At 36.1% G+C, this 72089-nt stretch overlaps 2 protein-coding genes and 1 pseudogene across 5 annotated transcripts; all 3 read right to left on the reverse strand.

Annotated features, from left to right (window-relative positions):
- Positions 1–7906: 7906 nt before the first annotated feature.
- Positions 7907–10069, reverse strand: LOC135626289 (protein PIN-LIKES 2-like). 2 transcript variants are annotated; one of them, XM_065131490.1, is made up of 2 exons: positions 9887–10069; positions 7907–9609 (listed from the first exon to the last, which is right to left on the reverse strand). In XM_065131490.1, exon 2 carries the CDS (start codon positions 9435–9437, stop codon positions 8094–8096), a length of 1344 nt encoding a protein of 447 aa, XP_064987562.1. In that variant the 5' UTR covers positions 9438–9609; positions 9887–10069; the 3' UTR covers positions 7907–8093. The 2 variants fall into 2 exon arrangements, with proteins under 2 accessions (XP_064987562.1, XP_064987563.1); XM_065131491.1 differs by having other exon boundaries at positions 9765–10069.
- A 9589-nt stretch (positions 10070–19658) lies between these two features.
- On the reverse strand, positions 19659–28327 carry LOC135627488 (ATP synthase subunit beta, mitochondrial-like; annotated as a pseudogene).
- Positions 28328–28978: 651 nt separating this feature from the next.
- LOC135626295 (protein DETOXIFICATION 16-like) lies at positions 28979–31900 on the reverse strand. Of its 3 annotated transcripts, XR_010492301.1 has the most exons (9): positions 31404–31900; positions 30499–31043; positions 30343–30429; positions 30205–30261; positions 29878–30116; positions 29671–29789; positions 29472–29558; positions 29308–29396; positions 28979–29238 (listed from the first exon to the last, which is right to left on the reverse strand). XR_010492301.1 is itself a non-coding variant. In XM_065131502.1 (8 exons), exons 1-8 carry the CDS (start codon positions 31683–31685, stop codon positions 29382–29384), a joined length of 1431 nt encoding a protein of 476 aa, XP_064987574.1. In that variant the 5' UTR covers positions 31686–31900; the 3' UTR covers positions 28979–29381. The 3 variants fall into 3 exon arrangements, 2 of the variants coding, with proteins under 2 accessions (XP_064987574.1, XP_064987573.1); XM_065131502.1 differs by having other exon boundaries at positions 28979–29396; XM_065131501.1 differs by lacking the exon at positions 29308–29396 and having other exon boundaries at positions 31404–31899.
- Between the last annotated feature and the right edge of the window lie 40189 nt (positions 31901–72089).

Here is a 72089-nt window from a genome sequence, read left to right on the forward strand (position 1 = left end):
AATTGAAATAAGAAAGTTAGATGAATTCAATGTCCAAAGAAATGAAACTGGAAGAGGTACATATCGAAAGCAAATGCGGAACAATGGGATGCATATGCTGAATCGTTACAATGCAAACATGAACTTTAGATGATAGTTGCAGATGTATAAATAAATAAAGGACAAAAGTGTACAGGAATTTAAGATAATAATGTAAATCTTAACTGAAGTAAGAGTTTTTGCCAAAATCAATTTCCAAAGAGAAGAAACAAGGAAAGTCGAAATTGACCACAGCTCGATTCTTGCAGAATTTGATAGGAATATTGTATAAACTATTTGGATAACCAATTATGCTCCAATTTATACAAAATAGGTGTCATTAGAAAGCTTTGTCAATCTAGTTTTAAGCAAATCAAGCTTTACAAGAATTGGAATTTACAATAGGGAGTTATAGATAATTTCGTAGTGAAAAGTCTGAAAATATTAGCTCTATTTTACTGAATCCATAGGGTCGATGAAAGTAGATGTTTCAGTTAGCAATTGCACTCCAAAAGTTTCAAATCAGGTATATAAAAAATATTTTTGAGTCTAGCTTTGAATAAATCATACTTTTTATGAATCTGAGTTCACAGCAGAAAGTTATAAGTAGTTAAACAACAAGAGATCAGAAATTTTAGTCCATATTTTACAGAATCTGTAGGATTAATTTAAACAGAAGTCTTAATAGACATTTAAACTCCAAATCATTCGATCTTAGTATCAAAATAAAGATTTTTTTTGTCTACTTTCAAATGGAATAGTTTTTGTCTAAGTCAGAGTTTATTACAAAATGTTATGACCGAAACATTACATAGAGGTCAGAGTACGAAAAATTTATAGATTCATGGCTTTGTATCAAAACAAAAGAAGGTCTGGTTCTAAGTTGAAATCTCTCAAATTTTGCATAATAAAAATGGAAACAGAGATTAAGGTTATCGTGGGATGGTGTTATAACACTTGTCATAAAATTATTTGAATCCTAAATATGGGAAAATTGATGAAAAACCTCATGCTCTTCTTCTTCTTCTTCTTCTTCCCTTCTCTTCTCAAACTCACGTTGGCTGCAACTCTTCAGGTTTGTTTTCTTTAGCTTTCCATATAATTCTTTTATTTTTTCTTTGGGTTTTGACTAATGCAAAAGTTGCAAGGTGTCAAGCATGCATGAAAAGGGCTAAGTGTCATCTTTAGAGTAAACATAAGTTGCACAATTAGGTTAGCTAGTGATACATGCCCACTATTTTTTTTTTTTAAACTTAAATCTGAATCTTTCATAAATTATATCAAACTTCTAATATTTACTCTTAGGTCCCTAGCCATAAACTTTTAATATAATATCATTTAATATAAAATAATTATTAAATAATCCTTATTTTTACCAACAAACCTTTTACTAAATTTTAAAAAATGTGGGATGTTACATGAAGAAGAGGAAGAAAAGTAAGGAGGGAATCTATTAAGAACCAAATTTGTGAAATGATTTCAACTAAGTCAAAAATAGTAAATAAGTTTCATTAAATCATACTTCAATTTTAAAAAAAAGAAGGGATTCATGAAAAAGAATCAAAATATTCATGTGAAATCAAATCCTCATTCTTGCAAGTAATCATCTTGTACTTAAAAATTCATAAAAATCCTTCTTTCATGAGAAGAATAAGAAAGAATTCATGGGAGAGGAGTACCACATGAAAAAAAATTCACGAATAGAACTTCATAATTCAAAACTGTTTCTCATTAAAAAAATTCTTAAGAGTTCAACCCGTGAGAGATGTATTTGTCAATGAAATCCATGAAGTAACTAAGTATATCAAAAGTCATTAAGTGATGGAGCAAGGATATGAAATAAACTTAATACTAAGGAAGATAAAAACTAAATAGATTCATGAAAGCCCCGTTCATGAAATACCTTAAGAGAAGGATAGTCCAGAAAAGAAATACAACAAACTCATGCATTCAAATAATTTAACATTCCTAACTCCCATGTAATGAAATCAAATTATTTTTCATTTAAAGGTTTTGTAAAGATATCGGCCAATTGATGTTTTGTATCAATGAATTCTAAAATTACATCATAATTATTAACATGATCTCATATAAAATGATTCCTAATGTCAATATGTTTTGTTCTAGAGTGTTGAATGAGATTTTTTGTTAAACATATTGCACTTGTGTTATTACATTTTATAGGAATATTCTTAAGGTGAATCTTATAATCCTCTAAAGTGTTTTTCATCTACACAACTTGTACACAACATGCAGTCGCAACTATGTATTTGGCTTCGGTTGTAGATAGTGCAATCAAGTTTTGTTTCTTGGAAGACCAAGAAATAAGTGCATGACCTAAGAATTAACATGTTTCGGATGTGCTTTTTCTATCTAATCTACATCCAGTAAAATCCGCATCAGCATAAGCAATCAATTTAATATAAATAGAACCATATAAAAAGACATAGTCACAAGTAAATATAGGATTATTCAAGTCATCTTATCTACATAATCATGAAATTCAAGATGAATACCCTTCTTATTATACAATCCCAAATCAAGAGTAAAATTCATATATTTTTTAAAAAAATTACTACATTAAGACGTGACTTTCTTGGAGATTGTAAAAAATGACTTGAAAGAATAATTAAAAATATAAGAGCACAAAAATACCAATAAGTAAATGAGACTATCAATAAGAGCACAAAAATATCAAGAATAAGAAAGAACCTTGCCATCATTACAATTTTCCTTTATATTTGTATCAAGTGAGTAGAAACCTTTGTTAATTTCAAACCTTTTAATAATTTTCTCTCCATAGCTTATTTAAGAGATAAATATTCATTATTTTATATTCGTCACCTCCAACTCAAAAAAAATATTAAGCTCCCTCAAGACTTTAATTTTAAACCAAAAAGAAATATCATCATGAAACTTTGAAATCTCTATTTTGTTATTATCAATGATGATCTTATCATCTACATATAGAAGAATAATTACATGTAAATTTTGTTGCTTTTTAATAAATAAGCTAAAATATGAATGATAAGAAAATAATCATAGAAATATAAGTATTGAGTAATTTTTTTATACCATGCTTAGGAACTTGCTTTAACCTTACATTGTTATCTTCATATTAATGAAAATTAGTGAATTTGGTTTCATCGCTAATGAGATGATGACAATATCCTAAATCAACTATCTACTCATGTTCAAAGTTGATGGATGTCATGATGACCTTCACTATAGCAATTTCAATTATTAAATATTTACCATAATCTTTATCAATAATATTAAAATAATTTTCTTATTTATAATATTTTTTCTTTTAATCTTAATACGATAATTTTTTTTATATGACGTAACTTGTTACACCTATAACATTTGATCTTCTTTTGATTTATATTATTCTTGGAAGAAAACTTTGACTTACTGTTAACATCATCATTCATCACTTTATCTTTATCTTTATCATTATAATTTTTTTTATTTATAAAATGAGTATCTCCATCCTTTCCTAAAGCAAAGACTCTCGTCCTATGAAATACAAAGATTTTTTAACTCTACTAAAGATGATCGTTGAATCCATCCATGTAATATAAGAAACATATTCTTTTTTAACATTATAAATAATATAACATTTCAATCATGTATTAGAAATAGATTCATTTGGATCTAAAAGTGATATATTTGAATATAAAATTTTAATCTTTTAAAAATATTTTTTAAAAATATTTTTTAAAAATATTTTTTAAAAATTTGAGAGATCACCTTTAATAGTATTTATCAAATCATTCTCCAAATATGAAGCTGAGTCATATTCTTTTTATTAAATAATGTCTCAAGAGTAATCCAAATCTCTGAAACTGATTTGCAACCAATTTCAAAAAAATCATGAGAGATAGATCTCTTTAACATAAATTCAACTTTTGCGGTTAATGTCCTCTATCTTTTCATAGTATCATCTAATGCTATTGTTACATTATCATCAATCATATTCTATAGATTTTCTCCTATAAGGTATGACTATAAATAAGTCTTCTAGATATTATAATTAGACTGATTAAGAAGTTTAATACTAAATCCATCAACTTAACTATTATAATCCATAATTAAGAAAGGTTATCTTCTATACCAAGAAGATCTTAAAATATAAATTACCATCGTTATAACTCTAATAACATGTGAAGGATGAAAAGATCATAAGCACAACACTTTCTCAAATAGTAATAACAAACAACTACACAAGATCAAACAAAATATAAGAAAAGAAATCAAGATAAAAGTAAAATATATATATATATAAAATTAAAAAAACACATAGAAGATTTTAAACAACTTATACTTGACTATGAACACTTAGATTTGAGTTGATTTATTTTTATAAATACTATCTATTTATAGATTAGAATAATAATTTAAATAAAAAGAATCTTATCTTTAAAATTTTATCTAATCAACTTATTTAATAAAAAATTAAAATCCTCCCAGACATAATACTTTAAATCTTTTTATAAAAAAGTACAAATCACCAATGAGATGGTCTCTCTCTAAGTAGACAATCAGAGTGTTCCTACCTGCTGATTGTGCGTTGAAAAGAAGATTTTTTATAAAAAAAATAAAATTAATATAAAAAAAATTACATGATTCCATACTTCTCTTTACATCTACAGAAAATAAAAAATTAAAATAAATTTCTTGTAATAAAAAACTTCAAGTTAATTTCTTGTAATAACAAACTTCAAGTTTTAAATCAAGTCTATTAAATATTCGTCCACCTTTTTATATAAATTTTAAAAAATTTCTCATGCATATTTTCTCACTTCCAAAACTTATTAGAGTGAAATTGTAAAAGAGATCCGAGTGTCTTCCCACATTGATTTTTGGATTTTCTTTTTTTTATTCACATAAAAGTTTTTTAAATAATTAATTGTTCTATCCTCCAAGTATTATGACTCCCGCCTACCCCATCTAGTGATCCACGATCCAATTGACCCCCTCGTCATGTTCTTTGTCTCTTTATCTCATACTATTATTTTCTATTAAATATATAAAATACATGACAAATGAGCCAATCACTCAAGGCCACGTTGATCGCATGTGGCCCATAGATGATGATCAAATCCAGAGAGATACGATGAACCCTATGATCAACATGGCCTAAGCCAATAAATACGAGCAATGGATACGATGGACATCGTCCAATAATTTGATCTAAAACGTTGCACATTTCCCTCAACTACCACCCACATGTAACCATACCTTTACGTATATTTTCAGATTTGAACAAACTCTTGTTAGTGTTGCCCAACTAGTTCAACCAATTCAAACACCAAAACTAACTTAGATCTTACATTTATCGAGAATGCCCCTCTACATCTTACCCTTATTCCAACTCGAACAACAAAATATTGTACTAACATATTGATACAAGAGCATCTCGATATAATGACTAAAATATTTAAAGTGCTTACATTAATCTCTTACTTATCCATAAAAAATCTTAATGTTGAGTTTAAATTAATTTCGAAATTAATTCAAAAATATTTATGAGATAAACTATATATCATTAAAAAGTTTATCGAGTTAGAAATGCAAAGCATTTGACATATTTTAATTAATTTTTTTAATAAAATTATATATATTTATCCACATAGATCAAACTAAATACTCTACCCGAGAATAGATAAAATTCTCTCTTATCTTTTTCTATTGCTAGGTGATATTTAAATATCTAATAAATATTAAATCTTCAAGTATCAATCTTTACTACCGAGAATGTAATTAGTTTTTATTTACTTGGTTTGAGAAGTGAGGAGTAAGTTCAAGCTTGGAAAGATGTTGCTTATATATATATATATATATATATATATATATAGAGAGAGAGAGAGAGAGAGAGAGAGAGAGAGAGAGAATAAAGTATTTGACAACTCGAAGACCTTGCTCTGCTCTCTGGTCGGTTGCCCTCTCTTTTTAAATTATTTTCCATCCAAAATAAATCAAAGTGACTTTTGGTTAAAAGAATCTCATAAATGTATAGCAATTATGATGATGACCAATCTGAGCAAGTTGAAGATTTCAATTCAGAGACACATTAGGGAGAATACGCGATGGTTCTAGCAGCTACGAAGAGATCTTATTATCAAAAGAAAAGTTTGATTTTAACTCGATGTCAATGCAGTATTATCACCAATTTCTGTATGTTTTTGCGGTAATTATAAAAGAATGTATCAATGCAATATCAATGCAAACTTCACTATCTTCAGTTAAAGAATGTATCAATGCAATATCATCACATTATTCCATACATCGGCATGGATTCTTTTCTTTAGTCGACAAGTTCTCAGGTTTTCCAAAGGAAATCTTCAACAGCACTAGTAATCAGAGGAGATACCTGAAGTCCCTTCAAAAGGCAAGCTTACAGTTTTAGATAACAAGCTAATTCGGTTCAGTGCAATCTGAACTACAACCATTGCTGGGTTTTCAATTCTTCCACGCCTTGTAATTATTCCAAGCTAAATAACGCAGAAGTCAATACTTGTGAACCTCAAATAACTAAAAGCTATAATATATGATGAAACTAAAATTTGGGGCCATAATCTAGAAAGCACAAGGTATTTGTTGAACTATTTCCATCCTAGTTTCTTCTGAAAGATATAATCTAGGCAAATTTTTAACAGGAAGACAGGAGTCTAACAGGAAGAGAGAGGTGTTGGTCCAGAGTCGGATCATTTCAACTGTCTAATTTCCTAATTTGAAAAAGCTCCAAATGGATTCCAAACTTTAGGGAAAAGGAAGTATATAACTTACTTCTTCCTTTTTACTTTCACAAGTCTTTAAAACAAGAATAAATTGACCAACTGCAATTAGCATCATGAAAGACCTTTAAATGGGTTAACAGTCCTCCATTATCCTCCTTGCTTCTATATAGAATAGGTTCTGTTCAAACTCGTGACAGTTCATAAATATGATAATGAAGATTATCTAGTCCTTGGCTACAGATAATACATGCTCATCCTTCTCTACTTCTTATCATTTCTCTCTCCTCTTCTCAAATATAATCTTCTGTGCTCTCTCTGCCTCCCCTACTTTGGTTTTTCACCCATGCAGAAAACCACCTGCATTCTTCAGTAGAAATTAATGTGCCAATTCTTATTTTTCTCTGGATAAATTTTGGTACATTTACAAGTTTTTTATTCTACATCCTCGCTTCTAAAGTAGGCAATTAAGACCAGAAAATATGATAGCTAAATGAACATAAACATCAACCAAAGAGGCACAACTACAAGCCAGTCATATATGACACGAGATTGACAATTTTCTTTTTTGCATTTATGCCGATCTATGACTCGAATGGTGAGAATGTAGCTTTCTACAACAATGGAAAAAATTGTGCTGGTTGCAATCAGTATCCTAGATAAATATGAAATGATAGAAGTTAAGATCCTGGCACTATATAATTATTAATATGAACATGCAAATACAAGATCGATTTCAAAAAACATCAAATATTATGCCTATATCTAGTAAGTCTTGCTCGAGAATATATAGGTCCACTGCTTCTCTAAGATGGTGGCTCCTATATTTAATATGTCAAGTGCGTACTTAAGAACCTAACGAGTCTTGTTTAATATACAATTAACTTCTACACCACAAATAATTCCTTAAACAGAACAAACCATGTATTGGTGGTTCCTTACGAGTACGTGACCCAAACTTGCAAGTGGAGAACAAGAGGGTGACTTGTAACAATGAGAACATTTATCCTGCTAAGCCAAATCCAGTGGCACCAAGAAAAGAAATTATATTTTCCTGTGTTCGTAATAAGTTAAACCAAGCTAGCCAACTGGAATTATGTAGAGAACTTCATAAAGGGCAAGAGATGCTAAAGAAATAATATGAAACATTTTGATGAAGGATCACATCTAAATTGATAATCCTTATATTATCCAACATTGTTTATACAAGATATTGGCAAAAATCAATCTTATTCATTACGGACCATAATTGACAAAATAACAACGAGTTCATTAAGTTGCCATCATAGACTAATCATGGATCCTCAAAATAAAAATAACTAGAAGGGCCTAACCTCAAACATATGAGAGCAGCTTGAAGTAAATAACAATATAAACTGAGAGAGATACCACAGCACATATGTGCTGCCAGAACAGGAGTGCTGAAGCTTCCCTCACTGCATAATTCCTCAAGCTAGCAATGGCCCCCAACAATATAGCACTTGGTGTGGTATACTGCAATAAGAGAACAAAGCGGTACATCTGGTCTCCTTCAATCAAAAGATGCATCTTATCAGCCAACGCAACCACTCCAATCCCCACTAATGGAAGCACCAAAAGCCTTGTAACAACGATTCCAATTGTAGTTCTGATCCCAAGAGCTGAATCATTAGGACCTTCTGCCAACATTCCTCCAAGAATTAACATTACCGAGGGAACCACTGCTCCGGCTAAGATTTCCAGACTATCTGTGAAGAACGAAAGTGGTGCATCATAGCCAAAAACAAAAGCTTTAAACACTGGAACCAATCCCACTATAAGCGCCAATAAAGAAGCGATTGTTGGAGGCTGAAGGATGTGCCGTATTGGAGTCTGTTCTGCGACAACTCTTATCCTTTGTACAACTTTGGGTTCTGCAAAGCACCTAAGGGACTTTGGACTACTAGGCCCAGCAGTTGAACCTCCCTCCTCAGAAAAATCAATATCCGGAAAAGTGTTTTGAGATGATCCAGAAATGCTCATAAACACTCTGGCTATGAATGGTGTCTTGGAATGTGTTGTCTCTTTGTCTACCATTCCTGGCCACTCAGCTTCATGGAGCAACGGTCTACTGGCATTACTGATAGGTTCTTCTTTCTCAATCTCATTCTCTTCAGAAACAATTTCATAGTACTCCATTGGCGGTTCCATCATGTGATAAACAAATGTGTAAACTAAAATAACTGAGACCCATTGGGCAAATGATACATATGCAATCCCAGCTCGACGGCAATCTGGGCCAAACGGATTATCCGAGCTATGGCAGACCGATCCAACTATGGCAATTGGGAGATTGCCTGTGTTGCCAAAACCGGTCATGATAATGGTGAACCGGAAGAATTGAGGCGGGGGGTGACAAACGATGGCGACTATGTATCCAAGAGCACAGCCTATAGCGGTGCTAATGAGCACATTGATGGGCACAAACCACCAAAGCAAGACATCATCAACGGTGACCGACTGGCCGAGATGGACAAAAATGAGGCAGGGAAGGAAGAGGGCGAAGACAAGCTTGCTAAGAAGTTTGAATGTGGCCCTAGGAACGATTTGGGTTCGAGGGTGCGCGAGGATGAGGCCAATGACAGTAAGGCACAATAGCTTCATCAGGGGCACCACGGCCGAGAGCAAATTATCGCTTCCAGTGGCCATTCCTTGATCCATTCTAACAAAAATCACCAGGAATCTTCCTCTCTTTCTCGACTAATCACCAAGAATCCTTCTTTCCTCCTTGACTGAATATATACCGTACTTTCCACAAACATCAGACAGTACAGAACGCTATTCTCAATTTACCATCGGCACGCATCCGCTTGAGGATTTTTCTTCATGGATTCTGTAAAAGTTTTGGAACAGTTTATCAAAAATTTCCAGAATCCAAATTCCATCAGATTCATAAAAACAAAGAAATCACAACTTTGAATCTTATACAAAGATCTAAAACATAATATGTGAAGCAAATATCAAAAGAACAAATGAGATCTTTCATACAAAAAGTTGAATCTTCGAGATTTGAGACAAACATCGGATCTTCGCGTAGAACCAATCCCTAAAAGATACAGAGAAATCTAACAGACAAAGCCCATAAGACCGGCATCGGAAAGCTCACCCACCATGAAAAAACACGAACAGAGATCGAATCTCTTCGCAGAAACTAGGTTGGATTCGGAGTTCCCGGTCACAGATCTTCGAAATATACACGTCCAGACTTCATCGAACCGATCGCTGCATCGACGGACGCAAAGACATCCAATAAACAGCGAGTTGAGAGGCGTCGGGGTCCTCACCTCGACCTCCGCCTGCCCCTCCTTTTATGGTTGCTCCCCCCATGTGTGAAAAGGACAGGTTTAGCATATCCCGTGTTTACCTTGATCGTTGTTTTCAAAAACACTAAAACACGAACAATAAACACTTGTAAAATTTCAGGAAACAAGCGGAAATTTACCAAACAAGTTTAATATTTTACGGATTTAAGCACCTATTTATTTTGGTAATCCACAATTTATTTGTTCTGATCCCTTATGCAGCGTGTTGGACTCGGTAATAGGAGATCGGTTTAGATTAATATAATAAATTAATAGAATATGATGCCTTAATTGTTACTTTATTGGTGATCTGCCTACTCACTTGGCCTAAATTAAGGGCTTGAAATCTCAATTTGCAAATATCTTCAGATAAGAGGATTTGAAACTTTGTCATATAAAATTTTATTTTATTTTATTTTATTTTATTTTTAAAAGAATCCCTTGATTTATTGATTAAGGAATACCAACGTTGATTGGTCTCGTGCACAGCTTCCATCAGGCTTAATGCCTTGTTATGGTTCTACTACATGTAACTCGTTCCTTCTTGTCTCTTCTCAACTGTAAACAACATGGAACTAAGGGACATTGAAGATCCCGATTCAAATATGAATCTTGGTTGGTGATAGATGCACATTCACGTAGCAAGTAATGTACTCAAATACGTAAATGGATTTGGACTGGTACTATGGAAGCCACTCTTACGCCAGAGTTACCTTTATTCCAGAGTTAACTGGAACGTTCCAGTGGGGGCAAATCACGACCTCTATCTTCGGTAGAGATGGTATATTGTCGGGAAAGGACAAAAATACCAAGCGGCAGTCACATGGGGTTCTCTGCAGGAGTATAATAAAAATACAGAAATTAAAGAAATAAAATAACAAATGGCAGAGGACTGGGGTCCACCCGCATACCACACACACGGTCACCGATCACATGACCGCCATCACAATCCATGTACTTTACATCATGCTCGAGCAAGACAATTGCCATGATCCACATGATGATGGTCGCATGCATCCCGTTCTCAACCCTCCGTAAATCCTACGAAGCTTAACGATGACCCTGCACACAACTGTACTGACACGGACTTAGCTGATTTTGCCTAAGTCGTGCGGCACCCTCGTACGTCCGTCCGCAAAGGTCAGCCTCCCCGAAGCCTCCCATTATCCCTTAGGACCAACAAAAGAGAGAACGGGTTAAAGAGAACGCCTCAATCGGGATCCACAAGCAAACATGTCCGAAAAACACTTCATAGATAATGCAAATTACAAACAGGCTTTACAAGCTCTGAACAGTGGCACAACAAAGGGTAAAATGGTTCATTACAGACCGAAAATCTCTCACACGTGTCCACATGACACAACCTTTATTTACAAGCCTAAAGCGGCCACCGACCCAACTAAAATGGGACTATCAAGCCTTCAGCCGTCCCCCTACATGCTGTACAATGCATGAACATACCAAAAGATACGGACATACATAAGCATTACATCAAACACCCTGTTTAGAAGTTTGTCCGTGACATTCTCCCCCACTTATTCCTTCGACGTCCTCGTCGAAGCCTTTGTCGACACTGCAACTCCTTGCCTCTGCTAAGTCTTCAATCTTCTGCTCCAACTGCAATGCGTCCCTGGGCTCCCAACTGCTCTCCACTATTGTTTTCGAGTAGTCGAACCTTTTGATCCGCCATGCTGCTTCAACTCACCAACGACTCTGACTCCGGTGTGGGGTTGGCTGAGTTGTGTTGATCCTTGTTGATTCCTGCGGATCCTTCAAATAAAGGAAAAGACCATCCTTACTACGCCAGTCTCTCGAATGCCTCATGCTGCTTGAACTGGGTGGATGCTTGTTGGAGCTTTTAACGAGCATCGTCTCGCAAACTTCTGAATATTTGGGTCCTTCCTCCACAAAATTTGCTCATTGACTCTTCTTTCACTTAGTTGTCACATCCAAGTAGGTTCGCATCACTTCCGCTTTTGATTGGCATTTCGTTGGGAAATGAAGCGGACAATCTACTCTTAGTAACACTGATCACCATTGGTGAGGATTTGACAACTATTGTCTTCCATTATCTTCGAAGGGTCTTTGAACTTTTGCAGAGCTCCTCTACTGGATAGATAAGAGAATTGGGGTACTCGGTTTCGCCCATTCTCTTAAGAGTTGAGAAGGCAAAGGTTACTTGACTTCGCCCGCCTCCTCGAGGTTGTACTCCATGCATCGAGCTGGTTACTGGCCTTCGCCTGCTCTTTGCTCACACTTCTGAAGCACTTGAAGCGTTTGCACTCCTTGCGTTGAGTTAGCTACTGTGATTCACCTTCTCAATGCCATTGAACTTCTGGAATGCAGGAAGTTTTCACCCCAACTTGGAGTAGTTCTCTCATAGGTTTGGTCGCTTCTGGGATTGTACCGTCTTCTCCATCAACCCTGTCGCCTACTCCCCTGAGTAGCGAAGGTACAGCACCACGTACTGCATGTTTCGTTCCTTGGTTCTGCACTCTTGCATGACCCGAAGTCCTTCACTTTCAACTATCTTGATGAGAAGCACATTGACACTAGTCTTACGAAGTTCTTCGGCCTCTATCCTTCAGCCTTGTCTCGGTACTTAGAGATTGCCTCTGCGTTCTCCACCTCCTCGGCCCCTTTCACGACCAAGCGCTCTCCCTCCATGAGAGCAAGGGATCAATGACTTTCACGGAAGTCCCGCCTCTACGATACCATGGCGCTGCCATGCCCATGGCCCTACTATCCGTCGCCTCGCATCTGCATCCCTTTTCTTCATGATAAGTAGAAATGTCTCCGTGGCACTCCTCTGAGTCCACCTTCATTCTAACTGATGCTTGATTTTGGGTAGCTAAGTCCCTTTGGACTCGTCGTCGCTTCCTCGCCCCTTTCGACCCCCTGCTTCAACACCTCTGTGTTCTCTAAGCAGTCCGTCTGGTCGATGGAGAGACAGACTGCAACTCCCATGCATGGCCTCTGTCATCACGTTGTAGAGTTTGCACCGATTCTATTCTCCTTAGCTTCCTTGGCAGCAACGTTCGCTTACTCGACCTTGTCCTCTGACTTGTCGGGCTCCCTTAAGCGAATATAAGCTCTGGAGTAGTCCAACTCTCCAGCTGCTTCGATCATACCGCTGTATGATCAAGTCCCTCCTATGGGACTCACTGGTACTTGCATTCGAACTTTTCCCTTGGTGGAACACAGCCCCCATATGCTGATGACCAAGGCTTTCATCTGATGGAAAATTCGATGTACGCACGGAAGACCCGCCTCTGCGGTACCATGGCCTTCACTCCTAGAACCCATAGCCCTTCTTGCCATCGTGTTGTTCACCGAAGTGGAGCTTCCAGTAGCTCCCGATCATACCTCCGTATGATCCAGTCCCTCACGGGGCTCAGTCGTGTGTATCGCATTGCCACGAACTGTTCCACCATGATCCGCTACACCATGTCGCCTCCTGGTGACATCTCCATTGCATTCTGATCCTTGTGGAATAAACTCGAATTGTGAACCCTCCATGTGTGGCCTCTGCCAATACATCGCGGGGTCTCCTCCACCTTCGATTTTGTTCGCTCCTTTGACAATCGACCTTCATCCACCCACTCTTGGGTCACACCTAGATGAAGCACCGCTCTAGGACAGTACGTCGCCTAGTAGCTCCCGAAGTCCACCAACTTCACTATAATTTGTGCACCATTGTTTGGATCCTGGGCCTCTGCCCCTATCAGCACAATCTTCGCTACGCACCGCTTCCTTCATAGAAACTCGAATGGCAACACTATGGCATATTCTTCAAGAGTATCCGCCTCTGCGTCCTCTTGCCCCGTGCTAAGGCCTTCTGAACCCAACTTCGCCTCCGCAAATTGAGTCGCCTTAGTTCCTCCATCAAATGCTTCTCCGAGATAAGGTGCATGTGCCCCGAAGCTCCCTTCGTCTTTGGCACCATGCAAGATGAGTCCGCTCCGTCAGAATGAAGGACCCATGGAACAACATGATCCTACTCTTGCCTCTGCAAGAGTTCATGTCCTTGACCTCTGTCTAAGAAAAGCACTGTGCCTTTGCTCCATGTTCCAACTTCTATGCTAGCTCCCTTCATGCGGCTTGGGTACTTCGCCAAGTTACACCCAAGTTGCTCCGCTCCTCGTTTTTGCATTGAGTCGATGGTGGCTCTCGCACCCACCATTTCACGGGTCAGCCCTCTCTTGAGTCCGATCTCCACATCGACTCCAAGTGTACCTTCATAAGTTGCTTTAGGTCGCTCCCCCACTTGATCTCGCAATGCATCCACCAATGCATTCTCTCAAGCGAGATCATGCGACGACTCCTCGCCGCTTGCTCAGTCCATCGAGCTTCGTGGAGTTGTTGTTTGTTGAGGTACTCCTCCTCAATATGTGAGGTACATGTCACATGATTCTCCCTCTAGAGAGCCGAGACTTATCCCTCCTGGATAACTATCCCGTTGGAGCAACATCTATCTTCGTTTTGGAGACCACCATCCCCTTAGACTACTCCGAACTGCTGAACAAACTGTGCACTGTTCTGCCTCCTGCAAATGCACTTGCTAGATTGCGACTTCATGTCAATACAGCCCCCGCTGCATCCCTCAAGGCCTAGCAACATGCTGAACTCGTTGCACACTTCAACCTCCGACGGACATATCCTTCACATGCCGAAGAGAAAGTTTCAATGCTCCATGGCGCCGAGTTTCGGTCGCCTTGGGATGGCCACGAACATTCCATCGTCCGCATACAAGCCCATGCATGAGTACCAAATTCTTCGAGTTAGCAATTCCCCTCACCTCTGTGAGCTTTGCATAACTCTTTTGGTCGTTGAGCAACTCATTCCACCTTGCATGGTCTCATTCTTGCCAAGCGCCTCGCTTGCCTAGAGCACCATCAAGTATAGTTGTTAACGTTGAGCCGTAGCTCAAACTCAGCCATCCCAACCTTTGTGCGCTCCAAATTCTTCCAAGCTTGCCTGTTCTCATGGTGCCTCTTGCGCGAAGGGTTGGCCATTCCTCTGAATGCCAATCTCAGATGCCCGCTCCTCTGAGCGACTATTTTCCCTACATCTCCATGCCCGTTTTCCCTCAAACGGTCGCGTATGTGCTGACTGCCCTCAACGCAGCTCCGCTAGGTCCCCCACGTTTGCATGTCAAGTGTTTCTATGAGTGCTTGTCCCGGCTCTGATACCATATGACACGGACTTAGCTTGTTTTGCCTAAGTCGTGCGGCACCCTCGCGCGTCCGTCCGCAAAGGTCAGCCTCCCCGAAGCCTCCCATTGTCCCTTAGGACCAAGAAAAGAGAGAACGGGTTAAAGAGAACGACTCAATCGAGATCCACAAGCAAACATGTCCGAAAAACACTTCATAGACAATGCAAATTACAAACAGACTTTACAAGCTCTGAACAGTGGCACAACAAAGGGTAAAATGGTCCATTACAGACCGAAAATCTCTCACACGTGTCCACATGACACAACCTTTATTTACAAGCCTAAAGCGGCCACCGACCCAACTAAAATGGGACTATCAAGCCTTCGGCCGTCCCCCTACATGCTGTACAATGCATGAACATACCAAAAGACACGGACATACATAAGCATTACATCAAACACCCTATTTAGAAGTTTATCCGTGACAGTACGGTGGATCGTATGACCCCACACACACAACCGTCCGGTGGATTGTATCAGGATGGGTTCTTCGTTCAGATGTCGGTATGTTAGTATAAAATATATAATCAAAAAAAAATTTATCTGATCTACAAGTGCTTCATAGTCGGATATGAGATATCAATCTGCAAAGAGAATTAGATTATTCTTCTCTCGGATATCATAATATATTGAAAGGGCCTCAAGTGGTAACTCATTGTCATTATAGCTCCCTCCTCCTGGTTGCATGTTCTTTAGGAGCCACTAAATATGTTGTACTTGTTGGGCTGACAACCCATAGTGGGCTTTAACAATCCACATCCCACCTCTCTTTCTCTAAACCCTAGATTCATATTAGGAGAGTGCGGGGGCTACGAAAAGATAAGGAAGAGAACAAGACAGAAAAATAAGAGAAAGAAAGAGAAGAAAATAAGGACAACGTAGAGAGGCTGTTCTCAATCATCTATGCAGTGTTCTCATCTCAGGTTAGATCAAATCTACAAAACATTCTTGCTGTGATTACTTGAGGAGAATTTAGATATTGTACACAGTAACGCGATCCTTGTATCTCAGTTATTCTCTTATGATTGTTGCTAGAGTTTTGTGTAAGAAATTAAGATTTGTATATTCATTATTCTCATAGTTGATTATCTTTAGTTTGCCCCGTGATTTTTACCCTTCACATTAGAGGAGTTTTCCACGTAAATCTTTATGTCATATTTGATTGTGATTTCTATTTAATTCCGCTATGGTCTACTAATATTTGTTCATATAGAAAAGTTTAGTTTCACTTTATATCTCATCAACTGGTATCAGAGCAAGGTTGTGGTGATTTAATTTTATGTTTAAACATGAAGATAAATAGTGTTTCTCGCATGATTAGTTTAAATAGAAACAATTAGATCATATGGAGCAACTAGAAGGCTTCAAAGTCAAAGGTAAAGAGAACTTTGTTTGCAAGTTGAAGAAGAGCTTGTATGGGCTGAAGCAAGCTCCAAGACAATGGTACAGAAAATTTGATTCATTTATTACTAAAAATAGATACAAAAGAATGGCTTCACATCATTGTGTGTACATCAAATGATTTGGTAAGAATTTTTTTATTCTCTTACTTTATGTTGATAACATGTTTATTCTTGGGAAAGATATATCTACAATTAAGTCATTTACAATCAAGAAAAAACTAAGTGAGTCCTTTGCAATGAAGGACATGGGGCCAGCAAAGCAAATACTAGGTATGCAGATTTTCCGTGATAGAAAAACCAAGATGATTTAGTTGTCACAAGAGAATTATATCGAGAAGGTATTGGAAAGGTTCGGTATGAGTAATGCAAAGCTAGTTGATTCTCCTCTTACAGGTCACTTCAAGTTATTCTTAGAATAGAGTCTGTCAAATGATGAGGATAAGGAGAAGATGCAAAAGGTTCCTTATGCTTCAGCAGTTGGAAGTTTAATATATGCAATGGTATGTACGAGACCGGACAACACATATGCAATTAGGTGTTACTAACAGATTTCTTGCAAATCCAGGCAAGGGAGCTTTAAGGTTTGTTTAAGCTTTGGAGGTGGATCACCTGTGTTGAACGGTTATACAGATGCAGATATGGTAAGAGATATAGATACGAGGAAATCCACATCATGTTATGTACTTACTTTTATAGGGGGAGCTATGTCATGACAATCCAGATTGTAAAGGTGTATTGCTCTCTCCACCACAGAGACAGAATATATTACTGCTATATAGGTTTGCAAAGAAATGTTATGGATGAAAGAATTATTATAAGAATTGAAGCTGAAATAGAAAAATTATGTAGTGCATTGTGACAGCTAAAGTACCATCAATTTATGTAAGAACTCAATATTTTATTCCAAGTCAAAGCATATAGATGTCATATATCACTGGATTCGAAATGTATTTGAAGAAAAGCAGTTGCAACTTCAGAAAATTCACACAGATGATAATAGAGTAGACATGTTGACAAAAACTTTACCAAAAGAAAGACAAGAGATATGCCGACAACTGATGGGCATGACTTCACATTAAGGAGTCATGAGATAGCCTCCTTCATGGGCTGAAGGGGGAGGTTGTTGGGCTGACAGCCCATAGTGGGTTCAACCGATAATGGCCTTTAACAGCCTACCCCCCTTTCTCTAAACCTTAGATTCATATTAGGGGGGCATGTGGGGCTGCGGAAAGAATAGGAAAAACTATAGTAACGAGGAGAATACTACAGCCACATGATTCCAAAGATAAGGAGGAGAACAAGACAGAAAAACAAGAGAAAAAAAGGGAAGAAAACAAGGACAATGTAGAGAGACTATTCTCAATTATCTAGGTAGTGTTCTCATCTCAGGTTAGATCAAATCTATAGTAAATTATTGCTGTGATTACTTGAGATAGAATTTAGATATTGTGCACAGTAATATGATCCTTGTATCTCAGTTATTCTCTTATGATATTCTCATTTTAAGTTAGATCAAATCTACTTTTGTGGAGAATTTAGATATTGTTATGTAATCCTCATAATCCCAATTATTCTATTATGATTGTTATTAAGATTTTGAGCAAAAAAATTAAGATTTGTATATTCATTATTATCATAATAAATTATCTCTAGTTTATCCTATGATTTTTACCCTTAAGAAATTTTTCATGTAAATCTTGGTATCATATTTGATTATGATTTTCATTTAATTCCACCGACCTGTTAATATTTGTTCATATCCAAAAAAATTTAGTTTCATTAACAATAAAACTAATTAGAAAACACCTAACACAATGAAATAAATGATACAGCTTAATCACAAGTGGAAAGAGGCACAGATCTAAATGCAAGAAACAACAAATGTTTATTATTTTTTATTTAGCGAAAAATATCCTGCAGATCAGAAGCTTGCTACAGGGTTCCAATCAGCAATGGCTGGTGAGAATGGAACACAATTCCATCAAAAAATGGTATCTTAGTTGGGGTGCATGGGTAATCATGTGCACCGTGGGGATTATTTCGAATGAATGAAACTCTTGTTTACGAGGCAGATTCCTTTACAATTTTCTCTGCCTTGGCTATAACTTCCTCGATGCCCCCGACCATGTAAAATGACTGCTCCGGAAGATCATCGTACCTCCCATCCAACACCCTGCGAACATGGAAGAAGAGAAGTTATTAGTACAAACTGACAAGACAAAAATGCATGCAGATAGATTGGAAGTGAATGTGGACTCTTCCGACATTAAGCACCTCACGATCGCAAGATACAAAATCTATGATCGAAAATGAAATTTTGGTACATAATACGACAGTGCATCATAAGTCTTAGAACTTTGAAGGAGTACAACGATTATTAACACTGCTCTGTAAGACATCGCAATTGATTAGATTTGTCATCACCAGGAAAATTGAACTACTGATGAGCAACAGTGCATTGATAACTTTAAAATATACATCATTTCGGAAATATGAGCAAAAAATAAAAAAAGGAAAAATTGCATTAGTGATGTTAGTAACTCGAGCATTCAATTCACTTGAGCAACAGTCAAGAATATCAAAAGGTTAAGGTAACTTTTCTATAAAATCAGAGCATGTGCCTTGTGAGACTGTAACTTTTCTATTAAATTAGAACAAATGCTTTGTAAGGATTCCAAATAACAGGTAAATGAGTTGTTGGGTACACAAAAAATACATAGAATAATATGATCAAACAGTCAACTAAAAGCTTCAGGTACTTGCAGCACCTTAGTACGCGAACAATTTTTACAGTAATCACAGAGAAAATTCAACACAGAACTACTCAAGCACTAAAATGATACTCGCTAAAAATACATAGAATTATTTGGCCAAACGGTCAATTAAAAACTTCAGGTACTAGCAGCACCTTAGCACACAAATAATTTTTACAGTAATCATAAAAAACATTCAACACAGAGCTACAGAGCTATTCAAGAACTATATTGAACTCATCAACTAAACTAAAATAACACTACATTCTCTAGTCCAGAAAAATTGCCATTTCCTAATTGGTAATTACCAAAACTGAGGACTTAAAAGTTAATGACCAAAAGTGAGAAGCTTCTGTCAGGTCAGTCCAATTATTTGTTAGCTAGGTTGGGATCTTGTAATGTAGGTACAACAGGACGGAATTTTCATACTACAAAACAACAAAATTTAAACGAGATAAGTCATAATAAGTTTGTTCAATTGTTCCTTCAAATATTTTCCTTCAGTTCCACATACTTTCCAGGTGCACCAGTGAACACTTCAGCAACATGGAAAGGCTGGCTCAGGAACCGCTGGATCTTCCGAGCCTGAGCCACAGTTAATTTGTCATCTTCACTTAGTTCATCTATTCCCAAAATTGCAATAATATCTTGAAGATTCTTGTAGTTCTGGAGGAGCAGTGCTGTAATGCTCTTCACCCAATATATGAGGAGAAAGCATTCTAGATGTAGAATCAAGAGGTTCAACAGCAGGATAAATACCAAGCTCAGAAATCTAGCAAGGAGACAGATCTACGTTAATGAAAAATCAACTAAGAGCAAAAAAGTTGAACATAAATATGATAACCAGGTAAAAGCACCTGTCGTGACAACACAGTTGTAGCATCAAGATGGGCAAATGTAGTCGCAGGTGCAGGATCTGTCAAGTCATCAGCAGGCACATAAATTGCCTGTACAGAGGTAATAGAACCCTTTTTTGTTGTAGTGATACGCTCTTGAAGTCCTCCAAGATCAGTAGCCAATGTTGGTTGGTAACCAACAGCAGAGGGTATACGACCAAGCAAAGCAGACACTTCGGAGTTGGCCTAAAAATGAAACTCTAAGAAATTTAACATCTTGAAACTTGAACCAGCTTTATAGATATTCAGTTCAGATTCTTGAAGGCTCACTTGAGTGAAGCGGAAGATATTGTCTATGAAGAGAAGCACATCTTGACCTTCAGCATCTCGGAAATGCTTGGCTACTGTCAACCCAGTGAGACCAACACAAGCACGAGCACCAGGAGGCTCGTTCATTTGACCATACACAAGGGCACATTTACTCTCATCCTGCCGCATATTAGCAGAAGAAACTCAGTGCGACAGTAAGATACCTGGTGCTCGTTCATTTGACCATACACAAGGGCACATTTACTCTCATCCTGCCGCATATTAGCAGAAGAAACTCAGTGCGACAGTAAGATACGGCAGTAGTGGTTATAGCATTAAAAAAACAAATGGTCATGAACCTGCTTATCACCAAGCTTGATCACTCCACTCTATCATTTCCCTGTACAAGTCATTGCCTTCTCGGGTACGTTCTCCAACACCAGCAAATACAGAGAAACCACCTGGAATGGTGGTAAGTAGTGAATGTAATGTTCAATTGTAGAATATCATCAGACAAAAGGAAGTAACCCTGAGAGACCAACCATGAGCCTTAGCGACATTATTGATCAGTTCCATAATAAGTACAGTTTTCCCCACCCCAGCACCCCCAAAGAGCCCAATCTTACCACCTCTCTGGTAAGGTGCAAGAAGGTCCACCACCTGTAGTAGAGAAGAACAAGGCATTTAAGTAGCAGGAAGTACTCACAGGATGTGCTGGTTAAAGACTGGAAAAAGGAGCACACAGATCAGTTTATTGTAATATACAAGATATATGTACTTTGATTCCAGTAACAAGAATCTGCTGTTCTGTTGCCTGCTCGACAAAAGCAGGTGCTTCACGATGGATGGGAAGGAAGTGGTTGGTCTCTAATGAGATAGAAGAAAATGAAAGTTAGTCATAAACATCAATGTAGTTATACAGCAATATAAAAAAAAAAGTACTACTAGAGATGATCAAGCATGGGAAGCTTACTTATTTCACCCTTCTCATCAATAGGTTCACCAATAACATTTATGATTCGCCCAAGGGTGGCCCTACCAACGGGTACCTGAAAATGAATTTACAACCACTGAACCACATAAAAGCAAACAGATAAAATGAGAACATGTTCCTCATTCCTGAGTTGCTGGCAGAAAAAGACACTCTAGTGAGTGTCTTCCTTGATCAAGTTTTCATGCAAAAAACCATTTTTTATAAGTTTAAATAGGGTTCTTCATGCAAATAAAGGACCCTACACTTCGTACTAGCATGGAACCAAAGCTTTCCCTGATGGGTTTCATCAAATATATTGATTTTCATTGTTTGTGCTTGTAGTAGTCGAAATATGCCTTAGGGATGTGTGTAAATAAAAGAGGGTGGTATAAGGAAGATTGGAAATAAAAGAGATCAGAAGCAGGAAAACCATTAGACGAACACCATCACTATAGAAATCATTTCAGATGATGCTAGCTGTAATATACCACTAGTAACCAATTAAAAGCACTCTTTCATACCATTCATCATCTAGCGTATTGCAGAGTATATATACCTTGGCTCTCTTGTTGCATTGCCATGGGTTTGTAAATCTAAAAGAAAAGTAGAAGACAATAATAAAAAACATTTAAATTTTGATCCTACGTGAAGATAAGCAATACAACATCAACAAATATCATCAAAGTTTGTTAGACATTCCACCAAACATTTTCAAATTTGGAGCAATCAGGTTTTCACATTGTGCCAATTCTGTACCTTAAATACCAATCACCAATTTGACCAAGAAAACATGACCCAATGTAACACAAGTCAAAGAGTCATGCAATCCTAATCACACTACTGAAGGTGTCATCAAAATCAGCAATTGGGTTAGAAAACGTCTGTAGAAAATAACTATCATAAATATGTTTTTAATTGGGTGGTCAGTCATACTACTCTTTCATCAAAAGCAGAACTTGAACTCACCCATATCCAACATCTGCGGGCATCAGATCTAGGGTGATCACACGAGACAACCTCATATCGGCTCTGCGTTTGACCAAGGGAAAAGAGATTGGACAGTAGGACTTACAGTGATCGGGGAACCGGTGTTCAGAACCCTCTGCCCTCGAACAAGCCCCTCGGTCCCATCCATGGCGATCGTCCGCACCATGTTCTCCCCAAGGTGCTGCGCCACCTCCAGCACCAGCCGGATCGAGTGGTCCAAGACCTCGAGGGCGGTCGAGATGGGGGGCAACCCCTCATCGAAGCGGACGTCAACGACGGCGCCGATCACCTGGCAGACCTGGCCAATGGCGCCAGCCCCGGTGAACTCGTCGGTGATCTTTCCACTGGGTGCAGCCGCGGCCTTCGGCGGCGGGGCCTGTTGGGCTGATGGCCCATATTCAGCCCATGTGGGCTTTATCAGCCCACAGCTCACACCCCCTCTTAAACTAACCCTAATTAAAATTAGGGGGGTATGGTGGCTGCGTTTTAGAGGCAGATTAAAGCTATAAAAAGGCAGCAACGAGGCAGATCTTTGTAGCGACGAGATTCCAAAGAGAAGAAGGAGAACAAGGCAGAAGAGGAAGAGAAAGAAAGGGAAGAAGACAAGGACAACGCAGAGAGACTGTTCACAATCATCTAGCAGTGTTCTCATCTCAGGTTAGATCAAATCTACAGTAGGCTCTTGCTGTGATTACTTGGGAGGTTTTAGATATTGTGGGCAGTAACGTGATCATTGTATCCCAGTTATTCTCTTGTGGTTGTTGCTTAGGTTTTGGGCAAGAGATTGAGATTTGTATATTCATTATTCTCATAGTGGATTATCTCTAGTTTGCCCCGTGGTTTTTACCCTTCACATTGAAGGGGTTTTCCACGTATATCTTGGTGTTCTGTTTGATTGTGTTTCCATTTTATTCCGCTGCGTATTTTGGTCTTCTAGTATTTGTTCCTATACAAAGGTTATTCCTGTTTATATCCCCATCAACTGGTATCAGAGCGGGGTTTTGGTGATTTAATTTTTGTATTTGAACATGGAGGCCAGTAATATTTCTCGCATGATTAGTTTGAATGGAAATAATTGGATGATATGGAAACCAAGAATGGAAGATCTCTTGTATTGCAAAGATTTGTATGGACCTTTGCAAGGGGATAGTGCAAAACCTACAACTATGATAGATGATGAGTGGAAGAGGTTAGATCGAAAAACAATTGGATTTATTAGACAGTGGCTTGATGATAGTGTATTTCACCATGTTTCTACTGAAATTTCTGCATATTCTCTTTGGAAAAAATTGGAAAGTCTCTATGAAAGAAAAACAGCTGGCAACAAAGCTTTTTTGATCAGAAAACTTGTGAACCTAAAATATAGAGAGGGTGCTTCTATTGCTGAGCATTTGAATGAAATGCAGAGTATTACTAACCAGTTATCCTCTATGAGAATGTCTCTTGATGATGAGTTGCAGGCATTGTTACTTCTCAGTTCATTACTAGAAAGTTGGGAGACACTAGTGGTTTCCCTTAGTAATTCTGCGCCAGATGGTATTGTCACTATGAGTCAAGTAACAAGCAGTTTGTTGAATGAGGAGTTGAGAAGAAAGAGTTCGGCAACATCTCAGAATGATTCACAGGCACTTATCTCAGAGAACAGAGGAAGGTCAAAGTCTAGAAGCAGTTCACGTATGGGTAGGAGCAAGTCAAGATCAAGAAAAGATATTGTTTGCTATAACTGTGGTGAGAAAGGACATTACAAGAACCAATGTAAGCAACCTAAGAAGAACAAGAAAAAGGGAAAAGAAGTGGAGTCTACAGAGTCAAAGGATAATACTACAGCTACAGTGCAGGGTGGTGATTATTTGATTTTGTCTCCTTCTGATGATATTTTTTCTTGTGTGTGTCAGGATCTTGAGTGGGTGATTGACACAGGTGCTTCTTATCATGCTACACCACGGAGGGAGTTTTTTGCTACATACAGGTCTGGAAACTTTGGTGTTGTCAAGATGGGCAACTATGGCACAGCAGACATCATTGGCATGGGTGATATCCATTTAAAGACCAACCTTGGCTGTAAGTTGGTACTTAAGGATGTGAGGCATGTGGTTGACTTGAGGCTAAATTTAATTTCAGTTGGAAGACTAGATGATGAAGAGTATGAAAGCAGATTTCACAGAGGGCAATGGAAGCTCAGTAAGGGTTCTCTTGTTATAGCTAATGGAAAGAAATGTCATACTTTGTACAGGTTGCAGGCTAAAGCTTATGGTGAGCAGTTAAATGCTACAGAGAAAGACTTCAGTATGGAGTTGTGGCATAGGCGATTGGGACACATGAGCGAGAAGGGGCTGCAAGCTCTTTCCAAGAGAGAGGTATTACCAGATCTCAGAGGTATACATATGAACCCTTGTATTGATTGTTTGGCTGGTAAACAACATAGAGTTTCATTTGCTAGTGCTGCTTTGTCTAGAAAAATGCATGCCTTAGACCGTGTTTATACAGATGTATGTGGTCCTTTGAGGACAAAGACTCCTGGTGGATCTGTTGATGTTCTTGGTATAAGTGGTGCACTTTATTTTGTCACTTTTATAGATGATTTTTCCAGAAAAGTTTGGGCTTATGCTTTGAAGACCAAAGATCAGGTTATTAATGTCTTCAAAGAGTTTCATGCCAGGGTTGAAAGGGAGACAGAAAGGAAATTGAAATGCATAAGATCAGATAATGGTGGTGAGTATATGGGATTGTTTAATGACTATTGCAGGTCGCATGGGATCCAACATGAGATGACAGTTCCTGGTACACCTCAGCATAATGCAATTGCAGAGAGGATGAACCGCACCATCATGGAAAAGATCAGATGTATGCTTTCACAGGCCAAGCTACCCAAAAGGTTTTGGGATGAGGCTTTGAGGACTGCAGTTGATGTGATCAACTTATCACCATGTACAGCCCTAGATGGTGATGTTGCAGAGCATGTATGGTCAGGGAAAGATGTTTCCTACAGGCATTTGAGAGTGTTTGGTTGTCGTGCATTTGCACATGTTCCAGATAATGAGAGGTCCAAGCTAGATGGTAAGTCTAAAGAATGTATTTTTCTTGGTTACTCACATGATCAGTTTGGTTACAGGCTTTGGGATCCAGAAAAGCAGAAGGTGTTCGGGAGTAGAGATGTGGTCTTCTTTGAGGATCAAACCTTTGAGGATTTGAAGAAGAAGGCACCAGCCAAGACTTCTGTAGAAGGATTAGCAGATTGTGACCCAGTTATTCCTCCAGTATATCAGGGTGATGGGGGAGATGTGCAGGAAAATAGTGTAGAGCCTGATATTGATTTACCTGCAGGACATGTTGAGCAAGAAGAAGTAGGAGAGCAAGTTCCCGCAGAACCTCAATTGAGAAGATCTTCTAGACAACGTCAACCTTCCAAAAGATACTCTACAGATGAGTATGTGATGCTTACTGATGCAGGTGAACCAGAGAGTTACCAGGAAGTAGTTGAGAGTGAGCAGAAAGAGAAGTGGTTAGTTGCTATGCAGGAAGAGATGGATGCTCTTCAGAAGAACCACACTTATGATTTGGTGCTGCTACCAAATGGAATGAAGGCCTTGAAGAACAAGTGGGTTTTTAGGTTGAAGACTCAAGAATATTGTTCTCAACCAAAGTACAAAGCTAGATTGGTTGTGAAAGGCTTTGGTCAAAAGAAAGGTATTGACTTTGAAGAGATATTTTCTCCTGTTGTTAAAATGTCTTCTATTCGTGTTGCTCTTGGTATTGCTGCTAGCCAGGACTTGGAGGTTGAGCAGTTAGATGTGAAGACAGCTTTCCTTCATGGTGATTTGGAGGAGGAAATTTATATGGAGCAACCAGAAGGCTTCAAAGTCAAAGGTAAAGATAATTTTGTCTGCAAGTTGAAGAAGAGCTTGTATGGGCTAAAGCAAGCTCCAAGACAGTGGTACAGAAAGTTTGATTCATTTATGACAGAAAATGGATACAAAAGAACGGCTTCAGATCATTGTGTGTACATCAAATGGTTTGGTGAGAATTTTATTATTCTCTTACTCTATGTTGATGACATACTTATTCTTGGAAAAGATATGTCTAAAATTGATAGGTTGAAGAAGGAACTGAGTGAGTCTTTTGCAATGAAGGACATGGGGCCAGCAAAGCAAATACTAGGTCACTTCAAGTTGTGCTCAGAACAGAGTCTGTCAAGTGATGAGGAGAAGGAGAAAATGCAAAAGGTTCCTCATGCTTCAGCAGTTGGAAGTTTAATGTATGCAATGGTATGTACGAGGCCAGACATCGCATATGCAGTGGGTGTTACTAGCAGATTTCTTGCAAATCCAGGCAAAGAGCACTGGGCAGCAGTGAAATGGATTTTTAGATATCTCAGAGGGAGCTTTAAGGTTTGTTTAAGCTTTGGAGGTGGACCACCTGCGTTAACAGGGGGAGCTGTGTCATGGCAATCCAGGTTACAAAGGTGTATTGCTCTCTCCACCACAGAAGCAGAATATATTGCTGCTACAGAGGTATGCAAAGAAATGTTATGGATGAAAGAATTCTTACAAGAATTGGGGCTGAAACAGGAAAATTATGTGATGCATTGTGACAGCCAGAGTGTCATCCATTTGTGTAAGAACCCAATGTTTCATTCCAAGTCAAAGCATATAGATGTCAGATACCACTGGATTCGAAATGTATTTGAAGAGAAGCAGTTGCAGCTTCAGAAAATTCATACAGATGACAACGGAGCAGACATGTTGATGAAGACCTTAACAAAAGAAAGACAGGAGATATGCCGACAGTTGGTCGGTATGGCTTCACATTAAGGAGTCATGGGACAGCCTCCCTTATGGGCTGAAGGGGGAGGTTGTTGGGCTGATGGCCCATATTCAGCCCATGTGGGCTTTATCAGCCCACAGCTCACACCCCCTCTTAAACTAACCCTAATTAAGATTAGGGGGGTGTGGTGGCTGCGTTTTAGAGGCAGATTAAAGCTATAAAAAGGCAGCAACGAGGCATATCTTTGTAGCGACGAGATTCCAAAGAGAAGAAGGAGAACAAGGCAGAAGAGGAAGAGAAAGAAAGGGAAGAAGACAAGGACAACGCAGAGAGACTGTTCACAATCATCTAGCAGTGTTCTCATCTCAGGTTAGATCAAATCTACAGTAGGCTCTTGCTGTGATTACTTGGGAGGTTTTAGATATTGTGGGCAGTAACGTGATCCTTGTATCCCAGTTATTCTCTTGTGGCTGTTGCTTGGGTTTTGGGCAAGAGATTGAGATTTGTATATTCATTATTCTCATAGTGGATTATCTCTAGTTTGCCCCGTGGTTTTTACCCTTCACATTGAAGGGGTTTTCCACGTATATCTTGGTGTTCTGTTTGATTGTGTTTCCATTTTATTCCGCTGCGTATTTTGGTCTTCTAGTATTTGTTCCTATACAAAGGTTATTCCTGTTTATATCCCCATCAGGGCCGAGGGGGCAGGGGCGGCGGAGGCGGCAGATGTGGCGTACTCGACGGCACGGGAGAGGAGGAACCCGGTGGGGGAGGGGCGGGAAGAGATGCGGGCAAAGGGGGTAGGAGAATGGTGTCTCGTCGCCGGAGATCGGCGAGCGGAGGCGCGGAGGAGCGAGGCGAGGATCCGGCGGGAGGCCATGGCCGGACGAGACGCCGAGGTTGCCGAGATCGACGGGTAGTAGATCTAGGGTTTGGGCAAATGGGAGAGGGAACGATCTCGCTTGCTACTGCAACGGAGCTTCTCCTGCTGCCCGAGGGTTGCTGCTGACGCGGTAGGGAACGAAAGAGAAGAAACAGGGGGCGTGTAATGATGATGACGATGATAATAATAATATTATTATTATTATTACCTTTGCAAATAAACTGACGCATAGAAACGTCCGTGTGGAGTAAAAAAGGAAGGCGCGATATGAACCAAAGAAGAGAGTGAGCGATGAGGATGAGGCCGCCTAGGAAATTAGTCGTACGGAAGAAAATAAAGTATCCACGGGCATATAGGTCAACGCTCGTATTTTGGTTGATGGAGCAAGCATTATGACATCATTAGCGCAATCCAATATTTAGCAACACGCACACTATATATATATATATATGTATATGTATATATATATATATACATATATATATATATATATAATGAAAGTAGTAAATAATTTTTATTATTATGGCTATTAAATTGATTTCTTTGCCCGATGACCAATGACAGTTAACTCAAGAGAAGAAAGGGAAAAATAAAACACGTGGAAATGGAAAAAGAGGCTTTTCTTTCATCCCTTGTTTGTAATCCTCTTCGTCTTACCCATCAGGGATTTAATTGGTATGTCCAAAACCTATCCTTTATTTCATAATTTCTCAAATTTCACAAGCTCAAAGTCCAATAATTAATAGTCGATCAACTTAGTACTTTAGAGGCGGAAAGTAAAAGACGAAATGAAAAATGGATTTCACAACAAAGAGAAGTCGAAAATATTCATGAAAATAGAGATGCACCAAACAATAGTTTCATGTTGTTTTCAACAATTTTTCAGGTGCCATACTGTAACAATTGCATTCTCTTCTCTGCTTCTCATTGCAGTTCTGACGGCCAGAAGCTTACAGGAGCTTCACATGATCATGCCATCATGTTGCAGTGTCTTTGGGGACGGTGGAGTTGATCACTCTGTCCTTCGCCTTCCTAGCCTGAAAGAATATGAAACGCCATGAATGAATGCAGAAACAAAAGTACAAGCGAGAAGGAAGGGGGTTCACAGTTAGCATTAGCAAAGCTTTAATCCCCGCCACAACGGCATCCAACATCGTTGGAGAAAACAACATGTATACTCTCATCCCCTGCAGCTCTGTTCACAGAACAAAGATCCAGTGGAGTTGAAGTAGGCAGTATCTTTGAGGAACAAGATCAGTGGGGCACTTACTTCTTTCTCCCAGTTAGTGCAATAGGCAATGGCCGAAAAGAGCAGCACTTGTACAAAGAGGCCACATAATATTCCCATCCAAAGTCCCTGTTGTTTACCAAAGACATTTCATAGACTATAATAGTAACACCAACAACATACTCTAACGCAATTTACAGAGTCAGAGAAAGGTAATGATGAAAAAGAGTCTCTCTCTCACCTTTCCTCCAACATGGAGGACAAACGCTAGAAGGAGAGCCGAAGGAATGCCAACAATGTAATAAGCTCCAAGATTAACTAAAGCACCAATCTTTTGCCACCCGCATCCTCTGGCAACACCTACATGTTCCAAGGAATACCAAGGTATGGAGTTCTGTAGGGGCATATCCAATTCCTACATGAACAGGAATGGATGGAGACACCGTACCTGAGAGCACACATTGCATTCCATCCAGCAAGTTTGAGGTTGCGAGGATTGGCATCATAATGGCCACATATCTTACGACTTCTTCCACGTTGCTGTATGCATAACCCCAAATGCCTCGCGCCAGAATCATGGTTAAGCCCACTATCAATCCTTCTGTGATGGCCAGGAATACCACCACCTTTACTGCTAAGCTCGCAGCTTGTGGATGGCCAGCACCAAGTTCATTTGAAACGCGTGTACTAGGAGGCAACAAAAGGAGCAGCAAATTAAGGAAACTAACGATGTGGAATACGAGAAGAGAGATTAACTCCTCTTGGCTCATCTCACCTTACTGCAGCACCAAGGCCAAAAGGGACCATGAACACCATGGAAGCAGTGTTGAGGCTGAGAGAAACAAGTGGAAGTTGTAAGCATACAAAGCCGTATCAAGTACAGCAGCAGCAAAGTTGCACAAGTCAAACTCGCCTTATCGACAAAACTGATGTTTCTAGCTTTGGATTTGGAAGAATGCCCGAGAGAAGCACGAGCAACTCGAATGACCAGAATTCAAAGCTGTTGCAGATTGTGTTATATATACATATGTATCCATCGAGAAAGACTGTCGAACAATATGTTGCTTACCAGACCATAGTAGCTGATGGAACAGCCAGTTTGATGAAGCTGGACATGTCATGTAAAGCCTCTCTCGAGAAGCCAATCCAAGTCTTCTTGCAGGCAGGAGATAGGCTGACATATAGTGCTAACAGCAACACATTTGTCCAGTAAGAGATGGAGATTGCCACAGCTGCACCTTTGCTTCCGAGGCCAGACTTGTACACCAGAAGCCAACACACAAGAACGTGCGACAGAGCTGTGACGCCGGTGCTCAGCATCATAGGGAAGACAATGTTCTGGGTCTGCAGGAACCTAACATGGCACTGTAGGAGTCCATATGCGAAAATGGTGGGAATCATCCACCGAGCATACAATCCAGCTTCGGTTGCAATCTCCGGATCTTGCCCGCATAGTTTGAGAATCGAACCTGTGTAGGACCAGATCACAGCAACAGGAAGACTTACTAGTGTTAGGGCAAGCATGGCTCTCTGCATGTGTATGGCAAGCATGTGGTACTGTTTTGCTCCGAAGGCTTGTCCACACATTGTATCCAATGCAGTACTCATCCCCAACTAGCCAATCAAGAAAGGAGATGTTGAGGATAAGGTGGATCAGCAGAATCCAGGACATGAATGGATGATATCAGGAATCATTCGACGGTGCTAGAGACTTCTTGGTCCAGTTAACACAAAGCAAATTACTAACTACGAACCCAATGTTGGGGAGGGAGGAAATAAAAAACCGAAAAGAGAAATTATCAAACATCAACATTCAGAAAAAAAATATACTAAAAAATCAACATAAGATTTAACATGGTTCGATAAATTCCGCCTCTCATGGAGATGAAAGGATATATAGGTCTGATGAGATCTCAGGTTCCTAATTGTCAGAAAGAAAATGGCAGAGCAGAGCAAGCAGATACGCATACATACCAAGAAGCTGAAGCCAGTGACCCCAGCGAAGGAGGTCGCCATGGAAGCACCAGAGAGGGCAAGCTCCCCAAGATGGCCAACGAACATGACTGATATGACCTGAAGAATGTTCTGCAACAAGCTCGATGCTATTAGCGGCCCCGCCAAAAAGAGTTGCCTCTTGATCTCGGCGAAGAACTCTCCGTCACTCTTCAGGCCTGCTTCGGTCACCCCATCAGCACCAGAGACAAGGATTTCGGTGTGGCCTGGGATCAGAGGCGAATCCAGGCCTGGCTTCTCCATTCTCTTGTGCTTCTTCCTCCCTTCTCTCCGCAGGAGGCGTCCTCTTTAAAGTAGATGGAGGACGACCGGAGCCGCTCGGAAGGGGAAGGGAGTCTGATCGATCCCCCTAGTCGATTACGACGTACCCGATAAAGTCAACCTCCCTTGTTGAACGGACAAAGCGGTGACGCTGCATGTACGTCCCACTTGAGCCGGGCAGCTGCTTCCATTCGTATGGCCGGTAGTGGAAGACAGTGGAGATGGGATCTCCAGTCCTCACGTTGGACGCTACCGCAGTGACAAGTCCTATCGATGTCGACCGATTGGGCCATGTGTTGGATCCTCATAGTCCATAATATCTCATACGTGTCACTGAACAAGTACAAATTTCCCTGCATGCGTCGGCTCTTTTTATGTCAGTCTAAAAGAGTGGAATCTTTTCGTCCAATCGAAGAAGCAAAAAGAATTCTTTGATTAATTGGCTTCAAACTTGGAGGAAAAATAAATGTTTCGAACTGTTTTAGCAACTTCTTCAATCTAATAAATTTCTATTTGGCTCTGATCAGATCATATGACAAAATGATTTGATCTAAAGATCGGAGGATGGATAGAGTCGAAGAATCGTTCTAATTTTATCGAATATTTTCGAAAAGATAGTTGATCATAGTATCAATTATATATTTATGATTCTTTTATATCTAAGGTTTATTAGAGATTAAGTTCGACTCTAAAAGGAGATTTTTTGAGTGAAAATCTAAAAAAAAAAAAATTAAAGAAAGGGCGTCAAAGTTTTCGAAGAATCTTCTCCAATGTTAAGTGAACATGTTTTATCATGGAAAAATGAGATTCAGAAGCTCGATGGTGGAAAGAGAAGAATTCTTAGTTGGTGGAGTGTAAGAAAGGATATGCATGTGAACCAAATGATTTAGACAGTAAATCCAAATCTAATTTATTAAAAAAAATGACGTGCACATAAGGGTAGCGAAGAAGGTGTGTGTGCAGCGACGGAACAGTAATGGCGTGAGAAAATAAAGAGAGAGAGAAAAGGATAAAAAGTTATTATTTTTGGAGCTTTTGCTAGATATGGAGGGATCCTTTATTGAGATCTAAAATATTTTTCTACTATACCAATTTTATAAGATCTAAATTTTTCTTTTCATGAAATTCATATTCGATGATGATAGTTATTGTTGAGTAAAGATATTTGTTCTTAATGTTATTATGATTTTTTATTATTTAAAAAAAAATTATTATAAATTTATTATCATTATCGGTAATAGTGAAAGTTTAATTTGAACTTAGGTCCCGTGATTTTTTTTGATAACCACGTGCTTTGATTCGAAGAAATCCTGCGATAAGAAAAACACAACTATCCACTTCTGATCTCACATGTAAAGCTGATAGGTTTGGTCATTGCATCCAGGATTACATTATCAGGGAGACATGGGCACAACTTTGTCAAGGTGCCATGATTACTCTCGACCCATGCCACTTGGAGATGATACAATCTCTCCGGACATTGACTTGACGGAGGAGCAGTGTCCAAGTGGAGGTACAAACATGAAGGTGCCGACGGAGGAGCAAGAATATGAGGAAGACGACGGGGAAGAGCTGATCTCGGAGAGCTTACGTCTTCTTTTAGGTGTCTCTGCTTATGTGACCACTTGTCAAAATTTAATTGATGTTAGTATTCTTCGCCATCAACTCGAAAGTTTCATTAAATTATAAATACTATCATTGTTTAATACACATATAGATCAGACCACATAGCATCATCGTCAATTCCTCATGTATCGGGATGAATAGAGATAAATAATCTTAGTTAACCTTTAATCAAATTCTAATTTTTGTCTGCCTATGAAGATAGATAATATTTGACTCAATTAAGCTTATTAAATATGCGTGAGATGTTCTGAGCCATTAAAAAAATATTTTTAAATAAAAATATCAACAGATAAGGTCTGATTTTGGTAAATATAACATCAATTTATATCGAGCTATTTGAAGCTACAACACTTCAAATTAGAATGAATCTTGATAATGAACGTCTAAGCCTCTTCGCTAATTGCCACCTTGAACCCCAAGTAATGTAACATGGTCTATTGTCAAAGATATGTATAGTTTATTCATGTGACGTATGGTATGACCTACTATGTAGCTGATGTTGATGTTTATGGAATGGTGCGTAAGATTCCAAAATGGCATGTGAAAATGTACTATAATTTTTTGAGGGCTAATTAAGTCCTTAGATCTACATTTTAATTTTTAAATTTAAAAAATTTATATTGAAATCAAAGTGAGATAATTAATCCTATTTATTCTAACATAGGATTGATATATAGAAAAAAGATAATTTTAATATCTCAATTATATTTTCTTTTTACCTAAAACTACTCCCACTACTGCCCTAGTCATCCATTGTCATCGCAGGCGAGTTTTTTGTTGCTGCCTATATCAGCCTAAGCTACATCATCCTTGGGGTCTTCTGGTTCCATCCGCCTCGACATAAGCTCAAGAAAAAGTCACGATGATAGAGACTATGTTGTGAGTTCATGGTTGAGCCCATGGACCTCTGATCCATGTCCTTCTTGGCACGAGCAATGTGCACCAAAGATTGTCTTAAGGGAGGGGCATGATAGTGGATCATCGATATCTTTATCTTCAAGCTTCTCTACAATGTGATGCTCTTCAAGGTTCTTGGCAATGATATAATATTGGTCAACACCACGGCTCGAGCACTGATCTCATCGCAGGACTACTAGTGAAGGTCTTGGATCACTTGTTGGGATCCATGATCTGGTGCGATAGTGATTAGGTGTTGGGAAATTCTTCAGGGTGATATCACATGCGCAGCGGAAGAACAAAAAAATAAAATCTCCAATTCCCAAATATATGTTCGTCGTCATGCGAAGATTAGCACGTAAAAATTCGCAAAACTTAAAACTGCGTATAGAATAGATTATGTTACCTAGAGAGATTGTATATCCCTAGGTCATGCAGATCTCTAGGAGAGGGTGAAGAAGGTCAAGTGTTCTTCTCTCTAGCGGTGATCCACACAATAAGGTTGTGACGACACTCCTTAAAACTCCAAGCCTATTCTAAGGTGGAGAGGGGGAGGAGAATAAGAGAGGCAAGCAAAGGCTCCAACCTATGAACCATTGAATCCCTCCTATTTATACAGGTCCCCTATCAACTAATCCTAATCGATCCTCCCCTATTGGGTATTGTATCTCCATCCAACTACCCAAACCTCTTAGATTAGTGGATCTCTATCCAATAATCTCTCATGGGCTTTTATTGGATCTCATCCATAAGATACAATAATTCATGGGCTTATTGGATATCCAATAAAATAGGGGCTCTAATGAATATCTCATATCCGAACCTCTACTCATCGCAATGCCTACCATGTGTGACCCTCTAGGCCCAATATCGAGCTGACCGTGAGTCATACCTATCAGAACTCCTTCTGGCTCAGTGAATTATTATTTCCATAATAATTCACTCGACTCATCGACTACGGATGTACTAGGCCACTACGCTGCAGTCCCCAGACGATACAGGGGAATCTAATATATTTGACATGTCTGTCCTTAGTTATCGTAAACATATAGTCCCTCGTCCATCTAATATCATAGAGATCGTATACCGGGTATATTGCTATCAGACACATACGGTTTCTACTCGAGTCTCGCTCTAATCGGATTCTCCTAGAGAACTCTTTCTCTCTCAATCCGAATGACCCTAGCTAGGGATTTGTTTCAGTAAGAATATATGGGGCATTCCTCTTATGACACAGAGAGTGGATGATCCTCTATCGACACTCAATGACCCTCGTAAGGTTGACTACCACTCCCGAAGATCGGCTATGCTATATCTGGGACATCCAAACCTATAAATTTGGTACCATAGAGAAGAGCACTCATACAGGATATCCTTGGTGTCTCAAGTCTAAGGACTAGATACACTACTAGAATCACAAAATCACTGTATGACAATAAGAAATCACAACCATCCAACATTCCGTAAGCGGATCAATTAGTGAACTCATTCTCCAATGAGCACATGTACTGTATCCCTAGTGTCCCCATAGGAGCAGCTATGAGACCAACTGCATCCATCATATGGACGAGTATATAGCACACTAATCTATCCGATCATCTCGATGTCCCTCTCGAGTAACCTATAATCGGAATTATTTAGGATTTGTGTTTAAAGATGAATTGATCTCATTATTATGATCTGATTCCCATTACACAAATCCAAGGATATCACTATATATATATATATATATATATATATATATATATATATACACTACTAGAATCACAAAATCACTGTATGACAATAAGAAATCACAACCATCCAACATTCCGTAAGCGGATCAATTAGTGAACTCATTCTCCAATGAGCACATGTACTGTATCCCTAGTGTCCCCATAGGAGCAGCTATGAGACCAACTGCATCCATCATATGGACGAGTATATAGCACACTAATCTATCCGATCATCTCGATGTCCCTCTCGAGTAACCTATAATCGGAATTATTTAGGATTTGTGTTTAAAGATGAATTGATCTCATTATTATGATCTGATTCCCATTACACAAATCCAAGGATATCACTATATATATATATATATATATATATATATATATATATATATATATATATATATATAATGATAAATGTTAAAATATAATAAGTTAATCACCTATGTGTCAGCTAGCAATCTCCCACTTGACCTAAAGTTAATCACCTATGTTATCTTCGGATGGAACTCTTAACACTCCTCGCTGTTAATCACCCACTTGACCTAAAGTTAATCACCTATGTGTCAGATCCCCATCAGACTCTTGTGTCACTTAAAGACAATATGAGACAATGGCTTTTCTGCAGCAATGTACTTAGTCGAGTCCTTCTTAAGTACTTAAGGATACACTTCACTGCTTTCTAGTACTCCCCACTTCTGATGTGGGACTAATGGGATGTTACATTATCCCAACTCAATTAGCTTGACGTCCTCGTCAAGGCCCGACATAACCCAGATCGAACCCTAGCATAGTGCATGTGAGGATTAACTCTCCATGTCGTAATGAGTTCTCGACTCCATCCACGGGTAGCCCTTTCCTACTCGAGCCCTCTCACCCTGCCCAAATGCTAGGTCGGCTATGATACCAAATGTCACGACTCGAGTCTAATGAGCCAACTAGCCAATAACTCCATTTTGGTCCTGCAACCACGGACCAAAATGCTCAAGCGAGAGTTAACGTAGTATACTCATCAGACCCTTATAAGCTAATCATACACATTCCCCATTTCCGATGTGGGACTAATGAGATATTACATATCCTATCCATGTTCACCATTTCTTTAGGAGTCTTTGGGGACATACTCCTAGAAAGTGATATCCCATGTCTCATCAGTATGAGACTTCTCTTAGAATTTTTCATGTCAAACCTTTTGACAATGGTGTCTATGTACCATGATTGGGAGAAGTCAATCATCCTCTTGGATCTATCTCTATAAATCGGAATCCCCAAGATATAGGATGCTTCCCCTAAGTGTCTAGATAACAAGTCTTTACTATGGATAGTATTTCTATATCATTCCCAATTATCAGGAAGTCATCCACATATAACACCAAAAAGATGATAGCGCGCTCCCACTTACCTTCCTGTACATAAAGGCTTATCTTCATTCTTAACAAAGTCATAAGATATGATTTCCTCATCAAATCTTATATTCCAACTTTGGGAAGCTTGCTTTAGTTCATAAATGGATCTAAGCAACCTACACACTTTATCTGGGTAGTCCTTAGACACGAATCCCTCGGGTTGTATCATATACACCTCCTCTTCGAGGTTCCCATTGAGGAATGTAGTTTTCACATCTATCTATCAGATCCCATAATCATAGTGTATTGCAATAGCCAATAGAATTTAGATAGATTTTAATATTGCTATGGGTGAGAAGGTTTCGCCATAGTCAACACATTGCCTTTAACGATACCCCTTAGCCACTATCTTTACTTTATAGGTCTCTATCTTTTCATCTACTCCGATCTTTTTCTTAAAGATCCACTTGCAACCGATGGGTACAATACCCTCAGGCGCATCAACTAGGTTCTAAACATTGTTGGAGTACATGGAATCCAGCTCAGAATTCATGACTTCTTACCACTTCCTAGAGTCTATACTCATAATAATCTCCTCGTAGGTTTGAAGATCAATATTCTCAACATCCTCTCCTCTAATATGTCCCACATATCACTCAAGAGGATGAGATATTCTATCGGACCTACGTAAGATTGCAGCTTCAAATCTTAACAATCTTAAGATCGGGCTTCTTCCCTTTTCATATCTCATATGGTGTAGATACTACTGACTTAGTTGGAACTATGTTCAAAAGGTAAGCTGCGATCTCTATAGCATATCCCCAGAATGAGATGGGTAGGTCAGTGAAACTCATCATGGACCGTACCATATCTAATAATGAAATAGGAATAACCACCAATGGCACGAGTTGACATGGGTCCACATACATCACTATGTATGAGTTCCAACAGCTCAGTGGCTCTCTTTCCAATTCCACTAAATGGAGAGTTTGTCAGTTTTCTACGAAAGCAAGGCTCACAAGTGACATATTACTCATAATTAAATGGATCTAGATATCTATCCTTTAGCAACTTTTGAATCATTCCCTAATGGATGTGACCTAGCCTACAATACCACATATATGCACTATTCACCTCATCTCGTTTCCTCTTAGGCACACTTATATTCATGATATGTGGAGTAGTGTCTAGCATAAACAAACCATTATGCAATGTTTCTTTCGTGATGATCTCATCATCTAATAATATTGAACCACTATTGTTCTCAAAAACTAATTTATATCCACTAACTATCAAACATGAAATGGAGATAATGTTTTTGATAATAGAAGGAACAAAATAACATACATCTAATGCAATAATTGTTGGGAAATCCTTGGGGCGACATCATATATGTAGCGGAAGAACAAGAAAAATAAAATCCCCAATTCCCAAAGAGATGTTCGTCGTCGTGCGAAGATTGGTACGCAAAAATCTGCGAAACATGAAACTGCGTATAGAGTAGATTGTGTTACCTAGGGAGATCGTATATCTCTGTTTCCTTGCAGATCCTTAGGAGAGGGTGAAGGAGGTTAAGCGTCCTCCTCTCTAGCGGTGATCCACACAGCAGGGTTGCGACGACGCTTCTCAAAACTCCAGGCCTACTCAGAGGTGGAGATGGAGAGGAGAATAGGAAAAGACAAACAAAAGCTCTCTAGCCCATGGGGCTCTGAATCCCTCCTATTTATAGAGGTCCCCTGTCAAACCCTAATGGGTCCTCCCCTTGTGGGTATTGGATCTGCATCCAATAAGACAAGGGCTCCATCGGATATCTCATATCCGAACCTCTATTCATCGCAATGCTTACCGTATGTGTGTGACCCTCTAGGCGCAATATCGAGCTGGCCGTGAGTCATACCTGTCAGAACTCCTTCTAACTTAGTGAATTATTATCTCTGTAATAATTCACTCGACTCATCGACTACGGACGTACTAGGCCACTACGTCGTAGTCCCAGACGATACAGGGGAATCCAATCCATTGGACCTGTCTGTCCTCAATTACCATGTACCTATAGTCCCTCATCCATCTAATATCCTAGAGACCGTATATCGAGCATGGTATTGTCAAACCCGCACGGTTTCTACTCGAGTCTCGCTCTAATCGGATTCTCCTAGAGAACTCTTTCTCCCTCAACCCGAATGACTCTGGCCAGGGATTTGTCTGAGCAAGAACACATGGGATATTCCTCTCATGATGCCGAGAGTGGATGATCCTCTATCGACACTCAATAGCCCTCGTAAGGTCGACTACCACTCCCAATGACCAGCTGTACTAGATCTGGGACAGCCAAACCTATAAGTCTGGTATCAAAGAGTGGAGCACTCATACAGGACATCCTTGGTGTCTTAAGTCTAAGGACCAGATACACCACTAGGACTACGGAATCGCTGTTTGACAATAAGGCATCATCAACCATCCAGCATTCCGTAAGCGGATCAATCAGTGAACTTATTCTCCAATGAGCACCTGTACTGTATCCCTAGTGTCCCTACACAAGCAGCTATGAGACCAACTGCATCCATCATATGGACGGGTATACAGCACACTAGTCTGTCCGATTATCACGATATCCCTCTCGAGTAACCTATGATCGGGATTATTTAGGATATGTGTTTAAAGGTGAATCGATCTCACTATTGTGATCACATCACGATCCGATTCCCATTGCACAAATCCAAGGACATCACAATATATGTATGCATTTATGCAATAGTTATAAAGTGATATATGACAAAATATAATAAGCAAAAAGATTCTATATTAAGTCACACGTGCCATCACTCACGTGATTGGCTTGCTGGGCACCTATGACTAGTAATAATAGCTTCACCAGGCAGATGTGGGGTGACTTTGCCAATAGCTACTATAGTAACTTTTGCTCCATTGCCCATCTTAAGGTCCATCTCTCCTTTTGCCAATCTCCTAGGCCTTGTCAGAACTTGAAACGAATTATAAATATGATAAGCACTACCAGTATCTAATACCCATGTGTTATCATAAGAGTTTGACAAATGGAGACTGATCATGAATGTACTTAAAGCTTCTCCAAGCTTCTGTTTCGCCCTCTCTACAAGGTACTCTTTGCAGTTCCTCTTTCAGTGCCCATCTTTGCCACAATAGAAGCACTAGCCTATATCCTTTGCCAAGTTTTTCTTAGCAACCTTTGCTTTACATGGTATGCCCTTGCCCTTGCCCTTCTTAAGGGACTTTTCTGCTTTCCTTTTCTTTCTGGTCTTACCAGTGTAGAGAACTAGCTTCTCCTTTTTGATAGTGCTCTCTGCCTCCCTCAACATATTGAGAAACTTTGGGATAGTCACCTCAACCTTGTTCATATTAAAATTCATTATGAACTATGAAAAGGAATCTGGTAGGGACTGAAATACAATATCCACACACAAGTTATCCCCTAGGACCATTCCTATATTTGTGAGTTTCTTTATCCACTCAATCATCTTTAGGACATGGTTCTGAACCGATGTCCTCTCAATCATCCTAGTGTAGAAGAGGCTCTTGGATATCTCATATCGTTGAGTCCTTCCATGTTCCTTAAATAGTTTACAAACATGTAGGAGAATGGATCTGGCATCCATCTTTTCATGTTGTATTTGTAACTCATGAGTCATAGAGCCCACCATGTAATACTGAGCAAGAGTGAAGTCATTAATGTACTTTATGTAGTGAGCGATCCATCCTCACTTGACCCTTCTTCGGGTGTAGGCATCATTGGATCAAGGATGTACGCGATTTTCTCTGTTGTGAGAACAATTCTCAAGTTGCAGAGCCAATCCATATAATTTAGACCAATGAGATGGTTAACATCAAGTATACCATGTAAGGGATTTGAAAGTAATATTTTCTGAAAATAAAGATACAACATAAATAAATAACATGCATATTTTATAAAAAATAAATAATCAAGATATGAACTTCTGTCTTAATATGCTGCTCCCACTATTTTACTAGCAAGTCACGCGACACTCTCAGCACGTAAAACGGAGGTCTCTAACAGACTTCTAGTGGGGATCGGGATCCAATCAATGTCTTAGTGTAACCTCGAGGGACTCGACCAATCACACTAAGCCCAAAAGGTAGGCAACTCTTGCCGATCACAACTCCCTATGATTCTCATCTTGTTCGGCCTCCGAATCATTATGGTCTCGAGGGACTCGACCAACCATGATATTCGGTTAAGTCAACACTATCATTATAAGATGAGTATGATTCGATGATATACCCTTGAGGGACTCGACCAAGCATACCATGTCCTCGGGTCACCGGTGATATCTCTATGTCGTAGGCAAGATAACGAATCGCAATATAGGTGAGCCTCGAGAGACTCGACCAACTCAACTTACCTTGAGAATCGGTCCCTACCTATAATGATGGAAGACCACGTGGGTCAATCTAATTACCTCACGTTCACCGACTTAATATTATCGAGAGAGGGGTTTCTATAATTTGGTCTCCTAATATAACATTCACATATATACATATTTAATATATATCTATATCGCATGCAAATATATATATAAATATCTAGTAAGTGTATAGGTAATCACACATCACATGAGCAATCACACCAGATGATCATGCACCACAGCCTAATGTGATCAGGCCGAGCCTGTGGGCCTGATCACTCACATCAAGATCTATGTGTGCAGTAGTGCATCTTCATGCCCTGTGATCGTCTATCTCGTCCTCGTCGGTTCCGTCGACATCTCGACACATCTCCATGCATCGCGATCATCCGTCTCGTGGGTCTCGCTATCGCTTCCACGTTCTCGCTGCGCCTCCTCGTGTGATTACAACTTAATCATATATATATAGGCCCAACAATAAACAAGAAATAAAATGGAGGCTCACAAGCCCGAATAATAATAATCATAAGTACATACATAACACGGTCCATGATCATCCGTCCACATATCATAAATCACATGTATAAATCATTATTATTTAGGACTACTAGATAATAATAAAAATAATAATCAATTAAATATTTTTATTAATTAATATTTTTTGAAATCAGGGATATGTAGAAAATTTTTCGACTTCTAAGGGGTATTTTCATAATTTAGATAAAAAGACAAAACTAAAATTTCTCAAATTTACAAGGGCAAAATTATCTTTTTGCCCAAAACCCTAAAACTCCCCATGCCCTATTGGTTGCGACCGTCGCCACCTTGCTTCCGTTACGACCGTCGCAGGTCGGCGCTGCCCCTACAGGTGAGCGCCCTTACAGGCGACCACCCCTACGGGTGGCATTGCCCCCACAGGCGGTGCCCCCACCTGCGGGCGCCCCTACGGGGGGTGCTGCATGGGGCAGTCTCCATTTGCCCCACACAACACTCGTAGGTGGTTGTGCTCATGGGTGCAGTGCCCGCAGGTATCGCTGTCGCGCGGCGCCTCTACCCATGGGTCCAACATCTGTAGGCGCCGCCCTTGCTCGCTATAGGGGGCTTGCCTGCATGCTGTCGGCCTTGCGGCTATCACTACAAGTGGCCTACCTACACGCAGATGGCAGCGCTGCCATTTACGACGGAAGCAAGGGCAACAACAATTATTACCCTTTCTCACTTTTGCGTCAATGATTTTGACGGCAAAAGCTTATCTAAAACATAACACACACAGTTCAAAACTAATCTATCGCACGAATAACCTGGCTCTAATACCACTATTGAAAAATTCTTGAGGGGGACATCACATGCGCAATGGAAGAATATAAAACAAAATCCTCAATTCCCAAAGATATGTTCGTCATTGTGCGAAGATTGGTGTGCAAAAATCCGTGAAACTTAAAACTGTATATAAAATATATTATATTATCTAGGAAGATCGTATATCCCTATTTCCCTACGGATCTCTAGGAGAGGGTGAAGAAGGTCAAGTGGCCTCCTCTATAGCGGTGATCCATATAGCAGGGCTGCGACGATGCTCCTCAAAACTCCAGCCTGCTTTGAAATAGAGAGGGAGAGGAGAATAGGAGAGGCAAGCAAAGGCTCTAGCTTATGAACCACTGAATCCCTCCTATTTATAGAAGTCTCATGTCAACTTAACCCTAATGGATCCTCCCATAATGGGTATTGGATCTCCATCCAACTATCCAAGCCTCTTAGATTAGTGGATCTCTATCCAATAATCTCTCATGGGCTCTTATTGGATCTCATCTATAGGATACAATAATTCATGGGCTTATTGGATATCCAATAAAATAGGGAATATCTCATATCCGAACCTCTACTCATCGCAATGCCTACCATATGTGTGTGATCCTCTAGGCCCAATATCAAGCTAGTCGTGAGTCATACCTATCAGAACTCCTTCTGGCTTAGTGAATTATTATAGAGATAATAATTCACTTGACTCATCGACTATGGACATACTAGGCCACTAAGCCATAGTTCTTAGACGATACAGGGGAATCCAATCAATTGGACTTGTCTGTCCTCAGTTACCGTGTACTTATAGTTCCTTATCCATCTAATATCCCAGAGATTGTATATTGGGTATGGTGCTGTCAGACCCATACGGTTTCTACTCGAGTTTCGTTCTAATCGGATTCTCCCGGAGAACTCTTTCTCTCTCAATCCGAATGACCCTAGCTAAGGATTTGTCTGAGCAAGAATACATGAGACATTTCTCTCATGACACCGAGAGTGGATGATCCTCTATCGACACTTAATAGCCCTCGTAAGGTTGACTACCACTCCCGAAGACTGGTTATGCTAGATTTGGGACATCTAAACCTATAAGTTAGGTATCAAAGAATTGAGCACTCATACAGGACATCCTTGGTGTTTTAAGTCTAAGGACCAGATACACCACTGAGACCACGAAATTACTATCTGACAATAAGGCATCATCAACCATCTAGCATTTCGTAAGTGGATCAATCAGTGAACTCATTCTCCAATGAGCATTTGTACTGTATCCCTAGTGTCCCCATATGAGCAGCTATGAGACCAGCTGCATCCATCATTTGGACGGGTATACAACACAACAATCTGTCCGGTCATCTTGATGTCCCTCTCGAGTAACCTATGACCAAGATTATTTAGGATCTGTGTCTAAAGGTGAATCGGTCTCATTATCATGATATCATTACGATCTGATTCCCATTGTACAGATCGAAGAACATCACAATAAATATATATATATATGTGTAACAAATAATATAAAGTGATAAATGTCAAAATATAATAACCAAAAAGACTGTGTGTCAAGTCACATGTGTCATTATTCAAGTGATTGGCTTGTAGGTACATATGATTACAATTAAGTACCACCCTCTTTTCAATAAGTGAATTGGATGCTTTTATGGTGCACGTTGTCATCGTATTTTATATATCTATTAACAAAAAATAGATGTTAAAATTATTTTTTTATTAATTAATTTTATACTAATCTCACACATGCTATATATACTATCGCCAATGGAGCTAACAGGATTAGGGTAAATAATATTAATTATCTTACTTTCATAATTATATAGATTTCAATATAAATTTTATTCTAACATCATTGGCTCTACTGATGAAAGATACAATATATGACATTATATATAAGATTAGTACGAAATTGATGAACAAAAAGATAATTTTAATATCTCAATTATATTTCTTTTTTGTTTGAAACCGCTCTCACTACTTTCCTAGTCCTCCACCGTTGTCGTGGGCGAGTTCTTTATTATCGCCTATATCCTCCCGAGCTACATCATCCTTTGGGTCTTTTGGTTCCATCCACCTCCGTATAAGCTCAAGAAGAAGTCACAACGATAGAAACTATGCCTTGAGTTCATGGTCAAGCCCATAAACCTCTGATCCATCGATATCTTCATCTTCAAGCTTCTCTACCCTTCAAAGGTCGAGCATTGAGTTTCCCAAAGACTCAGACGATATCAATGTCGATAAGGGATCTCATCGTAGGGCTACTAGTGAAGGTCCTAGATCATTGGTGAAGGTCTTAGATCACTGGTTGGGATCCATGATGGGGTGCGACAGTGATCAGGTACCATCCTTTCGTAAGGTGAATTGGGTGCTTTTATGGTGCATATCACGCTACTGTATGTTATATGTCTATTAATAAAAAAAAATGTTAAAATGATCTTTTTGTTAATTAATTTTACACCAATCTCACATGTGATGTGAATACTGTATCTTCTGTTAATGGAGCTAATAATATTAGAGTAAATAATATTAATTATCTTATTTTTATAATTATAGAGATCTTAAATTTTTTAAGTTTAAAAAATAAGATACTAAGAGATTTAAGTATAGAGGATAATATATAATTACTAATTTTTTATGAAATGTTTATGAGTTACCATATAATGTTTAGAAAGCTATCCGAAGGTTGAAAATAAGATAATAAGAACAAAATAGGAAAGAGGAATAAAAGGAAGATTGAAGGTATGAAAATATCGAGAACAAGGTACGAAAATAATGTCTTCTTCCTCGAAGCAGAAAACCTTGGCGGTCATTTCCCACCACAGCTTCGGGAGCAAAGATAAAGAAAGTTGGACTTGGATCTTTTGTATTTTACGTAGACATGACAAATGAGCATCCGTGTGACTTATTTCCGTGGAAGAGGAAGAGGAAGAGAGAGAGAGAGAGAGAGAGAGAGCGAGAGTTTTTAAGATTAATATTTATAGATATAAAATAGAATAATACAATCCAAAGAGGACGAAGAGAGAGAGAGAGAGAGAGAGGCGGAATAAGAATAAAATTAAGATTAATATTTATAAAAAATAAAATTAAATAATACAATCTAAAACTTAAGTCAGTCAGTCTGTTCACGATTCAATACGAATAAGAATCAAATCAAAACTAAATGGGATCAAAACTGGAATCCAACCTATTCGATAATTTATTGATTACAAATTAAACTAGATTCGATCTCGGACGATTCAATTCTAATTAAAAGTTTGGAAAACTAAAAACGTCAGTTTTGAAACCGATGTTTCAGAAACTAAAATCGATAATTTCGATTTCGGTTCAAGTTGCTTGTAAATAATTTTAAATTTTTATTATTTCAAAATAAAATTTTATATTTTAAAATTTTTAATTAAAAAAAAATAATGGCTTTAATAGAAATGGATCAAACTCGAATCGGAACCGAAACTATCAATTCTGATTCTAATTCTAAAATCAACCCTTGTCAATTTGATTCTAATTCTTGATTTTGAAGAATCAGAATCCCATATTCCGAACCTAACACAAGTTTTAACTTATCGATTAACTCCAACAAATATAATATGTTTCTTGATTAATATTCTAGTCATGTGAGATCATTGCCGATCTAATTTTTTATCTCATACATTAATACTTTTTATTACAGATAAAAAAATTGTTAGAAAATAGCAATAGAAAACGTGATATCGTTTCTATCCCATGGATTAATAATTTTTATGATACAAATAAAAGAATTGTTATATAATGAGAGTAGAAAATGTGATCAAATGTCTGTTTAAGATGCCTGACTGACTTTTTATTTGGCATGGAAACTAAGCTTATGCAGAGTTTCTTGCTGAATAAGAATCCATTGTGGTTTATAGGGAATCTCATTGCATTCATTAATGTTCTTTCCATCTATCATTCAATTTCTTCCATCACCATATGTTAATATCATTTTATTATAATACTCATTTGATTTATTTCGAACTTAAACGTAATTAATATATTTAAATAGTACATATTTAAAAAAGTCAGGTATTATGATGTTTTAATGCAAAACATTTATTAATTTCATTTAGGATCGACGCTCAGCAGGTAATGATTAGGGTTTTTTTTTTGATCGATTTTTTTTTATTATAGAAAGTGTGAATCTTGATCTCTGTTTATTATATAGTGTGATTAGTATCTTTATTTATTATATACTTGATCTTATAATAATTAATGCATAGAAAAAAAAAAGAAAGGGAAGTCATGCTTTTGGCTCGATGTTATAAGATTTTTTTTTAGTTTGGTTGATCTTTTGAATGGATGATCTTTAAATTTTTTGAAAAAAATTTAGGAAATAAAAGGAAGAGAGGGAAAAAAAGAAAAAAACAAGGAAAGACGTCATGCCGAATCGAGCCAAAAGCTTGATGTTGATTTTGGTGCGTGATGAGAGGAAAGAGAATGGAAATGAGAGAGAGAAAAAAAAAAAGAGTATATGATTTTATCGATGTTTCATTTTTATATCATAAGAGTCCGTTTAAATTCAGAAAAAAGTTATTTTCATATATATTTTTTAGTTCTTAGATTTTTTGTAAAGAAAATTAGATAGATAGGACTATTGATAAGTTAATCTTAATCCTTCAAATGTAATATGATTTCAGAGAAGAAAAACAAAATTTGAGAAAGGAAAGAAAAAAAATGAATGATATATATATATGGCAAAATTTTCATAAAAATATCTAGAAAATTTTCTCATTTTTATAAATTTTCACGGACATAAAAGATGATTTTTTCCTTATGCTTTTGCCCTTGATCGTCTTCCCCTTTTATGCCTCCACCCTCTCACCGCCACATCTATTAGTCTATGTATCCGAGTAAAGATATTGAGGATGAGGAAAGGATAGTTCATGATGATATTTCTCTATCTTATTTGGTCATTGTGCATACGACAATGATCAAGAAAAAAGCCCTTCTTGAATAATATCATCATGTCAGGATAGGATTAATGTATAATGCTGGAGAAAAAAATGGAGGTGAAGGCAAAAGTGGTTGAGGTTGTAAGCATTAAAAAAAAAAATAATTATGCTATATCAGATCTAATTATTATGATACGTACTTTTCGATGTCATCTGTTAAATATCTTTGATCCAAACACCATCTTTAATCTAAGATCGCTGTAAAATATGCAAAGAGTAGATCCTTTCTCCGTTATTGGGGAGAGGGTACCAAATATGCAAGGAGTAAATCTTTTCTCCTCTCTTCCTATCCTTTTACAAGACTCGTTATTGGGGAGAAGGGTTGGGGAGAGGGTTGAGGAGAAAACTACGTAGATCCTTCGTACTCCTAAGGAATCGTTTCGTAAGTAGACTTCTATTCTATTGAAAAAATATTTCAATAGAACCTAATTAATTATATTATACATTTTATTCAATTATAAAAGGATCACAAAATATAATATTCTCTCACTTGGCCATAAGATATAAAAGAGAAGTAAGTTTGTATATGCTATATAGATATGTTATATAGCATATAGCATATCTATATATGCTATATATATAGATATATAGCATACGAGGAGAATGTTACATGGAGTGGATCAGCATATATCAGATTACAGTGTAAATGCATATGATATATCAAATTTACCATATCATATTTACATGGAGTGATATATGATATATGATATATATCAAATGCATATCATATTTATGATAGAGTTGTAAGCATAACTCAGTGGCCCAACATGTTGTTATGATAAACTGAAGGTATCATATAAACATAAATTAGGGCATATATCAATGTAAACATTTGATATAAACATATATCAGTGGCCCAATGATATAAACTCATATATGCTTATATGATCTAATTGGATAAACTCTCTGCCTCTGGATCTCTGATATCTATAGTTTTATATAAGCATTGTTTATATAGCTTATATAAACACTGTTTATTGATCATATCATAAACAGAGCAATTATGATATCAAATGTTTATTGATATCATAAACATATATATAACACTGTTTATTTTATAATATATGTATGATTATGCATATTGATAGTATTTGCTAAACATATATAATCACTGTTATTATTGTTAAACATATATTTGTTATTACAGTAATAACAATTTTTAACACCGTTTAACATTATTATATGTTTATGATAATATATGTTTTTCTTCTCTAACAATGTATATAACAGTGTATAACCACTGTTAAAATCATAAACAAATAACAAATTACCTATATATAAACATATGTATAACATATGATCATAAATAAACAGTGTTATGTATAATCAATAAATAAACACAATCAATCTATGCATATATCCTAATATATACGTGTTTTTTTATGAAATAAATATTATTGAGCCACTGAACATATAAACATTTAGGGCATATAAGCATATATGCCCACTGATATAAACATTTGATATCTGTGCACACTGAGTGGTATAAGCATATATGAGGCAGTGTTGATATGGAGTGGCCCAACATGGAGTTTATCAATGCATACCAGATATACGGAGTGATATGGCCCAACACGGAGTGGCCCCTCAGGCAGTGCCCAACACTTTTCTACTATAGATCCTGGAGTCGATAGATCATATCTCCTCATATGATATATCCAAGATCGTCTTTTTTTTTATTGTAAGCATAAAAAAAAATATAATTTATCCAACGCCGCGCCCATGTGACAACCACGCGTGAGCAATGGCAGCCCTGCGACGGCAGCGCCATGGCGATAGAGGCTACACGCAGGCTAGAACAGTCGTAGGCAGCAGCACACAGGCGGCGGCTGCGCATAGGCACCGGCCGCGCACACAGGCAGTCAAGCCGTAGGCAGTAGTGGCAGCGTAGCACGCGTAGGCGACTACGACGAAGGCAAATTAGGGTTTTTTGGCATAATTATGGTTTTACCCTCGAGATTAGGTTTTATAAAATTATAGTTTTGCCCTTTGTAAATTTTATAATTTTAGTTTATGTTCTGTCAATATATTTACGATTTTACCCTCTCGTCTAATTTCTGTCAAATTATAGTTCTACCATTCATAAATCGCATATTTTCGATTTATATCCTTTCAAATATTTACGGTTTTATCAAAATTGAGAAATTTAGTATATATTCTCAATTATAAAATTGATAAATATGATTTATTATAATAATGATTAATTTTAATCATGATTATATTTTTGATTATTTGATTGGATTTAATTTTTATTAAAAAAATAAGTTATGGTTTACTTTATAATTTTCTCATATGAATTATTGATTATACATGTGGTAAATAAAATCAAAATCCAATTATTATTCTTGAAATTTTATTTACTTATTTACATGTATATATTTGAAATTATGAAATAATATTTACCTTTCATGATTATCATATGAGTTTTCTTACCGAGTAATGTTCAATAATTATTATAGTTATTTTTTTATTATTGAACTACTTAGCATTAATATTTAATAATTATTATTATTTATTATTGAACTACTTAGCATTAATATTCATTAATTATTATTATTATTTATTATTGAACTGCTTAGCATTAATATTTAATAATTATTATGATTATTTTATTATTGAACTACTTAGCAAAATAAAAAAATTTTGATAAATATTATTTGTAATTCATCTCCCTAAGTTTTATTTGACTAGTAGTTGCCAAAGTAGCCTAGGATGATAAACTTTTGTAATATGAATTACAAAAAAAGTTTTATCATTTATAAGACATTTTAAATTTTATTTTATATTATTGCATTAGTCCTGTAGCCACCAAAGTGACATAGACTAATGACTTATAAAATAATTAGTCCTAAATAACATTAAGAAAATAATATTGATAATGACACATATAATTATGAGATTTAGATAATCTCATACGAGAATCTAATTCAAATAATTATGTGATGGGGTAGGATGATACTGTTTTTTGGATATCCTTGCAGTTTAGAGTTGTATACCCAAAGGTACCAACACTATTCCACAAGGATGGTATCAGTCCTCCATAAATATTATTGAGTGAACACTAGATATGCCAATATTTCACCCAAAGGTGTAATATAAATAATATCAATAGTTCATCAATTTTTGACAAACTCAAAGCATTAATGTTGTTCTATATTTTTGCAATGGTACTTCCGCATATACATTCTTATGCTTCTAGTGTCCTTGTACTCTCTAGATCAAATTATTCAGAATGATTAGAGCATGTGCAATTCACACTGGGTGTATTAGATCTTAATTTAGCATTACTTATTGAAAAGCCTACAGACTTGACTGATGAAAGTACCGTAGAATAAGTTAATGAAATGAAGACTTGGGGAAGATCTGATAGGCTTAGTTTAATGTTCATAAGAATGACAATTGCAAATAATATAAAGACTTCATTACCAAGTGCAACTAATGCAAAGGAATATTTAAATATTATTGAAGACAGATTTAAATCTACTGATAAGTCATTGGTTGGCACATTAATGAAAGAACTAACTACGGCTCAGTATGATGATACTCGAGGAATTCAGGATCACATTCTCAATATGGTTGACAAAGCTGCAAAACTTAAAACATTAGGAATGAATGTTGATGAGTCTTTCCTCTTGCAATTTATTCTCAATTCTCTTCCTTCTCAGTTTGGCCCATTAAAAATTCACTACAATACAAATAAGGATAAGTGGGACTTGAATGAGTTGACTAGCATGTGTGTTCAGGAAGAATTGAGATTAAGACAGGAAAGTTCATATAATGTCATGGCTACTACTCAAGGAGCTGGTAATAAAAAAAGAAAATTGAAGCATTATCAATCAAAGAAACTTGTCAGGTCTAGTAATGTTAAACAAACTAATGAAAAGAAAGCCTTCACTGTAAAGTATTTTTTTTGTGGCAAGAAAGGACACATGAAGAAGGAATGCATTAAACGCAAGACTTAATTCGAAAAGAAATGTATTAGCTCGACCTTTGTATGTTTCGAATCAAATATTACAGAAGTTCCTTCTAACACTTGGTGGATTGATTCTGGTGCTTCAACTCATGTTACAAATAATATGCAGGGATTTCTTTCAATTCGGAAATCAAAATAATATGAAAGATTCATCATTATGGGAAATCATCTTAAAGTGAAATTGATATCAATGGGAACTTATCGACTACGCTTAGAGACGGGCCACTTGATGGATCTTGTTGACACATGTTATGTCCCTACAATTTCTAGATATTTGATTTCTCTTTCTAGAATTGATGAGTTAGGATATTGTCTTTCTTTTGGTAGTGGCAAACTTAGTATGTTTTATGATTCAATAAAAGTTGGTTCTGGAATTCTGTGTGATGGTTTGTACAGGCTTAATTTGGATTTTGAGTTTGCAAGGACATTAATGACCCTACAATCAAGTGTTGGATTGAAACGTAGTTTCAATAATGAAAGATCTTCTATATTGTGGCATAGACGATTGGGGCATATCTCCAAGGAAAGAATTGAAAGATTAGTGAAAGATAATATTTTGAAACATTTAGACTTCGCTGATTTTGATATTTGTATAGATTGCATTAAGGAAAAGCAAACTAAACATATAAACAAAAATGTCACAAGAAGTAAAAAACTCCTTGAGATTATTCATACTGATATTTGTGGACCACTCCATATTCCTTGTTTTAATGGAGAAAAGTATTTCATCACATTTATAGATGATCTGTCCAGATATGGCTATGTTTATCTAATACATGAAAAGTCTTAAGCCATTGATACTTTTGAAGTATACATAAATGAGGTTGAGAGACAATTAGATAGAAAAGTTAAAATTGTCAGATATGATAGAGGTGGTGAATTTTCTGACAGATATGATAATTTGGTCAGAATATTGATCCTTTTGCTAGATTCCTACAACAACGAGGTATTTGTGCTCAATATGCATTACCAGGTGTGCCATAGTAGAATGGTATTGCTGAAAGGCAAAATCGTACTATGATGGACATGGTTAGGAGCATGATAAGTTATTCTTCTATACTTGAGTCGATGTGGGGTGAAGCTCTTAGGACAACTATGTACATCTTGAACAGGGTTCGTAGTAAATCAGTTTCATCGACTCCATTTGAGTGATGGACCGGTAGGAAGCCCACATTTACATATTTGAGGGTGTTCTACAAAGATAAGAGTATTCAATCCACATGAAAAGAAATTGGATCCAAGAACTATTTCATGATATTTTATTGGTTATCTAGAAAAATCCAAGGGATTCAAATTTTATTACCCTAATCATAATATGAGAATAGTAGAATATGATAATATAAAATTCTTAGAAAATTACGAAATCAGTGGGCGTGAAAAATCTTGAAAGATTAATTTTGATATTGAGGAGATTCAAGTTAATTATCCCATATCATCTCCTATTCAAGAGATTGTTGTTCGTCAAATCAATGAGAGTATTCATGAGGGTGAACAACAAAATAACATCGAAGAACTCTCACATGATGTTGATGTCGCCGTTGATGATCTTATAGAACAATTACAATTGGCAAATTTGAGAAGATCTCAAAGGAAAAGGAAAATATTATTTCTGATGATTATATGGTATATCTACAAGAATCAGATTATGATATAGGAATAAAAAGAGACCCCTTATCGTTTTCACAAGCCATAGAAAGTAACGATTCTGAAAAATGGTATGAGGCAATAAAAGAATAGTTAAAATCAATGGTCTAGAATGGTGTTTGAGATCTCATTAAATTGCCCAATAATTATAAAAGAGTCGATTGTAAATGGGTCTTTAAGACAAAACATGACTCAACGGGTAATACCAAATGATATAAAGTCAGACTTATGGCCAAAGGTTTTTCTCAAAAAGAAGGTATCAACTATAATGAGACTTTTTCTCCAATTTCAAGAAAGGACTCATTAAGAATCATAATAGCATTAGTAGCTCATTATGATCCTGAGTTGCATCAAATGGATGTGAAAACATCATTTCTGAATGGGGATCTGGATGAAGAAATTTATATGGAACAACCTGAATGATTCATTGAAAAGGGAAAAGAAAGTTGGGCTTGTAAACTTAAGAAATCCATTTATGGCCTTAAACAAGCTTCCAGACAATGGTATATAAAGTTTCATAATACCATTACTTCTTTTGGATTTAAAGAAAACATTGTTGATCAGTGTATATACCTGAAGGTAAGTGGGAGCAAGTTTATTATATTGGTCTTATATGTGGATGATATTTTACCTACCAATAGTGATCTTGGTTTATTACACGAAACCAAGATATTTCTCAACAAGAACTTTAAGATGGTTGATATGAATGAGGCAGCCTATGTTATTGGCATTGAGATATTCAGGGATAGATATCAAATATTATTAGGATTGTCTCAGAAAGGATATATTGATCGTATCTTGGAAAGATTTAATATGCAGCTTTGCTCAGCCAATGATGTACCTATTACTAGAGGTGAAAAATTCAGTCAAAACCAATGCTCAAGAAATGACTTAGAAAAGAATCAATGAAGAATATTCCTTATGGGTTCGTAGTTGGAAATATATTATATGCTCATACTTATGCAAGACCAGATATCAGTTTTATAATTGTAATGCTGGGAAGATACTCAAGCAATCCAGGAATAGAATATTGGAAAGCTGCAAAGAAAGTAATGAGATATCTGCAAGAGACGAAAGATTATATGATCACATACAGGAGATCAGATCAGCTTGAAGTGATAGGATATTCAGATGCTAATTTTGTAAATTGCCTCGATAGTAGGAAGTCGACTTCAGGATTTGTATTTATGCTATCTGGTGGGGTAATTTCTTGGAAAAGTGCAAAGCAATCACTTATTGCATCATCAACAATGGAAGCTAAATTTGTGGTATGCTTTGAGGCCACAAATCAAGCTTTATGGTTATAAAATTTTATCTTGGGACTTGGTGTGGTCGACTCAATTGTCAGGTAGCTAAAAATATTTTATGATAACACTGCAGTAGTTTTCTTCTCTAAGAATGACAAGTACTCTAGTGGTTTCAAGCACATTAAGATAAAATACTTGGTGGTTAGAGAATGAGTCCAGAAATAGCAAGTGTCGATTGAGAACTTGAACACCACTATGATGATTACTGATCTATTGATAAAAGTCTTACAGTATAAAATATTCAAAGAACACGTTCTTAGAATGAGACTTATGAGCAAGTCATAAAGGATATGATGATGCATGTTTATGGATTATATTAGGAAAGACTAACAATGTTGTAGTACATAGAAGGGAGTATGACATTGATGAAATACAACCGCTATGACTCGCATTGATAGTTGGACTTAATATAGTATTATTATGTTTATTGGACTTATTAGCTTATTTTAAAACATGGCCATGTATAAAATGTTTTTCAAAATTCTTTGGAATCCAATTAGATAAAATTATTTTTCAAATAAATTTTGTTTTGTTTATTTTGATTTTAAATATCTCTTTTATATCTTATCAGTTAATGGGCCAAGTGGAAGAATATTAGATTTTGTGACCCTTTTATAATTGGATAAGATGTATAATATAACTAATTAAGTTCCTTTAAAATATTTTTGCCAATAGAATAGAAGTCCACGGAACGATTCCTTAGGAGATAACCTTGATGGGAGGAAATCTCCTAAGGAATTGTTCCGAACTTCTATTCTATTGGCAAAAATATTTCAACGAAACCCAATTAGTTATATTATACATCTTATCCAATTATAAAAGGGCCAGAAAATCTAACATTCTCTCACTTGGTCCATTAATTGATAAGATATAAAAGAGATATTCAAAATCAAAATAAACATTATATCGACGGGAGTATGACATTTGATGTTTATTTTGAATAAACATCATATTCAAAATCAAAATAAACATTATATCGACGGGAGTATGACATTTGATGTTTATTTTGAATAAACATCATATTCAAAATCAAAATAAACATCTAACATTCTTACACTTTGCCCATTAATTTTGTAGCAAACTAATTGTTAGGAAAGACTAACAATGTTGTATTACATAGAAGGGAGTATGATATTGATGAAATACAACCGCTATGACTCGCATTGATAGTTGGACTTAATATAGTATTATTATGTTTATTTGACTTATTGGCTTATTTTAAAACATGGCCAAGTATAAAATGCTTTTCAAAATTCTTTGGAATCCAATTAGGTAAAATTATTTTTGAAACAAATTTTATTTTATTTATTTTGATTTTGAATATCTCTTTTATATCTTATCAATTAATGAGTCAAGTGGGAGAATGTTAGATTTTATGGCCCTTTTATAATTGGATAAGATGTATAATATAACTAATTGTATTCCGTTGAAATATTTTTGCGAAGTCCACTTACGGAATGATTCCTTACGAGATAACCTTGATGGGAGGAAATCTCCTAAGGAATCATTCCGGACTTCTATTCTATTGGCAAAAATATTTCAACGGAACCCAATTAGTTATATTATACATCGTATCCAATTATAAAGGGCCACAAAATCTAACATTCTCTCAAAATCATATCGACGAGAGTATGGCATTTGATGTTTATTTTGAATAAACATCATATTCAAAATTAAAATAAACATCTAACATTCTTACACTTGGCCCATTAATTTTGTAGCAAACTAATTGTTAGGAAAGACTAACAATGTTGTAGTACATAGAAGGGAGTATGATATTGATGAAATACAACCGCTATGACTCGCATTGATAGTTGGACTTAATATAGTATTATTATGTTTATTTGACTTATTGGCTTATTTTAAAACATCGCCATGTATAAAATGTTTTTCAAAATTCTTTGGAATCCAATTAGATAAAATTATTTTTCAAATAAATTTTGTTTTGTTTATTTTGATTTTAAATATCTCTTTTATATCTTATCAGTTAATGGGCCAAGTGGAAGAATATTAGATTTTGTGACCCTTTTATAATTGGATAAGATGTATAATATAACTAATTAAGTTCCTTTAAAATATTTTTGCCAATAGAATAGAAGTCCACGGAACGATTCCTCAGGAGATAACCTTGATGGGAGGAAATCTCCTAAGGAATTGTTCCGAACTTCTATTCTATTGGCAAAAATATTTCAACGAAACCCAATTAGTTATATTATACATCTTATCCAATTATAAAAGGGCCAGAAAATCTAACATTCTCTCACTTGGTCCATTAATTGATAAGATATAAAAGAGATATTCAAAATCAAAATAAACATTATATCGACAGGAGTATGACATTTGATGTTTATTTTGAATAAACATCATATTCAAAATCAAAATAAACATCTAACATTCTTACACTTTGCTCATTAATTTTGTAGCAAACTAATTGTTAGAAAAGACTAACAATTTTGTATTACATAGAAGGGAGTATGATATTGATGAAATACAATCGCTATGACTCGCATTGATAGTTGGACTTAATATAGTATTATTATGTTTATTTGACTTATTGGCTTATTTTAAAACATGGCCAAGTATAAAATGCTTTTCAAAATTCTTTGGAATCCAATTAGGTAAAATTATTTTTGAAACAAATTTTATTTTATTTATTTTGATTTTGAATATCTCTTTTATATCTTATCAATTAATGAGTCAAGTGGGAGAATGTTAGATTTTATGGCCCTTTTATAATTGGATAAGATGTATAATATAACTAATTGTATTCCGTTGAAATATTTTTGCGAAGTCCACTTACGGAACGATTCCTTACGAGATAACCTTGATGGGAGGAAATCTCCTAAGGAATCATTCCGGACTTCTATTCTATTGGCAAAAATATTTCAACGGAACCCAATTAGTTATATTATACATCGTATCCAATTATAAAGGGCCACAAAATCTAACATTCTCTCAAAATCATATCGACGAGAGTATGGCATTTGATGTTTATTTTGAATAAACATCATATTCAAAATTAAAATAAACATCTAACATTCTTACACTTGGCCCATTAATTTTGTAGCAAACTAATTGTTAGGAAAGACTAACAATGTTGTAGTACATAGAAGGGAGTATGATATTGATGAAATACAACCGCTATGACTCGCATTGATAGTTGGACTTAATATAGTATTATTATGTTTATTTGACTTATTGGCTTATTTTAAAACATGGCCATGTATAAAATGTTTTTCAAAATTCTTTGGAATCCAATTATGTAAAATTATTTTTGAAACAAATTTTATTTTATTTATTTTGATTTTGAATATCTCTTTTATATCTTATCAATTAATGGGCTAAGTGGGAGAATGTTAGATTTTGTGGCCCTTTTATAATTGGATAAGATGTATAATATAACTAATTGTATTCCGTTCAAATATTTTTACCAATAGAATAGAAGTCGGAACGATTCCTTAGGAGATAACGAGGAAATCTCCTAAGATCTTATCGTAGACCCTCTACTCTCGCCTATAAAAAGACAGGACCTCTAGGGGCTGAGTACATGGCACGTTAGCACGTACACACATACCGACGCAACTCTCTATCTCGGTTGAGGGATTACAGTTTTCTCCTCAACTCTCTCCCCAATAACCATCAATCTTAGTGGGTCCTATGAAAGGATAGGAAGAGAGGAGAAAGGATCTACTCCTTGCATATTCCATAGCGATCTTATATTAAAGATGGTGCTTGCAGCAATCTTGGATTAAAGACGGTGTTTAGATCAAAGACGGTGTTTAGATCAAAGACGGTGCTTAGCAGATCAAACGGGATCTCTAAACAAATGGAATCGAAAAGTACGCATCGTAATAATTAGATCTATGCATTTGATTCCAATCATAGCATAAAGATTATTTTTATAATTTTGATATAGCATAATTATAGTTTTTTTTATGCTTATAATTAGTATCAGAGCCTAGGTTTTTGAGATCAAATGCATTAGATCTGTTAATTGGTTTACGATGTATAAATTATCTTTATTCTCCAAGAATTGTTAAGTAGAAAAGGTCATCGTCGACCTCACTGCAAATCTGCGGCTACGCTAGGCAACGTGCGCAACGCAGCGCATGCAACCACCGTATGCGGGCATCACAGTGCCCATGTGACGGCCGGTCGCACGTGGGTGGAACCCATCCATGCGACTGCCGCACGCAGGCAGAGAGCCCCGACGGCGGTCGTGCGTTCGGGTAGGACATGCCTATGCGGTAGCCGCGCGCGAGCAGTGGCAGCCCTGCGGCGGCAATGCCATGGCGGCAGCGACCACACGCAAGCTAGAACAGCCGCAAGCAACTGCGCACAAGCGGCGACCGCGCACAGGCAGCCGTGCACAGGCGGCGACCGCTCACAAGCAGTCGTGCCGTAGGCAACAGCGGCAGCGCCACACACGCAGGCAGCGACGACAGGCAGATTAGGGTTTTTTGTCATAATTATGGTTTTTCCCTCGAGGTTAGAGATTTACAAATTTTAATTTTACCCTTTGTAAATTTCATAATTTCAATTTATTTTCTATCAACATATTTATGACTTTACCCTTGGGTCTAATTTCTGCCAAATTATAGTTCTAACATTCATAAATCGCATATTTTCGATTTATATCCTTTTAAATATTTACGATTTTATCAAAATGGAGAAATTTAATTTATATTCTCAATTATAAAATTGATAAATATGATTTATTATAATTATGATTAATTTTAATCATGATTATATTTTTGATTATTTGATTGGATTTATTTTTTATTAAAAAAACTATAAGTTATGATTTACTTTATAGTTTTCTCATATGAATTATTAATTATTCATGTGGTAAATAAAATCAAAATCCAATTATTTTTCTTGGAATTTTATTTAATTATTTACATGTATATATTTGAAATTATGAAATAATATTTATCTTTCACATGAAGGCATGATTTATATGTTATCATGATTATCATATGAGTTTTCTTACTAATTAATGTTAAATAATTATTATCATTGTTATTTTATTATTGAACTACTTAACATTAATATTCAATTATTATTATTATTATTATTATTATTATTATTATTATTATTTATTATTGAATTGCTTAGCATTAATATTTAATAATTATTATTGTTATTTATTATTGAACTACTTAGCATTAATATTTAATAATTATTATGGTTATTTTATTATTAAACTGCTTAACAAAATAAAAAAAATTTAATGAATATTATTTGTAAATCATCTTCCTAAGTTTTATCTCACTAGTAACTACCAAAATAGCCAAGGATGATAAACTTTTGTGATATGAATTACAATAAAAGTTTTATCATTTATAGGATATTTTAAATTTTATTTTATATTATTGCATTAGTCCTGTAGCCACCAAAGTGACCTAGACTAATGACTTATAAAATAATCAGTCCTAAATAATATTAATGAAATAATATTGATAATGACATATATAATTAGGAGATTTAGATAATATCAAAAGAGAATCTAATTCAAATAATTATGTGATGGGGTAGGATGATATTGTTTTTTGGATATCCTTGCAGTTTAAGGTTATATACCCAAAGGTAATAATACTATTTCACAAGGATGATATCAGTCCTCCATAAATATTCTTGAGTGAACACTAGATATGTCAATATTTTACCCAAATGTGTAATATAAATTATATCAATAGTTCATCAATTTTTGACAAACTCAAAACATTAATATTGTTTTATATTTTTGTAGTGGTACTTCCGCACATACATTCTTATGCTTCTAGTATCCCTGTACTCTTTGGATCAAATTATTTAGAATTGTTAGAGCATGTGCAATTCAGTGTATTAGATCTTGATTTAGTATTACTTGTTGAAAAGCTTGCAGACTTGATTGACAAAAGTACTGTAGAACAAGTTAATGAAATGAAAGCTTGGGAAAGATCTGATAAGCTTAGTTTAATGTTCATAAGAATGAAAATTGTAAATAACATAAAGACTTCATTACCAATTGCAAATCTACTGATAAGTCATTGGCTGACACATTAATGAAAGAACTGACTACGGCTCAGTATGATGGTACTCGAGGAATTCAAGATCACATCCTCAATATGGCTGACAAAGTTGCCAAACTTAAAATATTAGGCATGAATGTTGATGAGTCTTTCCTCGTGCAATTTATTCTCAATTCTCTTCCTTCTTAGTTTGGCCCATTCAATATTTACTACAATATAAATAAGGATAAGCGAGACTTGAATAAGTTGACTAGCATGTGTGTTTAGGAAGAATTGAGATTAAGGCAGGAAAGTTCATATAATATCATGGCTACTACTCAAGGAGCCGGTAATAAGAAAAGAAAATTAAAGCATTATCAATCAAAGTAATTTGTCGGGTCTAGAAATGTTAAACGGACTAATGAAAAGAAAGCATTTACTATAAAGTGCTTCTTTTGTGGCAAGAAAGGACACATGAAGAAGGATTGCATTAAACGAAATACTTAGGTCGAAAAGAAAAGTATCAACTTGACCTTTGTATGTTTCGAACCAAACATTACAGAAGTTCCTTCTAACACTTGGAGGATTAATTCTGGTGCTTTAACTCATGTTACAAATAACATGTAGGGATTTCTTTTAATTCGGAAACCAAAATAATATGAAAGATTCATCATTATGGGAAATCATCTTAAAGTGAAATTGATATCAATGGGAACTTATCGTCTACACTTAGAGATAGGTCACTTGATGAATCTTATTGACACATGTTATGTCCCTACAATTTCTAGATATTTGGTTTCTCTTTCTAGAATTGATAAGTTAAGATATTGTCTTTCTTTTGGTAGTGACAAACTCAACATTTTTATGATTCAATAAAAGTTGGTTCTGGAATTCTGTGTGATAGTTTATACAGAATTAATTTGGATTTTGAGTTTACAAAGACATTAATAGCCCTACAATCAAGTGTTAGATTGAAACGTAGTTTCAATAATGAAAGATCTTCTATACTGTGGCATAGACGATTGGGTAATATCTCCAAGGAAAGAATTGAAAGATTAGTGAAGGATAATATTTTGAAACATTTAGACTTCACTGATTTTGATATTTGTATAGATTGCATTAAAGGAAAGCAAACTAAACATATAAAGAAAAATGCTACAAGAAATAAAGAACTCCTTGAGATTATTCATACTGATATTTGCGGACCACTCCATATTCCTTGTTTTAATGGAGAAAAGTATTTCATCACATTTATAGATGATCTGTCCATATATGGCTATGTTTATCTAATACATGAAAAGTCTCAAGCCATTGATACTTTTGAAGTATACATAAATGAGGTTGAGAGACAATTAAATAGAAAAGTTAAAATTGTCAGATCTGACAGCGGTGGTGAATTTTATGACAGATATGATGGATCTTGTCAGAATATTTGTCATTTTGCTAGATTCATAGAAAGGTTATTTATGCTCAATATGCATTACCAGGTGTGCTATAGTAGAATGATGTTGCTGAAAGGTGAAATCATACTCTGATGGACATGGTTAGGAGTATGATGAGTTATTATTCTGTACTTGAGTCGATGTGGGGTGAATCTCTTAGTACAACTATGTACATCTTGAACAGGGTTCCTAGTAAATCAGTTTCATCGATTCCATTTGAGTTATGGACTGTAGGAAGCCTAGTTTAAGACATTTACATATTTGGGGGTGTCGATAAGAGTATTTAATCCACATGAAAAGAAATTGGATCCAAGAACTATTTCATGATATTTTATTGTTTATCCAGAAAAATCCAAGGGATACAGATTTTATTGCCCTAATCATAGTATGAGAATAGTAGAATCTAGTATTATAAAATTCTTAGAAAATGGCAAAATCAATGGGAGTGAAAAATCTTGAAGGATTAATTTTGATATTAAGGAGATTAAAGTTAATTCTCTCATATCATCTCCTATTCTTGAGATTGTTGTTCCTCAAATCAATGAGAGTATTAATGAGGGTGAACAACAAAATAATATCGAAGAACACTCACATGATGTTGATGTCGCCGTTGATAATCTTATAGAACAATCACAATTGGCAGATTTGAGAAGATCTCAAAGAAAAAGGAAACATACCATTTCTGATGATTATGTGGTATATCTATATGAGAAAACTATAAAATAAACCATAATTTATAGATTTTTTAAATCAAAATTAAATTCAATCAAATAATCAAAAATATAATCATGATTAAAATTAATCATAATTATAATAAATCATATTTATCAATTTTATAATTGAGAATATAAACTAAATTTCTTAATTTTGTTCAAACCATAAATATTTGAAAGGATATAAATCGAAAATATGCGATTTATGAATGGTAGAATTGTAATTTGGTAGAAATTAGACTCGAGGGTAAAATCATAAATATGTTGACAAAACATAAGCTGAAATTACGAAATTTACAAAGGGCAAAACTATAATTTTACAAAACAAAAAAACCCTAATTTGCCTTCGTCGCCACGCCTGCGCGTGTGGTGCTGCAATTGCTGCCTACGGCTCGGCTACCTATGCGCGCGACTGCCACTTGTGCGTGGTCGCCGCCTGTGCGCGGCTGCCTGTGGCTGTTCTAGCCTACTCATGGCCGCTGCCACCACGGCGCTACCATTGCTCGCCCGTCGCTACCGCATAGGCGTGGCCTACCCGCGCGCACGGCCACTGTCGGGGCTCTCTACTTGCGTGCGGCTGCCACATGGACGAGTTCCACTCGAGAGCAGCAGGCCATCGCATGGGCACTATGATGCATGTGTATAGTGGCTGCATGCGTTGCGGTGCGCACGCTGCCCAGCGTAGCCGCAGATTCGCAGCGAGGTCGACGGTGACCATTACTGCTTAGCAATTCATGGAGGATAAAGTTAATTTATACATTGTAAACAAATTAACAGATCTAATGCATTTGATTTCAAAAACCTAGGCTCTGATACCAATTAAAGCATAAAAAAATCTATAATTATGCTATATCAAAATTACATAAATAACTTTTATGCTAGGATTGGAATCAAATGCATAGATCTAATTATTACAATGCGTATCTTTCAATGCCATCTGTTTAGAGATCCCATTTGATCTGCTAAGCATTGTCTTTGATCCAAACATCATCTTTAATCCAAGATCGCGATGGAATACGCAATGAGTAGATTCTTTCTCCTCTCTTCCTATCCTTTCACAGGACCCACTAAGATTGATGGTTATTGGGGAGAGGGTTTAGGGAGAGAGTTGAGGAGAAAACTGTAATCCCTCAACAGAAACAGAGAGAACCCAATTAGTTATATTATACATCTTATCCAATTATAAAAGGGCCACAAAATCTAACATTCTCTCACTTGACCCATTAATTGATAAGATATAAAAGAGATATTCAAAATCAAAATAAACAAAATAAAATTTGTTTGAAAAATAATTTTACCTAATTAAATTCCAAAGAATTTTGAAAAATATTTTATACATGGCCATGTTTAAAAATAAGCCAATAAGTCCAATAAACATAATAATACTATATTAAGTCCAACTATCAATGCGAGTCTTAGTGGTTGTGTTTCATCAATGTCATAGTCCCTTCTATATACCATAATATTGTTAGTCTTTCCTAATATAGTCCATAATGACCCATATAATTTGTCTTGTCAAGACAATCATGTTATTACATTCAATCATAATATGTATAAATATAAATATAAACAGGATAGTAGAGACAGATAACTTTAATTAAGTAAGAAGAATGTTAATAATAGCATCCACATAAACATGCATCATCATATCCTTTATGACTTGCTCATAAGCCTCATTCTAAGAATATGTTCTTTGAATATTTTACACTGTAAGGCTTTTGTCAATGGATCAGCAATCATCATAGTTGTGCTCAAGTTCTCAATTAACACATGTTGTTTCTGGACTCTTTCTCTAACCACCAAGTACTTTATCTCAATGTGCTTGGAACCACTAGAGTACTTGCCATTCTTAGAGAAGAAAATTGTCACATTATTATCACAAAATATCTTTAGTGGCCTAGCAATTGAGTTGACCACACCAAGTCCCGAGATAAAATTTTGCAACCATAAAACTTGATTTGTGGCCTCAAAGCATACCAAAAAGAATCTACTCCTTACATATTCCGCAACGATCTTGGATTAAAGATGGTGCTTGTTGTGATCTTGGATTAAAGACGGTGTTTGGATCAAAGACGGTGCTTAGCAGATCAAACGGGATCTCTAAACAGATGGCATCGAAAGGTACGCATCATAATAATTAGATCTATATATTTGATTACAATCCTAGCATAAAAGTTATGTCCGTAATTTTGATATAGCATAATTACAGATTTTTTTATGCTTACAATTGGTATTAGAGCCAAGGTTTTTGAGATCAAATGCATTAGATTTGTTAATTGGTTTACGACGTATAAACTATCTTTATTCTCCAAGAATTGTTAAGCAGCAAAGGTCACCGTCGACCTCGCTGTGAATCTGCGGCTACACTGGGCAGCGTGCGCACCACAACGTATGTAGCCACCGTACACGGGCATCACAGTGCCCATGCGACGGCCGATCGCACGAGGGTGGAACCCGTCCATGCGACGACCGGTCGCACGCGGGTGGAACCCGTCCATGCGATGGTTGCACGCAGGTAGAGAGCCTCAGCGGTGGCCATGCGCAAGGGTAGGCCGCGCCCATGCGGCAGCCGCGCGCGAGCAGTGGTCGCCCCGCGGCGGCAGCGCCGTGGTGGCAGCGGCCGCGCGCAGGCTAGAACAGCCGCAGGCAACCGCGCATAGGCGGTGGCCGCGCCGTAGGCAGCAGCGGCAGCGCCGCACGCGCAAGCGGCGACGGCGAAGGCAGATTAGGGTTTTTTTTATCATAATTATGGTTTTGCCCTCGAGGCTAGGGTTTTACAAAATTATAGTTTTGCCCTTTGCAAATTTCATAATTTCAGTTTATGTTCTGTCAACATATTTATGGTTTTACCCTCGAGTCTAATTTTTGCCAAATTATAGTTTTGTCATTCATAAATGGCATATTTTCGATTTATATCCTTTCAAATATTTACGGTTTTATCAAAATTAAGAAATTTAGTTTATATTCTCAATTATAAAATTGATAAATATAATTTATTATAATTATGATTAATTTTAATCATGATTATATTTTTGATTATTTGATCGAATTTAATTTTTATTAAAAAAAAGAAACTATAAGTTATGGTTTACTTTATAGTTTTCTCATATGAATTATTGATTATACATGTGGTAAATAAAATCAAAATCTAATTATTATTCTTAGAATTTTATTTACTTATTTACATGTATATATTTCAAATTATGAAATAATGTTTACCTTTCACATTAAGGCATGATTTATATGTTATCATGATTATCAAATGAGTTTTCTTACTGATTAATGTTTTAAGTTTTGCAGTTTTGTCAGCCATATTGAGGATGTGATCCTAAATTCCTCGAGTACCATCATACTAAACCGTAGTCAGTTCTTTCATTAATATGTCAGCCAATGACTTATCAACATATTTAAATCTATCTTTAATAACCTTTAGATATTCCTTTATGCTAGTTGCAATCGGTAATGAAATATTTACGTTATTTGCAATTGTCATTCTTATGAATATTAAACTAAGCCTATCAGATCTTTCCCAAGCCTTCATTTCATTAACTTGTTCTACAGTACATTTATCAGTCAAGTCTGCAGGCTTTTCAACAAGTAATGCTAAATCAAGATCTAATACACCTAGTGTGAATTGCATATACTCTAACCATTCTGAATAATTTGATCCAGAGAGTACAGGGACACTAGAAGCATAAGAATGTATATGCGAAAGTACCACTGTAAAAATATATAACAACATTAATGCTTTGAGTTTGTCAAAAATTGATGAACTATTGATATCATTTATATTACACCTTTGGGTGAAATATTAACATATATAGTGTTCACTCAAGAATATTTATGGAGGACTGATACCATCCTTTTGGAATAATATTGTTACCTTTGGATATACAACCCTATACTGCAAGGATATCAAAAAATAGTATCATCCTACACCATCACATAATTATTTGAATTAGATTCTCTTTTGGGATTATCTAAATCTCCTAATTATATGTGTCATTATCAATATTATTTCCTTAATATCATCTAGGACTAATTATTTTATAAATCATTAGTCTATGTCACTTTGGTGACTACAGGACTAACGCAATAATATAAAATAAAATTTAAAATATTCTATAAATGATAAAACTTTTATTGTAATTCATATCTCAAAAGTTTATCATCCCAAGCTACTTTGGCAACTACTAGTCAGATAAAACTTAAGGAGATGAATTACAAATAATATTCATCAAATTTTTTTATTTTGCTAAGCAGTTTAATAATAAAATAATCATAATAATTATTGAACATTAATGCTAAATAGTTCAATAATAAATAACAATAATAATTATTAATTATTAATGCTAAGTAGTTTGATAATAAATAACAATAATAATTATTGAATATTAATGCTAAGTAGTTCAATAATAAAATAACAACTATACTAATTATTAAACATTACTCGGTAAGAAAACTCATATGATAATCATGATAACATATAAATCATGTCTTCATGTGAAAGGTAAACATTATTTCATAATTTCAAATATATACATGTAAATAAGTAAATAAAATTTCAAGAATAATAATTAGATTTTGATTTTATTTACCACATGTAAAATCAATAATTCATATGAGAAAATTATAAAGTAAACCATAACTTATAGTTTTTTTTAATAAAAATTAAATCCAATCAAATAATCAATAATATAATCATGATTAAAATTAATCATAATTATAATAAATCACATTTATCAATTTTATAATTGAGAATATAAACTAAATTTCTTAATTTTGATAAAATCGTAAATATTTGAAATGAAATAAATCAGAAATATGCTATTTATGAATGGAAAAACTATAATTTGATAGAAATTAGATCCGAGGGTAAAACCATAAATATGTTGACATAACATAAATTGAAATTACGAAATTTGCAAAGGTTAAAATTGTAATTTTATAAAACCCTAGCCTTGAGGGCAAAACCATAATTATGCCAAAAAACCCTAACCTGCCTTCGTCGTCGTCGCCTGTGCGTGCGACGCTACCACTACTGCCTACGACGCGGTTGCCTATGCGCGCGACCACCGCCTGTGCGCAGTTGTTCTAGCCTGCGCGCGGCCGTTGCCGCCACGGCACTACCGTCGCATTAGCGTGGCCTACTCGAGCACACAGTCTCTAGAGGTCCTGCTTTTTTATAGGTGAGAACAGAGGATCTACGATAAGATCTTAGAAGATTTCCTCCCATCAATGTTATCTCCTAAGGAATCATTCCGTAAGTGAACTTCTATTCTATTAGTAAAAATATTTCAACGGAACCCAATTAATTATATTATACATCTTATTCAATTATAAAAGGACCACAAAATCTGAGTAGGGGCTAGCATGTCTTTATATTTTTTTATCTAAGCATAAGTAAAGGTTTAATATATGTGTATTTCTTAATATAAATATGAATACATAATATTCTTTTGTAATGAGCCTTGCTAGTTTATAGCCTTCTTCTTGTTCAGCACTGGCCTTAGTTGCTTGTTTGTTCCGTCACGTCACTTGTTGCGTAGATTCTTATGAAAATGAAATGAAAGATTTAGTTGGAAAGAATTAAATGAGAAGGCATATATCCATATAGGTTGCAAATCTATGGAGTAACAGTAAGGGTAACTTAACTGTCAACAAATCTAGTAGCAACCCCAAACTCTGCCTTACGTAAGGATACCTATGTACAATAAATCATCTGGAACAACATTATTACACTCAACTCAACATCTTGCCTTTACTTGGGATTATGGCGATGAACGGCAATCACATTCTGTAGTACCATGATTATGACGCGTCACCTTTTTTTCTATAAAGTAGGTTATGCGAAGAGGCGAACGGACACACAGATGCTACCTACCTCTATATGGCAACATTGCTGACGATTTGTGTTCCAAGTTAGTAAAGATTATTATAAAAAATTTCTCTTTGTATTACCCGACTATGACTGCACAGCTTGGAAATTATTTTTTGCTCCAGAGATGTGATGTTGATATGATACAGAAATACTTATCGATGACAAAAAAACAAAAAAAAACTTGTCAAGAGGAGATAGAATACATTAAAATCACGAGTGGTTTGACCGTTGAAAATTATAGATTACTCTCATATATTTTAAAAAATTATATTAATATTTTTATACTTATAAAAATAAAAGATTTAATCTCATTTTTTCTTATATCATTGACTCTATTGATAGAAGATACCACAAGTACTATCACATATAAAAATAACGTTAAAAAGGATTAAAAATATAATTTCAATTCTCACGGTCAATAGAGAACATTCGATCTTGCACAAAACTGAAAGGATTAGGTAAGATGACAAAACAAGAGAAATGAGACGATGTAGGAGATGAGGATTGTCAATGACACCACGGTTGGATAAACCATCCGAGAGAATATCAAAATAGAAGAAATGAGATGACGCAAGAGATATGGATCGTCATTGATATCGTTATTGGGTAGACCATCAAGAGGATAGTGAAACGATCACAAAAGTTATTTTTATGTGAAATTAATAATAAGGATCGAAATTATCTTTTTATCCCTTTCTTAATGTCATTTTTTATATGACATTATGTATTGTATCTCGTCAGTACAATCAACGATACGAGGAGAAATAAAATTAAATATTTTATTAATTTTTTTAAAAATAAAAATTAAGATATTAAAGATAACTAAATATGATAATTACATTATAACAAAAATTAAGTTCTACATAAAGCAGGCATGTGATGTGACTCCTGCATCTGCATGCCTTGTTAATCATAATGTTGGTGCAAGTTTGATTCATCTCCGAGGTTGTCCAACAAAAACCCGACCCGACAAATAAAAGACGGAGTAGAACATGAAGTGCATAGTCTCTGAGCATTTGTTCCATGACTACTTGTCAATTTCCTTTATGACTAAACAGCTAAGAACCTCAGTGGTCTGCATCTAAAGTCTTCTGCACCAAATGTCAAGTCTACTAAATCCTTTTCTTTATTTCAGGCATTAAATTTACAAGTGAGGTGACAGCATTTCTTCTCTATGTCATGGCATCATCACGAAGCTCACAATTAAAGCTCAGCTGCATGAAAGAGTCTGGGGACGTTAGAAATGATCAACAGTGACTTCTCTCTATTGGCTGTGTGCAGCTCCTTTTCTAACAGTGAGCATGTCTCTTATGACTGATGTGGTGGCATAGAGCATAGACATCTGATGTAGCGTTAAACACCAAACTCATCTTTAGAGAAGTAAATTGTATGTTTTGACATGAAACAAACTTTTGAGTAAATGATTTGATACTGATAGCAAGTGCCATGGGTCTTCCCTTTCAAATGTATGTGTCAGAGCAAGAAGCAGCTTTCCATTGGTAAAGCCAAACCAAGAAGTTTTATGCAAACTTACTATGCATATAGTCATCCAAAAGACACATTACTTGAGGCCCAAATGGAACAGTCTGGTCAATATTCTTGAACCAGTTTAGCTGTCAAACTCTTGGTGCAGGAGTTGACCAATTGGGAAGTTCATCCTATTTGATTTCCATCTGACCTTAACGTGAGTTGAAGTAGATAAAACTAGATATGCATATAAACTATGTTATCTGGCCTACCTATTGGAATCTTAACATGCTTTAATACACAACTATAGCTTGATCCTAATCATGATGTTCATTTTTGGGATAACATTGAACGAGATAAGAAGGATAAGATTTGAAAATTCTTCCACTTTGTGCACATGTATAAGAAGGATAACCCAATCACTTTTTTTTTTATTGTAAATGTGCATTGTAACTTTATAAAGGATGTAAAAACAATACAAAGAGATTCATAAAGATATCTTTGTTAAATTATGAGGCTATATTTTAATATATTATAGGCATGATTAGATTTTGATTATAATTATCGATTAATAAATAAAATAAATTTAATTATGATATGATTTCTTAAAAATTGATCTTGATAGTAAGGACTCTTCTATTTATTTATTCTAGACCCTTTACTCTCACTTATAAATAGATAAGACCTTCTAATGACTCAATAATATATGATATAAATATTATCTTTGATTCATCACTTATAACGGTCATATAAAGGATAGGAAAAGAGAAGAAGACGAGTCTAGTTTTTCTTATATTACTGTATCTTTCGGATATGATGAATTGACATATGTAGATTAGATAAAAGTTTTTAAATAATATTAAAAAAATATGTATTATAAATTTGATATATTGTTATTCAATTTTAGTTTCTAACCTTAAATTTTTTCGTGTAATAGTACCTTAAATTTTCTATCTTTATGCAGCATGCAATTGATAATATAGTTTTCCATTTTTTTTTTGAGATGATGTAGATTTTGTGATCATATCAACTCTAGGATCAATTTTTTGAAAATATGAATATTGTAATATGAAGTTTGAAATATCAATCTTATATATATATATATATATATATAATCTTACTTAATCAAAAAAATTGATATATTTTAAATTTATTAAAAATTAATTAATCAGACATTAGTGATAGTTTTATTTATGTTGTCGCTAAACCTTTTAATTAAGACTTTTAGTGATCAAGCTGTTCATCATCAAATGTTGTCATAGAAGTATTTTTTTTGTTAATTTATTTATTTTTAGTGATAAAACTCGAATGTATTGGTCATAAAAATAAATTGTCACTAAAAGTCAATATTTAGTGACAAGTGTGCCTTTTCTTGTCACTAAAGCTCTGAACAATGCGAGTTAGTGACAACTCATTCCGTCACTAATTTTTTTAGTGATAATTTTTTAAAGTTTAGTTATAAATTTTGTCCATAACTTATGATTAATATTATTATTATCATTATTTTCTAGTGGATGTTGTTTATGGACCCATTATGAGAGAGCTGATCGAGTCATGTTTTAATGCATAGATTCAAGTTTTTGTGATTTATATAGGTTTTGTTTTAGGGCTTGCAATTCTCCTAAAGGAGAGACGTATGAGAATTATGGTGGCTTACAGATCCACTAACTTGATATACTTGACTATCAATGTTATGATTTGATAATTTAACAT

Source organism: Musa acuminata, chromosome BXJ2-11 (genome assembly GCF_036884655.1).
Source record: "Musa acuminata AAA Group cultivar baxijiao chromosome BXJ2-11, Cavendish_Baxijiao_AAA, whole genome shotgun sequence".
NCBI lineage: Eukaryota > Viridiplantae > Streptophyta > Magnoliopsida > Zingiberales > Musaceae > Musa > Musa acuminata.

Coding starts and splice junctions, on each gene's coding strand:
- LOC135626289 (XM_065131490.1), bottom strand. CDS start 9,437: ATGGATCAAGGAATGGCCACTGGAAGCGATAATTTGCTCTCGGCCGTG.
- LOC135626295 (XM_065131501.1), bottom strand. CDS start 31,685: ATGGAGAAGCCAGGCCTGGATTCGCCTCTGATCCCAGGCCACACCGAA. Junction 30,430..30,498: donor CCATCAGCTACTATGGTCTG/GTAAGCAACATA, acceptor AATCTGCAACAG/CTTTGAATTCTGGTCATTCG. Junction 29,239..29,471: donor GCACTAACTGGGAGAAAGAA/GTAAGTGCCCCA, acceptor ATATTCTTTCAG/GCTAGGAAGGCGAAGGACAG.